A 72,089-nucleotide genomic window follows, 5' to 3' on the forward strand; every position below is an offset into this window, starting at 1 on the left:
CATCAAGGGACGTCACTCGGCAAAGCCTGCCAAGGTCTTGACCAGCCTCTACATGGTTAAAATGGTGTGCTTTGTTGAGATATCGAGCTCATCCAGTGAGGCGGTGGACACTGATGACCCGCCTGGGGGATAGGTCCCACACTTACACCCATTAGGGCCAATTTGGATGAAAAAAGGGCTGTTTAGGGTTTCGCTATTCTTGATCTAAGGGTCAAGGAGGAGCCACGTGTCAAGAAGTATGGCATTTTTGTACACGTGTCAAGATCTCCTTCACTTACTTTTGGAACATTTTGCACTATTTTAGCCATAACTTTTACATATGAACTCCAAATTTAGCGCTCAAATGGTCCACAGGTGGCGCTTGATGAGCTCTATCCAATGAGTACCCATGTTGAATAGTTTTGGTAAGATCTTCATGGTCTTTTTTAAGTTGCCCCTTTTTAGATCCTTAAACAGTCCTTTTTTTGTCCAAATTGGCCCTAATGCACTGGCATGGTTGGTGAGATCATGGGTGATATGCGGCCAGTGGGATGATAGGGTGTGTGACAACCATTCTAGAGACTGGCATAGTTATAGCGCCAGCTCATTTAGTTGGGTTCACACTATAGAGAAGCCGTGTATGTATTGGTTGAGTACCTTTCATATTATGTGTACTCTTATCTTGTATATGGTGTGTTTTGAGTGTTGAGTGAAGAAGAAGAAGAAGATTATGTGTACTCTTATCTTGTATATGGTGTGTTGAGTGTTGAGTGAAGAAGAAGAAGATTTTCAGCCTCTCACCTTGTGTGTTCTCTATTAGGGTTTTGTGAGTGCTGCAAGAAGCAAGAGAACCACAGGAAGCGGTACGAGGGTAAGAGCTTCAACTACTCTTCCCTATTTGTGTTGGTGACTACACCTTTGTCGAGAGCTCTACGGGTCTAGGCCGAAAACGCATTTCGGGCGCGTCTGGACCTCCGTTTTTCAGAAAGCAGGCAATTTTGAGCACTGCGGTTAAGTCATTGATTCTCTGCAGAACTCTGTTTTAAGAACTGCAGGAAGACAGATTGACTGTGCAGACACTGTGGGTGCTGCAAAGAGGTCAACAGTTGCCATTGGGTGTATGTATGCATATTGAAGTCACTAGTTGTGACATTTGAGAGTACTACAGTACCGCTGTAAAAAATACAGCAGTTTGTGCAGGACAAACCAAAGTGCTATTTTTGGTAAAATTGTGTGTCTGGCAAGATGTCAAACGATGGCATAACCTAGATTGTGGCTGAGAAACTTGATAAGAATAACTTCCATGCTTGGAGGTTCAGGTTGACGAATTTCCTGATGGGAAAGGGCTATTGGGACTACATAGAAGGTGAGCATGAAGAGGCACCAGAGATACCGGTAAATCCGGCTGCAGATGTGAAAGAGTTTAAAGACTGGAACCAAGGAGCCAGGAAAGTTATGTATTGGCTTTCCATTAGTATACAGGACACCATGATTAGGCACATTCAGGATGCCAAGTCCCCCAAAGAGGCGTGGGACACCTTGGTTAAACTCTATGAAACAAATACCAAGGCACGCACGATACAGTTGAAGAACAAACTTCATACTGTGGAGAAAAAGAGCATGTCTGTGAATGACTATGCATTGAAGATAAAGGGTATTGTGGAATCCCTTGCATCTATTGGTGTGTCAGTATATGATGATGATAAGGTGGAAGTCTGTCTACGTGGTCTCAGGCCACAATACAAGGCGTTCAAGACGTCTATTGAGACTCGGGAAAAATTCCCAACTTTACAGATTTGGTGTCTATGCTGATTATAGAAGAGAAGAGCTTGCGTGAAGACCAACAGTCTTCACAAAACAAAAACAGTTCAGAGCAACAGGCCTTCTACACAAGTTCAGGAAGAGGATGAGGTAGAGGAGGCCGTGGACATGGTCAAGGAGGTGGTCGAACAGGTAATTAGAATTATGGCCAGCAGCAGCAACAACAACAATCCTAGAATACACAACAACAACAACAACAACACGTAGGTGGAAGAGGCAAATTCAGAGGCAAAGGGAGTCAAAGAGGCTGTGGAAATTGGCAAAGGCAGTATAATGATGCACGTGAATGCTTTTATTGTGGTAAGCCTGGACATGTGCAGGCAGAGTGTTATAAGAAGTAGGCTGACATGCAAAATGGAAAATTTCAACAAAACAACTATGCATCCTCAAGCAGAAATAATGAGGATAATGAAAGGTTGTTTGTTATGCAGCATGTCGTGAATGCCATGTCTAAAAATGTTGAAGCAGCACAAAAAGATGATGTATGGTATGTGGATTCAGGTGCTTCGAACCACATGACAAGTCATGGGGAGTGGTTCAAGGAGATGAAAAACCCAGAAAGACCAGGTTTTGTGGAAACAGGGGATGACACTGCTCATCCAATTGCCCATGTTGGAGATGTGCCTTTGTCTATGCAGGATGGCAAAGTGAAGTACCTTGCAGATGTACTTCACGTTCTGGACATAACAAAGAATCTGGTTTCAGTTGGCCACATGATTGAGCAGGGTCTGCAGGTTAGGTTTAACCCTGATGGTTGTTATGTTGAAGACTTTAAAGACAAGTGCAGGTTGGTTGCAAAAGGCAACAGAGTGGGCAGAATGTTTACGTTGAATGTAGACATGCCTGAAATGAGTGTTGCAATGTTTGCAAATGGTTCAGGAATTGTTGCAGATAGAGACATTTGGCATAAAAGGATTGGACATGTGAATGTGCAGAGATTGAAGTCTATGCAGACTAAAGGAATTGTGACAGGGCCGCCAAAATTTAAAGTGGAAGGTATGCAGAAAATATGTGAAGCATGCCAATTTGGGAAGCAAACAAAGCATGTGTTTCCACGTAACAGATATGTGAGCAGAAATGCACTAGATGTTGTAAATTCAGATGTATGGGGTCCTACGAAGACCATATCTATGGGAGGCTGCAGGTATTATGTGACTTTCATTGATGACCACACAAGGAAAGTGTGGGTATATTTTATGAAGGAGAAGAGTGAGGTGTTCACTCACTTTCAGAATTTCAGAGTTTTGGCTGAAAAGCAAACAGGGAAATATGGAAAGTGCCTAAGGTCAGATGGAGGGGGAGAGTACTTCTCCAATGAGTTCTCTGAATTTTTGAAGAAGAATGGTATTCGGAGACAGTTTACATGCAGATACACTCCGTAGCAAAATGGGATTGCTGAGCGAAAAAACAGGCACATTGCTGAGATTGCGCGAGCATTGATGGAAGAGAAAAATATGCCGCATAGCTATTGGGCTGAGGCTATTTCTACAGCAGTTTACATCATGAACAGGACACCAACTGCAGCCATACATGATGTAACTCCAGAGGAGAGGTTTACTGGCAGAAAACCCGATTTGTCTCATCTGAAAGTTTTTGGATGCATTGCATATGTGCATGTACCAAATGCGCTGAGAACTAAGCTGGATCCGAAAGGTGAAAAATGTGTGTTTATTGGATATTCCCTTGAGCAAAATGGATACAGGTGTTATAACCCTGCTACACGTGAGTTGAGGGTAAGCAGGGATGTTGTCTTTGATGAGATGAGCAGCTGGTATGCTGTTGAAAAAAAAGTTATTGGTGCTGATGTGAGTGTAAGTGTGGTTGCACAGAATGCAGGTCAGCAATCACAGTCTTTGAGTGGACCAGGAGAGTCCTCATCTAGTGGGTCTATTGATAGACCATGGAGTGGCAGGCTGCGTCATAATACCAGCCCTACAAATGTGATTAGTACATCACGTAAAGGAAAAGAGAAAGTGGTTGAGCCCCTTGGTATGCCTGATATTTTTGCAGGGCATTCTCATGTTGATGGAGAGTCTAGTGGCTCAAAGATGAGCCTTGATGAGGAACTTGGGATCCCAGCTATGAGAACACCTGGTGTAAAGAAGGCTATGGAAGCCATGAATGAAAAGCTGCGAAGATCTGGGAGAGTGAAAAAACCTGTGCAGAGATTTACCTATGATGGTTATGTGGCACATCACTATGCATATATGGCAAAGGTTGTGCAGGTTGTTGAGCCCACATGCATTGATGAGGCTGTTGGAAATGTGTGTTGGGAGAAAGCTATGGATGAGGAGATGAATGCACTATATGGAAATGAAACTTGGGACTTAGTGCAATTGCCTGAAGACAAGAAAGCCATTGGATGCAAGTGGGTGTACAAAGTAAAACATAACAGTGATGGAAGCATAAACAGGTCTTTCATGTAGCCAATGCAGATTTCTCGTTATGTGTGAGACATGGTGATAGAGGGGTTGTTCTTGTTGTCATCTATGTAGATGACTTGATCATTACGGGGGACCATGATGCAGAGATCTTTGATGTAAAGATCTTGCTTAGACAGAAGTTTGAGATGAAGGATCTTGGGGAGCTCAGATATTTCTTGGGCATTGAGGTGATTAGGTCACCACATGGTATTGGATTACTACAGAGACAGTATGGCTTGGACATGTTGTCCAAGTATGGTATGACAGGCTGTAAGCCTATCTCAGTACCATTGGATCAGAATGGCAAGTTGAGTGCAGATTCAGGAGAGATTTTGGAGGACCCTACTATGTATAGGTGCATAGTAGGAAGCTTGATATACATGACGATCACCAGGCCAGATTTGAGCTATGCTGTTGGGTTGGTGAGTCAGCTTATGCAGGTCCGACGAAAACCGTATTTGGATGCATTGAGACGCATACTGAGGTATGTGAGGTCTACTTTGCATTGTGGACTATTCTATGAGACTGGGACAGAGATATGTGTACATGGGTACACAGATGCTGATTGGACTGGTAGTATCTTAGATAGAAGATCTACCAGTGGATTCATGTTTTCTTTGGGGAGTGCTGCTGTGACTTGGAGCAGCAAGAAGCAGCCTACGGTTGCTCTATCCAGTACAGAGGCCGAGTACAGAGGAGCTGCTATGGCAGCATGTGAGTTAGCTTGGTTGAGAAAGCTACTTGCAGATTTGGGTCTATCAGTGGATAGACAAGTTGTCATTTTCTGTGACAACATTAGCAGTATATAGTTGGCCAGGAACCCAGTTTTTCATGCTCGTACGAAGCATATAGAGGTCCACTACCACTTTGTCAGAGAGAAGGTCTTGGCAGGCGACCTTGACCTTGTTTATGTAAGCACAGAGGATCAGGTATCTAACATCTTCACCAAAGCATTGGGTACAGAGAAGCTCTGCAGATTCAGGCTTCGCTTGGTGTACATGAGATGGAGTTGAGCTCGAGGGGGAGTGTTGAGATATCGAGCTCATCCAGTGAGGTGGTGGACACTGATGACCCGCCTGGGGGATAGGTCCCACACTTACACCACTGGCATGGTTGGTGAGATCATGGGTGACATGCGGCCAGTGGGATGACAGGCTGTGTGACAGCCATTCTAGAGACTGGCATAGTTATAGCGCCAGCTCATTTAGTTGGGTTCACACTATAGAGAACCCGTGTATGTATTGGTTGAGTACCTTTCATATTATGTGTACTCTTATCTTGTATATGGTGTGTTGAGTGTTGAGTGAAGAAGAAGAAGATTTTCAGCCTCTCACCTTGTGTGTTCTCTATTAGGGTTTTGTGAGTGTGTGTGTGCTTGCAAGAGCTCAAGCTCTCTTCCCCCTTGCATCTTTTCATGCTTCCGGTACGATGGGCGAGGACCAACAAAGCGGTCCCTGAGTGAAGTGCTAGGACACCTAAGTAGGATCCTAGAGGGTTCTGACGACCAGGTGATGCACGGGCTCGCGGTTGCTAGGACACCCATGCATATGCCAAGGAAGATACGGATGAACTAAAAGAAATTACTTTTGTGAATTGAATTTTGATATTGGATCTCGTTGGTTGACCAACTGGTCTTCAACGGAGAGTTCGAATGATATATTTTTGTAAAATAATGGACACAATATTTTGGAGGATTATGATTAGTAAAACTATGGTTTCATTGTTGAAAGATTGTTTTAAAGATAGCCGAATCTGTTAAAATGGCAATTTCATATTGGGTGTGTAAGTGGTATGACTACCCTGAATTTTGCTTGAAGCGTCGGCTAGGGGGCCTGGGAACTCTTTTCTGCGGTACCTGGGTAAAACATAACCAAATTTTTATAAAGGAATCCCACCAAAGCAGTGGTTGGGTGGTTGGCTAACCCATGGGCCGGTTAGGCTGGATCGGGGGATTCTTGCGATACAAATAATTACAATTAAGTTACATTAGTTAGATTAAGTCCTAGGAAGACCCTTGTTCTATGGGAGGGAATCAGTCGTTGTGCCTCGCTAAAGGAGGAAAAAAGCGATGATTCTATGGACCAAGTACAAGTCTCTTCCTTGATCTGACCATGTGACTTTTGGGTTAGTTGGTTAGTTAAGACTTTGACTTGTTAGATCAATTCTCCTGTTAGATGATTTTCTTGGTGGAATTGCCCTTGTCTTCCAAACGAGGGAAGTTTTTCTGGGTGTGGTTTCGGAGGAACCACCGGGCTAGTCTCTTGTTTGGATATCCGTGGTGGGTGAGGCCCTGAGTGTGGATCTCTCCCCCGCATGAGAGGCTGACGCTGCTTCCGCCGCCAGCACCCTCGGAGGGGGCATCGCGGGAGGGGGTGGGGTCTCACATGGATTATGGTTTAAAATTTTTAGACATCAGAAAATAAAGGCTTTTGGATTGCCAAGGCCACACAATGTTGTCAAAGCACGAAATCAATTGAATCTAGAAATACCTAACTACTTTGGAGATTATTTTCATATAGAGGACTCCATGATGCTATTTGAAAAACAAAAAAGGAAGTCTATTTTTGAATATACTGCTTTTAATAACATATGGATGGACCTAAGCATAGTGCAAATTGCTATGGTGCAGTTGTATGGAATTAGTGTTAATGAATGTAATGGGCATTTGAAATTTGTCTTAAAGTTGGATGAAGCTTAAATTTAAAAGAGCCAAAAAATGGAGAGGGTAAGAGTTTCTCTTATGAATAGAGCATTGGAGTATATCCAAGGTATAAGAGATACCCCTAGTCATAGTGTGCAATCCAAAATGGAGCTCTGGTGGATTGGATGTGACTAGGTATTGGTAGAAAACCATCAAACACTGAAATGGTTTTTTTCTCATACTCAAATTCCTAGCATTATTGAATCTCAAAATGGAGGTGAATGTCTCAATGTTGATGGTGTTGTAAGTTTTACAATTAAATGGCATATGAGTGCAGACTTAAAGGCATTGAAGTCAATGTGTAGTATAAGTGGTGGTGCTAACACTAAACATCCTTGCCTTTATTTTATGGCAAGTATGGGGACAAATGAATGGTGTAGCACAAGGGCTATTGGAAGGCCACCCACAAGGAGTATGGTAGATTTATCAAAATTCAAAATTATAGATATGATTTGGGATCCTATGCTCCCTATTCAACTCCAGAATGTTCATATTTGTACTTTGCATGCTAAAATAAGAATACTATATAAAGTTCATCGTCTTCACCTAGACTATGCATATTCAATCAAGCCTTCAAACATTGCAAATAAATGCATAGATAAATGTGAGGTATTTCTTTGAAATATGGGTTTCCATGGTGGTCAAGTTCACTTGAGGAAATACCCTAATCTTTTTGGAAAGACAAGTGATGCTCTTGCAGATGTATCAATGGGAGGATCAAAGGCTAGAAGATTTTTGAGTAATCATGATCAAAAACAAGTAAATGCCATGTTGGAATGTTTGAAAGAGCTTTGCTAATTAACAACAAATGTAGCAAGTAATCCACACGTAGCAAACAAGAGAATGGAAGTGTGGATGCAACTTGATGAATTTCTCAAGCTTCTAAGAAAACAAAAAAGAACAGTAACATATGCACATGATTTCAAAGAAGTGATCACAAATCTTATTCAGGAAATCAAGTTGGCATGGGGAGAAAAATATATTACATATTATTTGGTAAGGCAAAAAACCTTTGCATGCTATTTCTTTTAGCCATTTTCTTTGTATGAAACAAACATGGCTAATATAAAATATTCTTGCACATGCAGCATATTCTTTATATTCATGAGCCATTCTTTGTTGAGAACCAAGGACCATTTGCTACCTAGAGTACTCAAGGAATGGAAAAATCACACTATCATGCACACACATCATTTTTTGTGAGTACAAGGCATGGAGGAGGATAGACAAGGAGTAATGCATTCAAAGAGCTATTCAACTCATTTTTTAGAAGATAACTTCAAAGAATGATAGCATGAATTCAGTAGGAGAAACAATGCCATTTTTCAACATAAATATATTGACAAAATAAGTTATATGTACAAGCTCTTGCATAAAAGCAATTCTAAAATGCATTCAAAGAGCTATTCAACTCATTTTGTAGAAGATAACTTCAAAGAATGATAGCATGAATTCAGTAGGAGAAACAATGCCATTTTTCAACATAAATATATTGACAAAATAAGTTATATGTACAAGCTCTTGCATAAAAGCAATTCTAAATAGAAATTACTTCTTGACTTTTATGCAAGAGCTTGTACAATTCTGAATAGAAATTACTTCTTAACTTTTTTTACATTTTTGTGTTTAGGCATATCTCCTCTATACCTCAAAAATTTCTTCCTACTGTATCCACCAAGATGGTTGACATCTGTCTTGTTATATGCAATAACATAAGATGAATAGCACAAAAAATAACCAGCCCTTAAGGCCCAAAACCCAAGACCATATCCAAAAATTTTGACTGTATCTGTCTTCTCCAAGAGAATTACTTTGCTTGCATTAAACTGGATATGGGAGTATCCCATCAACCTTGAAAGAACTTTAAGGGATAACATTGGTACACATGGATTATCTGAGAAGACACTGTGATAAACAATGAAAACCTCCTTGTCCATATGTGGTAAATAGTGGGCAAGGACTGAGTCTTTTTTGCTGGCATCCTGCTCTACATCTCTCCTTTCACCCATTCCTCTGCCCAAGAAGTTGTCTTCATCTGCAATTTCAATCTGCACAATAAACAAATAGAGTCAATTTAATAACAAACAAACGAAAACAATTTGTAATTTAAATCTACACAAGGATAAGAATGCCCAATTAATCAAACAAAAAGTTGACTCACTTTATCATTTTCATCTTCTTCAAGAACTTTATATCTCCATAAATTTATGGAGCCATACCTCTCTTCTATTGGCTCAGAAACCTATTGCTTCTCTCTCCCAAAATCAACAACTCCAAGGGTCTCCAGCCTCTAATCAAAATCTTCATCTTTAAGAGTTGGAGGCTCCTCTAATACCTTTCTAATACACAAAGATAAGGTATTTGATCCATCAATAAATATTTCATTGAAGGTCTCTGATCCAAAGCAATGAACTCCTCCTTATGTTCATTATCAATGTCTATGAAGCCTGAGGCAACATCACAACCCTCTCCTATAATTGAGAAACAGTAGTCCTTCCTAAGGTTGTAAAGTTTTTGGATATGTGAAAGCAAATTAAACTCTTTCCCATTGATATGGAAGGAGGGGAGTCTTGGTGAGGTAAATCATGACTATATCAGCTTGGCATATGTGCCAGCACAGGATAACCTCGTCGATCTTTTCACAAAGGTGCTTCCTTGTGAGAAATTTGAAGAATTCCGCAAAGCTTTGGGCTTGCTCCCCTTTGTGGACTGATCTACTTCGGGCATGGCACTTTCCTATACATGAGTGCCAGCTCTCGTTCACACCATCACTCCCAGGGGGGATTTGTTGCCATATATATAGGCAGTGATGTGTGTGAACACACTTAGGACCGTCGGGGCACTTTTTCCCTCTTTAGGAGGTTTTTTCCATCAGCTTGTATATACGCCCATCCTTCTAGGGCTAACTTATCTTTTGTACATGGACACAATCTAATATGTTGTGTGCATTCTTGCTTCTTCTTCTCCAAGCTTTGTGTGCTTTCCTGCAACCCTAATTCCAACACATAGGAATCTTAATCCAAAATTTTCAGAAAATCTGGACCCTAAGGATAAGGTCCTTTTTACCTATTTTTAATTAATTCCAATTGCACATTGGAAAGTTCTTTTTGAATTTCTGTTTCAAGGTAAATCATTTTAAACACTAGGAGGATTTTTATATCCAAAAATATCTCAATTTTGAATTACCTCCCTCTAGACATTTTCTCTCTCTAGGCCAAAACAAGGTAAAACAGGATCTTTCTTTTATTTCAGAGAGGGGAATAATTATAAGATCAAAAGGGGAGGTTCTTCACCTGTACACCTCAAAAGCTGGAGGGAGGAATCTTACAGTGCAGTTTTGTTTCACTCTCATATAGCATCTTGTGCTAGGGACAAGACATCTATGCTTGGTCTCATAAGCTTTAGAGTGGCAATTTGTTGGTTTTTATTGTCTATTTGGGTTTAAGATTCATTGATAAACCAAGTAGATAAAAGATTGGGTTAATCTCTTGCTTAGTCTGAAAAGCTTCCTAATCTTTTCACATGGTATTAGAGCCCCCTTCTTGGGAGTGTTCCTTGTCATAATATGGGGGAGAGGGAGCATTTATGAGTTTGTGTGTTATGGACAAACTCCTTGTGTTAGAGGTCTTTTTTAATTGTTCTTATATTTATAGTGATTAAGACTTCATAATCTTTGTGTGAGAGAGGGATTAAGAATCTTTGTGATTATCTAGTGAGTATTGTATGTCTTCTTATTCTATTGTGTGTGGCAAACATAGAGTGAGAGAGGGAAAGCATTTACTAGAGATGTATCATTCTCATCAAATTTTTAACTGCTGGCAGCACAATAGAAAGGTGAGAGTTCTTCAATCATTCTTTGTGAATCATAAGAAAGAGATAACTCTATTCTTTCGAGTAAAAGAGAGGTTTCTTTAGTTTTGAAGAGAGTGAGAGAGGTGAGAAAGCTTGAATACTTTGTGTGTGAACTCCTATCTAATGGAGTCTCTGGCCTACTGCTGCTGCTGCTGCTGCGAGAGAGATTCTCTGGCACAATCTGTATGAGGAAGAACGGAGACGATGAATCAATTTACAAGCCCTTTATGAGCAGCGCATGCTCTTTATTTTACAACAAGGCATAACCTTTTTTGCTTTGGGAGGCAACTCTTGTGGTGAGTAGGTAGCTTTGAGGTAGCCATTTTTGTACACGTTTCAGTAGTATCAAGCTTCCTCTAGTGTAAGTAGTAGAGATTTTTGCTTTGTGAAAGGTCAACATTAGCTTGGCGGGGCTTTGGGAAAAGCAAGTAACAATTGTGCTCTTTCCATGTGCAAGGTGCCAAACTGAAATAGGTGTTAGTAAAGAAGTAATTACCCTCTTCTCTATGTGGGAAGTTGAAATGCCAGTTTCAATAACCTCAAGCTTCATGAAGGATCTTGGTGCCAGCTTTCTTTTGAGCCTAGGGTTCCTGAAAAATGGTGTAGTAATCAGCTTTTGCAATTTGGCTTTTAGTGAGCTAGAGTCTATCTATGCATGTTAGCAATAAATATCCTTATTAAGGATTATTAGTGGTGGCTTTTTGGCCCTGGGAGTGCAAGTGGCGACCCTAAATTCAGCCGTGATTGGTTGAGTTGATACTATTTAGGGTTATTCACAGCTCATGTTGATGCTTTTAAAACTTTTTCATTAAAGGTGGTTAAAGGTGTCTTATCATTTTTGGGATTTACTTGATTATAATCATTTAGCCATGTGGAGAAAGAGAAATATATTTCTCTTGACATGAAAAGGAAACATTCAAACATCCTAGAAAAAGTTGATTCTTTGGAAAACATTCTCTTTGTAATTGTTAGTTTGTATGCTCCTTTCTCATCTCCAAATTAGAAAAAAACATTGTTGTGTGGGTTAGTTTGTGTGTATATTTCCTATAAGTATGTACAGATGTACAAGTACACATTTTATGGTGTTAGAATTTTTCAACAAGCTCCCTTTGCATATGAGCATGAAGAATTGTTGTGGAGTAAATATTCTAGGAGGCAAAGATATAAAAGTTACTAGATATGCCTCCCTTCCTATCTCATGTCATTATTAGACTTCATGGAGATTAGTATATGCAATTTGTAGCCATACTTTCCAGCGTCTGCTGTCCATGTGGAAGTCTTTCTTATTAGGAGTACACCTGGTTGCCACTAATGGTAGTTGGGTGGAAGAATGCATCACCCTTTATAAGTGCTTTGATCTTTAAAAAGTTCTTTGTATACCCTCGAGAGCAAGTCTTGTGGAAGACTATCACATCATTGGCAAGTTTGCCAATGTACTCCTTGAGTGTAGAGTCCTGAACCCTTCCTTGGCCCCTAGATCTTCCACTCTGCCTCGATGCAAATTCATCAAGATACACAATTTCCTGCAAAATAAAATTGATGTCAACATCGATCATGTAATGCAAGGGAGAGGATGATTTTTTTTAGAATAGCCCCAAATTTGATATTTAGGCATGTAGACCCCACATGTATGATCCCATGTCCATCAGAGGCTCGGAAGTGCACTGTCTGAAGGCTGGTGTGGGAAGCCTTGATTTTTGCAGATTTAGGGCTTCCCATGCAAGCCTTCGGAGAGTACACTTCCCAGCCTCTGATGGTGGGCATGGGATCATACATGTAGGGTCTACATGGCCTAGAGGCCCTAAATATCAAATTTGGGTAGCAATTGGTAAAAGGAGATACCTTTTCTACTTCGTCCATCTCCTTCTGCAAGGGTGCACCCAGATCTGCTCTTAGAATGGGTCTGCCATCGTTCAGCTGGACCACACGTATCGCATGCTATGGTCGAGGTCTGAAGCATTCATTCTGCAAGCGCTCGAACTCTTCATCTGTGATCTCATATTGAGGAGTTGCATCCTCAATCTGTTTCTGGATGGCAATGATAGCAGAGATATCATCTACGCTACTTTCATCATATCGCCCTATCTCATCAACCTGTTGGTAGGGCTTCTTGTGGTTCAAAGTCAAGGAAATCATCACTGGCATCTCGCACAAGTATACTATATATAGTTCCTCCTCCCTCAAGTCCAGCTCTGTTCACTGCCTTCTTGTGGTTGGATCCACTCTCATTAGGGGAAGGTTGAGGTCTATAGGGGCCCTTTAAGCTGCCATATTATGATTTTAATGACTTTTTGTTAAAACGTTAAGTTTCTTTGACTTTAGATACCTTCTTGTTCTTCAAACGGCTAGAAGTTTGAATTTCAAAGTTTCCCGCCAAAATTGAATTTGAAATCGAGCGAGCAAAACTATATCATGTGACATATCTATGGAAAGAGCTCGACGAGTAGATTCTGGATCTATAATCTCCGACAAATTTTGAGCTCATATGTAGAAGTTATGGACGTCCAAAATTTCAAAAACGTTCCCCCCCCCACTTTTTAGAAATGAAAAGTACAAAAAGGCATCTTCTAGAGAATCTTTTGACCACCTTTAATCACCCAACATTTTTGTATACATGGCATCACACGATTGGCTCTTTTTCTTAATAACCTTTTAATCACATGGCATCTTAAAGGGCCCCTATAGACCTCAACCTTCCCCTAATGTCATGCTGAAGAGGAACTCCAAAGGAATCCAACTCAAGGTGGAGTTTGGGATAGAGTAGGTGAAGTCATCTATTGCATCGCAAAATGCAGCTAGCACGGTGGAGTTTGGGTTTAAGGTGGAGATGATGGCCTTGAGGTCTAAAGTCTTGCAAAACCTAGGGTAGATCTGGTCCCCAAGGTGAGCATAGCAAGTGCTGCTAATCCACGCAGGCGCAAGCAGGGAGGCGGCCATGATGGGTAGTGGGGAGACCTAGCACACAAAAAGAGAGCCAGAGAATAGATAGTATAAATGAGTTTGATCTATAACTTATACTCATATTTATACTTACACTTAAATTTATAATATTTATAATAAGTTTATACTTGTGTTTATTATATACTTACAAATATCTATAAACTTATATTTATTTTTATACCTTATGTTTATACTTGATAATCCAATTCTAGGATTGACAAGAGCTACTGCCATTATCTTACATCAAGGAGTCATGGTAGATACACCAAAGGGTCATACATTCAAGATATGAAGCAATAGTGTCCAAAGCTACAACTTGGACGGGCGCCCATAATGGTGTGACGGAGTATTTATGGCAATTCCCGCTTCAAGAGCGTGTGGTAGCAAGTTAGGATGAAGTCCTAAGTCATGTACTTCATGGATATATCATGAGAGTAGTCATTGTGATAGCATTAGGTCTCTTATGAGCCTAATGATAGTAGTCATTGTGATAGCATTAGGTCTCTTATGAGCCTAAAGTGCCCGGCCAGCCATAGTTTAAGTGAGTGGGTGTGAACACTTATGGCCATGTATATTAGTGAATTTCTCTCATAATACAACATACTCTCCCATTGTACAATTGAGTCTTGATCTTGCTAATCCTCTTGCTAATCTCTCTCCCTAATGCATGCTACTGAGTGTGTGTGAGTGAAGTGAGGTGAGAGGAGGGACGAGGACCTGTAGTGCAACGCGGCGGTGTGACAATGCTCACGGGAGACATGGTGGAATTGCTTCTCAAGGAGTCGTAGAGGTTGGAGACCTCAAGGGTTATAAGCTCGGCTAGTGGAAAGATCCTCAACGACAGCAGGTAATCTCTTTTTGGATGTGTTTCAAGGAGGGTTAGGGTGAGCCATAACATTTTTGGCGCCGGGGAGCCATCCCTTGGCTTTTTCCATCGTTTTGCCTCTAATCTACGTATAACCCATAGCCCATTATCTTGATTAATGGTTTCCCATGAAAAAGATGTGGATTTGATGGTGATTTGTGTGAGATTTAGTGTAGAATAGCTCTTTTTTTTTGTTTTTGAAAAGAATGCTTTTTGCTTAATTTTTAGACTAATTTATTATTTTTGTTGTTGTTTTGGTGGTTTTTCATGTTCTTAGGGCTTGCACATAGTTTGTATTTGGCTTAGTTTGTATCCATTGCATCAAACAATGCAATAGAATGCAATTCTTAGTGAATGTTAGCTCTCTTTAGTTTAAGCATAGATCTAAGATCATTAATTTGCATTTAATTGTGTGTTTTTTGTTGAAATTGTTTGGATTAGAGTGTTAGCACGCATTAGGAGTAACTTAATATTTTAAAAAATTTCTTAAAACCATAAAAAAATCTTGAATTTGACTAATTTCTCTTAATGGACTGGCTTTTATCATTAAGGATGATTAATCTTGTTCAAGAGGTAAAAAAATTAGAAAATATGTTAATTGGGGTCTAAATGGATCATATGAGTAGTGAAAATTGGGAGTTTTAAGTGTTTTGAGAGCATCTAGATGTATCAAAACACTTAATCACATCAATTTTTTGATCAATTGGAGAAATTTGACTCTCTTTGCTTAATTTTACCTTAAAAGAGGAGACTATGATTAAGAACCTAATTAATCTCCTATTTTAGATTAATTTACACAATTGTTGATGCACAAAGATTAGCATTTCCTTGCTCTATCCAATGATGTGCTCAATTGTGTGAATTAATTAGGGATTAATCGTTAATTAAAGTCCTTGATTAGTGTAAAAGAGAAAAAGATTAGTGAAAGGATTAATCTTGGATTAATTCTTAATCACTTTTTTACATAACTTATTGATACTAATGAGCATTCAATGAGTAGATGCTCATGAGTTGTCAATTTGTCCATTTTGGGAGTCATTTATGAAGGGTGTAAGGGGTATCATTAAAAGGTTGACTTTTTTTATTCCCATTTATTTTTTTGGAAAAATGCCAAAATCCCTTTTCTTTTAAATTAAAAAAATATTCCCCCCTAAAAAGGGAAGTTTGTATTTCTCACTAGACTCCAAAAAGAAAAAACAGTCGTGAAAGGCAATTTCGACGAAAATTTTCGGCGTGAAAGACAATTCCGACGAAAATTCCCACCGTGAAATCCGGCAACAAATTTTGACCGTGAAAGACAAATCCGGTGAAAAATTTTGACCGTAAAAGACAAATCCGGTGAAAATTTTCGGCTATGAAAGGTAATTCCTATGAAAATTTTTGGCCCGTGATGAAAGACAAATCCAAAATTTCTGGCCGTGAAAGACAAATCCAGCGAAAAATTCCGACCGTGAAAGACAAATGCGATGAAAAATTCCGGTCGTGAAAGACAAATGCGGTGAAAAATTTTGGCCGTGAGACAATTCCGGCCATAAAAGGTAATTTCGGCGAAAATTTCCGGCCGTGAAAGACAATTCTGGCAAAAATTTCCGGCTGTGAAAGACAATTTTGGCGAAAATTTTCGGCCGTGAAAGGCAATTTCGACGAAAATTTCCGGCAAAAAAAAACTTTGGAAATTACTCCTGTTTGGAGGCCCGTATCTCCTAAATCGTATATCTGATGAAGACACTCTAGGGCTGATCGAAAAGCTGACATTGAGCTCTTCGACTTTGGACTCAGTCTTTCGAAGTCAAAATTGACCATTTTGGCCTCCGACCAGAAACTTCAAAATTTGACTCGAAAATCGAGGCAAAAAACAGCCCAAAAACCACGAAAAATTGTAAAAAATTAGCGCGAAAAGATGCCATATTCTGGCTAATTTTTGAGGGTCTAAATAACAAAATCACGGACGACTCTCAGGGAAACAAAGTTGTAGTACTCCAAAAATACTACAACTCCCTCATGTAGAGTTTTTCAAAATTCCTTTTGGAACACCCTCAAAAACATGATGCGAAACACGGGAAAAATTCTTGGGAAATTTTTTTGTCTTGAGACAGTGATGGAAAAAAGGTTTTAGGACGTCCTCTTCCATATCGGAAGTTCCTAGCATACGCTTTTTTTGGGAAAAATATCTCAGGTCATTCACGTGCGTATAGCGCGTAAGCTAATTAGGGCAAACGGACACCTGTTTGATCCAACGAAGAGTATGCCAAGCCTCTTGAGACGGGCTGTGGGAAAGTATAAAAAGCAAAAAAAAAAAAGAAACTGTAATTGCTCAGTAAGGAGCATTTAGGCACTCTGACATGGCCACGATAGAGGGAGTACCAGGGATCACACAAGGACTAAACCCAATGGCTTTGAGATCTATGCCACCAATTTACCTCCCCATGCCATTGGCCATGCCTATAAAACAAGCATGTCATCAAGTTTTACACCCCTTATGACTTTGATTCCACCGGGCTTTGGTCCCTTGCCTAACATTCCCGCAAATCCTATAAGTACCAACCCTTTCCTGGATGCCCACACCTTGGACATACTGACTAGTCTAGGAAGGGGGGTGGCCCAAGGAATCACTGAGTATTTTCCAACAAGAGCACTCACACAGCCTCAGTGATTCATACAGAAATACAAATTTTCAAAACTATGGGCAAATATGATGGAATAACAGACTCTGTTCAATTCATTCAAATGTTTGAACAAAGATGTGAAGCCTTTGGAAATCCCAACTCCCCCACTAAGGTACATGCGTTGAACTTATGCAAGAAACGCTAGTCGATGGTACATCGCATTGATGCCGAGATCCAGACCAACTTCAAAACCTTGAAATCAGCCTTTATACATGGCTTTTCCAAACAAGGTGATTGATGGAGTGCAGTAACAGAGCTCTATTCAATTGAGAGTCAACCCAATGAATCCATTAGAGATTTTATCCTTCGGATAAAGCTCTTAGACTCACATTGTGGAGTCATGGGGTAAAAATTAAATGATGTTCAATTGAGGAGATGTTTCATGATGGGCTTGAAGAATAACCGCTTACACAACTTGATCATTGTATCCAATCCAAAAACATTCGATCAATGTTGCAAAGAAGCAATATGTTTAGATGACAACATGCTAGAAGATGAGCATGCTATGAGGTGTTCCTCATCTAAACCAAGTTAAGCAATGGCAAAAGAAAGATCGATCTCGGAATTAACATTCCCTGAATTTTATGTGTCCTTGCTTTGAAACATTACAGTAGACATCTATAAGATAGGATAAAAACCTTCAAAACCAGACATCCTTAATGCCTCTAAAAGTGAGGAGTGAAATGCCTCTAAAAGTGAGGAGTGAAATGCCTTGTGTTGAATGCAATCAGTTGTACGACCATCCCAATCCTCATTGTGCATATAAGGTACCTATTCTTCTATACTGCATATATTGTAAAACCTTTGACCATGATACTAAAAAGTGTCCCACTTCATCCACAATGGACTCAAGACCTCCATCTCCCGTGCACCAAACAAAAACAGTCCAAAGGGTAGAAACTGCTCACAGGAAGCAGTTAATCAGACACTTCAGTGTTTCTATTGTCGTGGACCTCACAAGGTGGCAGACTGCACAGTTTGGAATACTTTCATGCCCATATTCACTGACACCTTACAACCAATGTGTGAACGATGTGGCATTGATCACATGTTCCAAGATTGTCCAAGACGAGTTGCTTCAATGCAACTTGTCTCACAAAATACAACTCTTAACATCTTAAGTATACAAAATGTGTAATTGTCCACGGTGCCCTTGACTTACAAGACAAGGCACGAGAAACAATAAAAAAGAATGTAAAAGACAACACCTCAACATGGGTAGAAGAACATGCTTCAAAAGAGAACCTAAAAGAAGGGGCAAAACCTTCTAAAACCAAGAAAGACAAGGGACAAAAAACTATCGAAACCAAGGTCGAGTTAAAAGACAAGGAAAAGGAGTATGTAGAAGAGGACATAAACCCAAAAGGGGGTATAAACACAAAAGAGCCAAAAGCTATACATGATGCAGAAGCATCCACCTTAAAGGCCACCACACAAACCTCAACGTCCATATGTATGACACAGGATACAAAAAAACCAAAAGAAAATTCGATCGCGTCACATGGGTAAACATAATGAAAAATTGACAAACCAAAGAAAGTCAGAAAATGAAATAGTTTAAAGTGAGGATGAAACAAGTTCTTACTCTTCGCTCAGTGCACCACATAGACCAATCAAGAAACTAGAGCCCACCCAACCACCCCAAATGGATAATAATGATCACATGACATGTGCGGAATGCAAAAAGCAAGCTCAGGAGAGCATGCTTAGCTTGGTTGAATGTCTTACAGGGTCACCGGTTGTGATTGAGCCTCATATTGCCAATCTTAAAACAGCAACCAAAATACGAAGCCTAGATGAGTATCGCTTCCCTTTTCAAGAGGAAGACATACTCTCTACACAGAAGACTCATTTGAGACAAATTGTAGGAACTATACGCTTGAGAAAGCATGTGAGGAATTTGATAAATCCCTTACAAGATTAAAACAGTCTCTCAAAACCTCATTTGGAGGAAGGCTCTTCTCTCAAGATAAACCCAGCATCACATCAACTCTTGCACCTTTAAGGGCTTAACCTCATTTATACCAAGACATAAAGAACTCCATAAAATAGGACTATGAGGATTCACAAGTTTCCAAACAGACCTCATTAAGAATTATCAGAGAGCCAAGTGTGCCAGTGTACGCATTGGGTACTCTTGAAAAAGCTGAAAGCCAAATAGAGGATGAAAGTGAATATGAAATAGACACAGGATCTGAAACTGAAACAATAACCAAAACACCCATGGTTCCTTTGGAAGATTCTATCATGGTATGGTTGGATTTTCCTACAGGCAATGATGTTCAGCGCAAACGCGCATTGATTAGCCTTTGAGCTAGTCGAACATCATGATAATAGACACTTGGGTATCATTGGGATAACCTAAACTCATCCCTACTACAAGAAATAGTCTTGCAACAAGAGGAGCCAATGGACAAAACATTGAAGTTCCAAGTTACTTTATATACACTACTCAAACAATCGATGGTGGCCATATAGAATTTACATTTCATGTTACCCCTAGATTCCCTTGAGTATGATGTCACCATTGGTGGACCTTGGATTAGTGAATCGTTGTATTCACTAGATGAATCCATGCAAACAGTCACCTTGAACACTCTTGCGGGCAATGTGCAATTGCTAAACCTTGCAATCAAGAGCTGGAACTTCCAACATATCTTATTGAAAAGATTCCTAGGATTCTGGTTGTCTTAGAAATTGCGAATAAAATCACCACAGCTCAAGCACAGCTTTATCCAACACGAGAACACAATCTTAAGACCCTCAAGCTATGGGATTTTTTAGATCAACCAACACTCATGACACATCCTGAAAGGATTACCTTTACACAAGACTTGAACATGCCATGTTTGGGGTACTTTGAGCATACAATGTATATTGAAACTAACCCCATTACTTGCAAGTTTTTTGTGGTTGAGTATGTGTTGGAAGCAGATTTAATCTTGGGGCATAAATGGATTGTTGCTGCCCAAGCACCACTGTGCTTTGCTAGCAATAGAGTCATCATGATGGTGGTCAACAACAAGAAGTTGACAATACCATACTGTGAGGAAGATGATCCAACTTTAATAAATTTCTATGATGCTGAACACAAACGGATACAAGCCTCTTCCACAAAAGCCCCTCTACACAAGGACCTACCATCTGCATCAACAACCAACTCCACTAAAACCTACCAACCTACCATCTGCATCAACAACCAACTCCAATAAAACCTCTACTCCTTCAACCCCATCCTCACCTAGGAAGTTCAATGCCAAAACCTTGCAATCAACATCTATTCCTGAAGAAGTTCCCAGAGCCCAACCATCTATCTCAAATAGAGAACTCAAAGGAAAGGCCCTGGATCCTATCCATATTCATTGAAAAACCTCATCAAAGGAGACAACAACCATTTTCTCAGCACTAGCCAAAGTCAAGGAGGGCCCTAAACCTTTCATCCATACTCATGCATTGGAGAATATTTTCACCAAAACCTCACCACCATCAACAACTTCCAGGTGCATCTCTAGATGGGGGGGCCATGGTGGGCAAAATCCTGGTCAATGGTACAACCCATCACCTAGAATTTTCCTTCAAATTACAAACCTCTCCAAACGACACCACCATCTTCACAAATCAATGATCTTCAATCCTTACTGAAGATATCTATATTAGCCTCGCAAGTCGACGTAATTCTTTCAATCCTCACCAACAAGTGGCTACTTCAACACAGAGCAGTTCAATAAGAGTCTATATGACTCAATTCTTGTACTTCATGTAAATCTGCTTCATTAGAGCACTTAAATACATAAAAAAGCACATGGACAAAAGAATACAGGATTAGGTCCTACTCAACAACATTTGATAAGAATTTTGCCACACAAAGGGACATCATCACAAGCCAATTACTTCAAAGGATGAATGTCATTTCAATGAATCAAATGAGGAAGTGAGAATCACTATCTCGTTTTGATGATTAAGTCTACGTTCCTCCGGATCCTTCTCTCTCTTCTCTGCCATTATCAAATTTCTTAGTGTCTCCACTAACAAAAATCATATGTAACCTTGCCGATGATTGCTAAAAACAAATTAAGCCCAAAAAAAAGGGGACTCACACAAATGTAAAAATGCAATCATTCACAAAAAAACACCCCACCCCCACCCCGTTAAAAATTCCAAATAAACCACTTACCTCTTTTTTAATTAACTAGATTTTCTTATTTCTTTCGAAGGAACAAAGACCATTGAACGTCATCAAACATCAAAGCCATCGACAAAGCTTGTTCATTCTCCGTGCAAAAAGGTCTTCAACGTGATCACGAGGACATGATCGCCATTAGGAAGGGGGAGTTGTTAATCCAATTCTAGGATTAACAAGAGCTATCGCCATTATTTTACATCAAGGAGTCATGGTAGATACACCAAAGGGTTATACATTCAAGATATGAAGCAACAGTGTCCAAAGCTACAACTTGGACGGGTGCCCGTTGGTGTGATAGAGTATTTATGACAATTTTTGCTGACAATTTTTGCTTCAAGAGCATGTGGCAGGTTAGGATGAAGTCCTAAGTGATGTACTTCATGGATATATTATGAGAGTAGTCATTGTAATAGAATTAGAATTACAACATACTCTCCCATTGTGCAATTGAGTCTTGCTCTTGCTAATATTCTTGCTAATCTCTCTCCCTAATGCATGCTAGTGAGTGTGTGTGAGTGAAGTGAGGTGAGAGGATGGACGAGGACCCGTAGTGCAACACGACGGTGTGACAACGCTCATGGGAGACACAGTGGAATTGCTTCTCAAGGAGTTGTAGAGCTTGGAGACCTCAAGGGTTACAAGCTCGTCCATTAGAAAGATCCTCACGTGACAGTTGTTTGCGGTTCACCAGGTAATCTCTTTTTGGATGTGTTTCAAGGAGGGTTAGGGTGAGCCATAATAATACTCTAGTAAATAAAGGACACTTCATTAAAATATAATAAATAATAAATCATACTTCTATTTCTTGTTAGATTATATTATTATTACTATTATATTTTATTATTCACATAGTTACTGATAATATTATTTACACTTAAACATATACTTAAAGTTATATTTATTTTTAAACTTATATTTAGAGACTTAAAAATTAATGACACTTCATTAAAATATAACAAATCATAAAAATATATTTATATTTCTAGCATAATTAAGCATATTATTATTTTCACTTAAATATATACTTATATTTATATTTACGTTTATACTTATACTTATCATTATTTTCTTATATATTAAAGGGTTTGAAACACAGTAGACTTAAAAAACCACAACACTTTATGAAAATGAAGAAAAGTAAATTTACAACACTTTTAGAGAAACAACTTCTTATATTCACTTGGAAGAATAAGAATTACATTGACTCCACAATCTCAAGGATGTGTGGAGCAACACACTGGTTGCATGTTTTGCAATGTTCACTTCGACTCCCAACCTTCCTACCATCCAACTTAAAATATAAATTACAAGGGGAATTATTGGACATAAGTTGGATTTCCTGGCTCAAAAAACTAAGGGGCCAATGAATCTCTACATTAACACTAAAAGGGTCATGACCCTCCCAAAGAATAACCACATCAATGAGTGCTGAATGCATGCCATCTCGCATGTCTTGGTCTAAGACGAGCCACTCCCCTCGTAGAAGTCGCCACCTCCTATACTTGAAGCGAATGCACAAAGTTTGTCTTGCAACAACGAAGTACCTGTCTCATAAAAAACAAACAAAAACTAACATAAAAACATAAAATCAACAATCAACAATCAACAATGAACAATCAACAATCAATGTCTTCCAATGAAGTACTTATGAATAAAAACCATCAACAATCAACATAAGTGCAATCTTACCTAAATGTAATATCTGACATAGTAATTCTGCACTCAATGATATCATTGTGGTGAGTTCTCTTGAGATGCCATGACTCACCCAGTAACTGAGTCATCCAATCCTCAGATGGGCACTTGCATTGATAAGTAATCTTAGTTTTCTGCACTACTTCACAAGATCCAAACAAATGTGCAAATAAACCAAATGGTACAAACCAACTTAGATGCACATCTCTAGAGCTTGTGGATGGTTTCATGGCAGCATGAACATTAGTTTTTATCTTTACCCTACATGCTTCTAACATGTCTAAGCTAGGGTTATACCATTCCTGGCTAGACAACGGTGGTAGTGGAATATACTCCAAACTATGTCTCTCCACATCATATAGTGAATCATAAAAGTAAACATTCTGAGATGCCAATTTGCTTGCACTCTTATTGTCATAGATCAAGCCACCTATCTCTGCATGTAAAACATTTAGCTTTCGACTTAAACATTCCACATGCCGTTCATGTAGAGTGGATGGATATAAAGCTGCAAGCAACAAACATGCTTGTATTATTAAAACTCTATCTAATACCCATGGAATCAAAGCACAAGAATGCAAAGCATGAGATATAAACTTACTGTTAGGCTTATGTCTTTCACTGAAGTTATCATGATGCACTCAAATCTCTTTGTGCATATAAACATGTTGAATGAAAGCCTTTGTTATTGTACTCATACCAATGATACCATTTGTGCGTCTCCTGAACTCTATGATTCTACCTTTTTCATTGCTTGTTATTGTACTCATACCATTTGTGCGTCTCCTGAACTCTATGATTCTACCTTTCCATTTCTTGTTGGGGTCTATGACATCTTTGAGCTTGACCTTGAAATTTCCATGAGTATTTGGTTGCATTAAAATCCAATTTAACTTACTGTACTGATCAGGGATCCAGTTATCTTTATCATCTCTCTTATTAAACACCTCAACTATGTGATATTACTAATATTCTTCCTCCTTTGAAGACATATAAATTAATAAAGCTAGATTACATGATTAATAAATATATATGTTATATTGTAAGCAACAAATAAAGATTAAAACAACAAGAAATAAACAACAACTTAGTGCTTTGATTTACACAACCTTGTTGCTCCTATGAAAATAAACATAAACATAAACACATTAAGACAAAACATTAACAAACCCTAAACCTATGATCATTACTCAAGATAAAACATAGACAAACCCTAAACCTATGATCATTATATTACTGTGCCGAGAAGATTATAATCAACAAATAAAGATAAAAACAACAAGAAATAAATAGCAACTTACTGCTCACAACCTTGTTGCTCCAGTGAAAATAAATAGCAACATATCAAGAGAAAACATAAACAAATCCTAAACCTATGATCATTACTGTGGTATTTTATGCCACTTCAAATCAATACCATGCAAAGAAGATTGAAAGCAACAAATAAGATTAAAACAACAAGAAATAAACAGCAGCTTACTGCTTTGATTTACACAATCTTGTTGCTCACAACCTTGCTCCTGAGAAAATAAACAGCAACACATCAAGACAAAACATAAACAAATCCTAAACCTATGATCATTACTCACATCAAGACAAAACATAGACAAATCCTAAATATATGATATTTACTCACAAGAACTTGATGCTACTTCACATCAAGATAGCTATCTATGGTGCAGAGAAGAGAAAGTTCATGTGAGGAAACGGGCATAACTCATAGACGTTTTGTCCAAATGAGATGAAATTTTAGGAGGAGAGAGCTATGGTGGAGAACAACATGCCTGTAAATTTTTGTGAAGAAAGAACCAGAGTTGTAGAAGATATGAAGAAATTGAATTCCGCCAAAAAGGGGGAAAATGAAAGGGTAGTGAAATGCAAAAGGAGGGAAAGCAAACTTCCATGTGCTGACCACAAGGTACATTTGACATGAAAGATATGGAATCTGACATGAAATCTGACATTTCTCTATTTTTTTAAGATATGGGCTCTAATATTTTATTGTCTTAAGAGATTTGGGCAAAGATATGACAAAAAGATCTATGTTACATGGATCTAGAATCCCAGCTCTCTCATTGGTCAGGCCAATCTTTTTTTATTCACTCCGTAAGGGGCAAAATGGAGAGTCCATAATTCTCCTAATATGATAATGTGCGTGGCACCTTCTGTATTGTACCAAAGTTTGGCTCCATGTGAGTGATTCATGGTGTGCACCATTTCTTACTTACAAGCTAGTCCCATGGTTGTGGAAGTACCTAAAAGCATTGGATAGAAGATATTTTGTTGGGAGAGGTGATGTCTTTGGTGAATGTGGCAATGCACAAGATTTTTAGGTTATCACACTTATTGAAGAACATGCTAAGAGAAATTTGAACTATTGTGGGGGTGTTGTGGTAGGCCCTGTAGCTCCCAAGATTGAGGATGATAATGTGCCTGGCACCTTCTGTATTGTACCAAATTTTGGCTCCATGAGTGATTCATGGTGTGCACCATTTCTTACTTGCCCCCCCATGGTTGTGGAAGTACCTAAAAGCATTGGATAGAAGATATTTTGTTGGGAGAGGTGATGTCTTTGGTGAATGTCGCAATGCAAAAGATTTGTAGGTTATCACACTTATTGAAGAACATGCTAAGAGAAATTTGAACTATTGTGGGGGTGTTGTGGTAGGCCATGTAGCTCCCAAGACTGAGGATGACATGCGGATGGCACACGATGACACCTGCGGGGATGCTCAAGAAGAGAAAGAGGCAACCAAGGTGGTATGGGATACACCTTTCTACAAACGGCCAAGGATCTCACAAAGAAATTAGGGCTTCTATGTGGCTGTGTTTTGTTGGCAATTGTACTGTGGTGTAACATTTTGATGTAATGTAACATATTCTCATCTCCTCTATAATGGACAATGTCATGTAGAGAGTGTACTGTAATGGACATGTGCAAAGATATATAATGCAAATATTTTTTTGTGTTAATAGCTATACTGGCTATGTTATGACTTGTTCAAAATTGATAATAAATTGCTAATAGCTGTGTATAGGTGGGTTGATAAGTACTTTTGATTGACAATATTTGTTCACCAATTGATTGAAACTTTTGTGAATGCTAGATTGAAGCCAAAATGTAAAATATATTTAATAACCAAAGATACCATTGCATGTTGTTGTATACAGATTCAAAGAGCTTGTTTGAGATCATATACAATCCCTTGGCACCTTGAACAGGTGTCATAGGAATTTTAATACATCTAACAAGATGGGAATATATGTCGACCATAGGCTTTGTACTCAACATCTTGTAACAAGATTCACCTAGCTTCTTATAAAAGAGTCCCTTAAAAATGTAGGACCCTACTTCAATTTCATTACCCCAACTATCCTCCTCATCTACTCTAAGTTTCTCCTTTGTACTTGTGCACTTGATCAAGTAGGAGTCCACACCTTCTTCATTGCCCTCCTCAGCATTGATAGCAAAGTTATCTCCTCCTTGGAGTTCTTCGCTTAGTGCTTCATAATGCCCTTCATATGTAGGCTCATCAAATTCTTCATAATTGTTTCCACTGTCAATGGAGCTATCTTATGATAGTTCCAGCTTGTCACATGTGTTTTGTGACTACATCTTCTCCATTGATCGTGCATGCATGCACAACAAGACATTTGTCTATATGAAAGTGCAGAGCCATCTTGTTTTGAGTAGCCAGGAATACAATATGCAATGAGCGTGCCTTAGGGGAACCTTAACAGTCCCATCGAATCTCTCGATTCACATCTCCCACCTTGACCTCCCAAAATATACATTCTAAGTGCCTCTGCTTAAAAGGGTAGCATGCAATGGATCCATTGGATAAGTGTTGAACAAAGAAATTGCATAACATTTGTTACACATTTCAACTCAGCTCCATTGTCCTTCAATCACTCATGTGTTAAAGCCCTCTTCACAACTTCACCTACCCCATCATGTTCTCCCTTACCATGACCATTACCAAAAAAGTTCCATACCATTATTTTTCCTGTTAACCCATCATATCTCCCAACAAGATAGAAGGGCCTCTTTACCTTGAATTGAGATGCAGCCCCATCAGACTATACCCAATGTTGGTTGACATCCAAGTCTTGTCCTTCAACCATTTCCAATGAAGCATGCAACAATGTTGCACAAAGAGAGTGTCATGCTTTTTATCGTTAGAAATAAAGAAGTGTATTGTCTTTCTCACCTCACCTCCAACATGATAGTAGGTAATGTACACAAAAATGGTGACTTGATTGGAGTACCAATGCATGGATTGGATTTCATTTTGTTCCTTGAAAGAGTAATTTTCAGCGAAGTCCACAATTGAAACAACTACACCATTTGGAAAATGCATAATGCACTCCTTGAACTGTTCAATAGATCAGTGCAACTCATCTCCTTGCATACAAGGTCCTTCCTTTTTTTCTTCTTTCCACCTTCAGAAGTTCCTGTTTCCACATCCTCAAATACTCTCACTATTGCGATGGTTTTTGCATCTTCAAATAGCTCGTGTGGGCAACATTTTAGTTGCTCTGCTCCACACTTTGTACATTCACCCATGAGACATTTTACTGCATGGTAAGTAGAACCATCTTAACAAGGGTACAAGACAGAATCTGTAATCTTTGAAATGCTCTTCATAGTGTGAGAACATTGACATGGTAGTGATGAATCCATGCACACCATGCATGTACATTTGCAAACCCCACCATACATTCCGAAGGCCTGACTACGCATATGATTGATAGCATCCTTCAAAAATGAAATCTGCACATGGTAGATACAACAACATGATAACCTATCCTTGAGTTTTTGGACAAAGTATGGCTTCACTGACTCAAAAGCATGAAGCTAGATTGTGACATTGGGAAAAGCATCCTTGAAACATTGGAAGATCTCAGTCTATAATCCAGAACATAGAAAGCATGTAAGCCACCTATAAACATTAATAACTATTAAGCCACCTATACACTGCTATTAACAGCTATACGCAAGCTATCACAAAGCTATACGCAAGCTATTACAAAGTTATTAAATAGCTATTAAATTGCTACTAGAATCTTGTCTAATGGGTAGCTATCAATAAGCTAGCAAACATCTATTGGGTAGCAGACAATTATTAGACAACTATCAGTAAGCTTTTAGGTAGCTAATAGCTATCTACAACTATTAGTATAGTGACCAGCTAGTAGTCAGATATAAGATAGAAAGCTATTAGATATAATTCTATTAGGTAGCTATCAATAGCTACTATTAGGTAGCTATCAGTAGCTATTAGGTAGCTATCAAATAGCTAATAAACAACTATTAGGTAGCTATCAATGGCTATTAGGTAGCTATCAATAGCTACTATTAGGTAGCTATTACAGAGTAATTAGACAACTATTAAATTGCTACTATAATGTTGTTTAATAGTTATCTATCAATGAGCTAGAAAGCTATTAGATATAATTCTATTAGGCAGCTATCAATAGCTACTATTAGGGAGCTATCAATAGCTACTATTAGGTAGCTATTATAGAGTAATTAGCTACTATCAATAGCTACTATTAGGGAGCTATCAATAGCTACTATTAGGTAGCTACTATTAGGGAGCTATCAATAGCTACTATTAGGTAGCTATCAAATAGCTAATAAACAACTATAAGGTAGCTATTATAGAGTAATTAGACAACTATTAAATTGCTACTATAATGTTGTTTAATAGTTAGCTATCAATGAGCTAGCAAACAGCTATTGGGTGGCTATTAAACAATCATTAGACAACTATGAGTAAGCTATGAAGAGGTTGTGTCTACTAGCTTTTAGGTACCTAATAGCTATCTATAGCTATTAGCAATGACCAACTAGTAGTCAGATATAAGATAGATAGCTACTAGATATAATTCTATTAGGTAGCTATATCAACAACTACTATTAGTTAGCTATCAATAGCTATTAGGTAGCTATCAAAAGCTATTAAAACTAGAAGATATATAGCTATTCGATATCATTCTATGACACATAGAGCTATTAGTAAGCTATTACACTACTATTACACAACTATTAGATATATATAGATGTTAGCTACTATTAGAGGCACAAATATTAATTAGTTACAAAACATCTAATAAATAGCTACTAGGCTATATTATATACAGGTGTTGGATAGCTATCAGGTATAAATTAAGTGCACAACTATAATTGAACTAAGGTTTCTATTAGATTCATATCTACTAAATAGCTACTAGTTAAAATAGCTAGTTATTTATTAGATATCTAAAAGATATACATCTATTAGATAACTATTACATATATGTTAGGTGAGCATGTATTAATCAAGTCTTAGTTAGCTACACACTCTAACTGTTAAGTAGCTATTGTCTATCTATTAACTAGCATAGCTAGTTACCTATTAGATAGGCTTCATATATATACAATTATGAGAAAGCTATTATATACAACTATTGTCTATCTATTAACTAACATAGCTAGTTACCTATTAGATAGTTATATACACCTATTATATACAACTATTGTCTATCTATTGACTAGCAACTAGCATAGCTAGTTACCTATTAGATAGTTACCTATTAGATAGGCTTCATATATATACAACTATGAGAAAGCTATTAGGTCAAATGTAGTTCTTTCACCCAATTATTTTTCAACATATGTCCTTTTTGTTAGGGGACACATGAGCCTCAGTTGTCCAAAAAGTGACCACCAGCTCCTTTACCTCATCAAGTATGCGGCTTCTTGGTTGTTTCCTATGACATGTGGAGAAAGACAACATGGAGTTGTTTCAAGTTCCAGTCAAGATTTTGCTACATAAAAGTTCCTTTTATCAAACGGATAGTAGCTTAGAGACATCAGTGAGTTTAAGGCTAGCTGACTCCTCTGATTCTTTTGAGTTTAAGAGCATCATCATGGTAGACCTTTTGAGGAATAATTCATCCCCAGACTGTGGCTTCCTCAAACTTTGGAGCATGTTGCAAATATTTGCTATGAGCGCTGTTTGAACATTGTTCTGGTGCCTTGGACTTGTATCTTGCACAATGACGGATGAAGGATTAGCTGATTGAAGATGTCTTTCTTAGTGGCCATGTCCATTCCATTTGTTCGCTGATAAAAATACCGCATAATCTGTTTGGAAGTTTTTGCTCTTCTTTTGCCATCAACAGTCTCTACATGGTCTCAGTTTCTTACTTCCTCTCCTTTTCTTTTGTTTCTGGATCTTTGTTTTCTTTTGCGTTGTGCTTCATATTCCCTAATGAAATTACGTTCTTGGGATGGGAGTGCATTAACCTATAACATAAACTTATGTTAGTGGCATTGAGCTTGAAGAAGACAAGTTGGAATCCATCACGAGGGTAACCTATGGTTTGGATTGATTTTTGTTGTGGTGCCTCCTAGATTTCTTGATAGTGGATTGGCGGGTGAGAGTTGGTGGAGAAGATTTAGGGACCCACTTAAGGGTTAATTGTGGCTTTCCTTGATCATGCCTTGTTGGTCGTATAGCCGATTGTTCTTTATGGAGGTAGATGCAGATGTGGAGCTTGAAGATGAAGAACCTTGTGGGTGAAGGGGATGTCAATGTGGAGGAACATTGGATTGTGTCGATGCTGCGGCATTCAAATGCTTGCTACTATTGGTCTAATGCATTTAACGTGGAGGCTCGAGGGGTTCACCTAAAAATATGTAAGTGTAGCACATGAGTTCATCAAGAGGGGCATATTAATTTAAAAAAAGTTACAGAATTACATTTATAGGAGGGGTTTTAAAAACCAATTTTGAAAAAAACCATAATTTTATGAATAAAAAGGGGTCATTAGAGCTTGTGCAATCATGAATTTACTATTGAGATGTTTGATTATGTCATGATGAAATGTTTACACCAACTCAAAAGGGCATTTGAAGTGTGCAATGATGTTTTCATAAAGAAATTTATTCGCTGTCATAGCATATGATTTCCTTGAAGCTCTTGCTTTAGCCCATTTTGTAACATAATCAGTGGTGGTGGTGGGTGCCTATGATCATTAGAGGCAAAAATGTAAAAAAAGGCCCTTTCTTATTTTTTTCATGAAGGAACTGACAAATAACAAGTGGCCACGTGCACAAAAATATGACATTCTTGTCCCCTTTATCTTGGAGGTTTTTGAGCTTATTTTCAAATTCAAAACGGCCATTTTTCTCTAATTTAGCCAAAATACACTAAAAACGAGGTGAAGTAGTCAGTTTCAAGGATGGAATAAATCTCTTTTTGTGTGAGGTCCAAAAAGGCAAGGAGCATTAACTATCCCTTTTTGGCAATTTGAATTCCTCTCACATTACAATACCCGCCATTTCTCTCAAACACTATTTTTGCTATTTTTCTTCTGCTCTTCAAGTTTTAATGGCTTCTTCTCAACACCCTTCCCACACTAGTACTTCTTGTATATTTCATAACATAAAAGAAGATGGGGTTTGAAAGCCATTAACTTTGAATGTCAATGATGGGGTAGCAATGCTTCCATCTTGTAAGGGCTCTCACAGAGTGAAGAGAACTAAATGAACCAACATTAGAAACCATTGGAAAGGCCGCATCACTGTATTCAAGGTGACGAAACATGGATGGTTTGCAAAAGTTCAACATGTTTACATGGCCAAGAATATGTTCTTGAACCCTACAGTGTGACGATCTAAGCATTTACACTCTAAGTTTTGTGATGCAATCTAATATTTTAATATCTATTATTATTGCCTAGCAGATAATACCTATTATTATTGCCTAGCTGATAATATCTATTATTATTGCCTAGCAGATAATAAACATGTAGCTATTTGATTTCCAGATGTGTTTCCCATCAACATGTGTTGAATGGGAGCTTGTGGAGAGGTTAAGTGGCACATGTCAAGCCATTCATAAGGAAATTTTGTATATTCTATATCGTGAACAACCATCATCTTTTTTTCAATAAGAATGGTTTGTTTGTCTACTTTGCACAATATAAAATTCTATCTAGAGCAAGCTCATATGGAGAGCTTGAAGATCTACCCATTCCTCTTTTGAATTCACTCAATTGGGAGATCCTAGATACATAAACAATTTTAAGCTTTAAACCCAAAATTTCAGAGGGCATTCAGAAGGCAATGAAACCAAGAAGGATCTCAAGGAGAAGAAGGACCCCATGGTTTATTCCTCTTCATGGGTTTGTTGCTTGTTTCAGGTCCATGGTGTTGTAAAGAACAAAGACTATGTGGCTGAACAAGATTTGGACTCTCTTTGGAGACATGTGGAAATCAAGGGAAAGCTTTCACCTAGGTGACACTATAAGGTGCAAGGCAAGTCCCAATTCATTGGTCCTCTCAAAATATCCCATCAATCCTTGGTTTTAGGGTATGATTATTGGAGGAGGAGGCAAAGTCTTGGCAGCTAGATCTCCTTGACTACTCCTCTGAAGAAAATTGTCCAGAGTTTGAAAAAGAGATCAAGGTTTTCCCTTTTCATCAAGAGCCTAGACATCTTGCTGTTAATGCTAATTAGACCTTAAAAGACATTAGAGATTCACTTGAGTTTCTTGATTGTACAAACTCTGACTATAGGTTCAAGATCAATGATGATGCCTTTGGAAAGAGGGTTGAAAAATCAACCTCTTGTATCAAATGTATGCTCCCAAATATTGTATCCTTTGAGCCATTATCAATGAGAAGAAATGAAGAGAATTTATGAATAAATACATGTTTTTTTCTCAACTTTAAACATGTATTTATGTGTCTTAAAATTCAAGTGTTATCTTAATTATGTTATTTGATAGAAAATGGTAGAGTGACAAGGTAGCAAAAAGATGTTTTTTTCAAAAATTTTCTTTTCATTACAAAAAGATGTTTTCTATTATCATAAAACAAGATGTTACATTGGGATTAACTCTAATAAGCTCCATAAAATGAAAATATTTTACATTGGGATAAACTAAAAAAGGCTCCATAGGGAGTATGTGTAATGGGCTCCTCAAATAGAAAAAAATCATTGGGCCTCCTCAATTTGTTGGACTGCAGCAGTGGAATTTTGGGCCTCTTCAGGCTCTACAACTGGGGAATTTGTAGGCTCTTCAACATGTGTATCTACAACTTTGGATGTTTGAGTCCCCCCTCCACTTGTCCGTCATCTTTAGTAGATCCAACATTAACTTGCCTTCTGGCACTTGGAGCTTCCCTAGCCTCTAATATATTCTTCTTTCTTCTCTTAGAGGAAGTCGTTTTTGAATCAAAGAACTTGAGAGGTACACCTTTTGTCCTTTGGAGGGTGCTTGGAGGAGGGTTTCTTGGGTAATTTGTAGCTCTGGAAATGACCATGATTTAGGAGAGAATACATGGGATAACCCTTGTTGCTACCTTTCTTCTTTACCTTCTTTGCTTTATGTTTATTTTCTTTTTGTTCTAGAAGTGGGGAATCTGGGTCACATGGGGTAATTTCTTTCTCAAGAATGTAAGAAATGCATTTCTCCTTGACCCACCAAACCCATGACTCAAGATAGTCATGGATCTAGAAATTGTAAAATGTTTTTAAATTAGAAAGTGAAATTAAAGCCAAAATGAAGAGCACAAAGGTACTACAAACTTACAGTCAATGTAGTCATTCTGTATTTCATTTCAATAAATCTCCAAGCATTGGCAATAACTCTCCATCCACAAGATGTGGAGTCTAGCTGAATAGGTACCTATCAAACAAACATTTATTCAATAGTAGAATCATAATGAAACAAAGGAAAGGGGAATACTTTGAAATAATCTAACTTGCTGACTTAAATACTTGGAAGGATTCTCACTTTGGAGATCTTCATATTTTTTTTCCAAATATGCAATGATAGCTTTGCATGAGTTGAAATTTGAAAAAAAGGCATTATTTGACAAAACATTAAAAATTTCAATAAAGAAATGAAAAAATTAATAATAGGACTCACAGTTTGATTTGACCATGACTTCTCCTTAGAGAATTCATGAATATCGCCTGTCTTCCAAGAAGGTCAATCCAAATAAGACTCTAGTGAAACCACTGGAAAGAAAAAAGCATGATAAGAAAAAAATAATAAAAAGCCTTCATTAAAAGCTTGGTAAAGGAAAATGAGCAAACCTTTCATTATAAGGCAATATAATTATATTGCATAATAGCATATCCCAACTTGCTGAAGAAATGCTCCAATTTACTATCAAACTCCTTCAACAAATTGAAACTAACCAGAGGATCTAATACAAACATGTTATGACATTTCCTTTGGCAAATTTGTGATAATGGCTCTGAAAAAAAGAATCATAATCAGGAAACCAAGCTTAAAATCTACCAAAAACACAACTTTGTGAGCAAAAAATTTACCTAGCCCACAAAGGAGAATACAGTCTGCGATTTCAAGACTTTTATCTTTAAGCATGATTTTGTTTTCAGGAGTGATGGTGAGATATTCCTCCTCTCTAGATGTTGACACATTGACAATCATGCAGCCATGAACTCTTCCCATTGCTTGGTGATTCAAGGCCCCAAGCCTTGCTATTTCCTCTTTCAAGATCTCATCTTTTGAAAGAATTGTGCTTTCATGTGCCTCCTGCCTCTCATGCTCTTTCTCAGCCTTTACATCTTTAGCTTTTCTTGTCTCATATAAATGAGTGACATCCTCAACTTGGATAGGCTTCTCCTTGACAAGCCTTGTAGGTGGGATGTTGAGGATATTAAAGGCCTTCATATGAGAAGTTGGGATAGGCTGCAAAAATTTGTCAAATCTATACTGATCCTACTCACCCACAAAAAAAAAAAATCACTAAAGTCACCCTGTGGGCTTGGGAAACTGTAATATAGCTATCATTCAAAAAGTCTATGAGAAAATCCTCAGAGGCCTCTTGTAGACAAGCAATAGCACAAAATTTCCATCTGACAGACTCAAACACCTCTGAGTTCATTTGCCTATAGAGCCTGTCTGAAACTTGCTTTATTAGTCTCATGAAAGGTGCCCTTGGCATGATAAGATTGGTGGCTTTCTGAGCTTTTCTTATCTCCCTAAGATATTTGAGTTGGTAGTGAAGCCTAGACTTGAATTTCTTCTTTTGAATCACAGCTTGATTGCTTGCTACTTTCTTCCCAGTTGGCTTACTTGTTGCAACATTGGGGCCTATGCCAACTCTTTGCATTGTTTGCTTAGTTCTTGCCACATGAGAAATAGCTAAGAAAAGAATTTCCAACATACACTAAACGATGCAAAAAGTGGGTTCGAAGAATAGAGAAAGGGTTCTACTTGCGCCATTTGGTTGAGGGAGAAAAAACACAACAGAAGGGCCACGATGGGGAGGAATGAGCAGAAAGAAGCACTTGAAACATAAATTGATACTGAAAATGCAAAAAAGTATAGAATTTCACTTTTATAGGAAGAGGAGTGAAACATGGGCTCCAACAGCCATAACACATGGGCTCTAATGGTCATACACGTGGCAAGCTCCCATTTGTTGCATGGATGGGCTCCAACTGTTATACAGGTGGGCTCCAATGGTTATACATGAGGAAGTGGGATATAAAAGAAAATGCCCTCTTGTTTTTCACATTTTCCAAAATATTTTCACACTTCCTTCTACCAAATGGTGTGATTGGAGCCATTTGCCATAGCCAAACGGCGTAATTTTATGCCGTTTGGTCAACCATTTTGCTTCAACCAAACGCCATGAGTTTGAGCATTAAGATATCGTTGACCCCATCATTGCATGCCATTCGGAAAGGTCCTTCTCAATACCATGGAGTAGTCTCTCCCTGACATAGTGATAATGCACCTCAATGTGCTTTGTGCGAGCATAAAAAACTGGGTTTCTCGCAACTGCCAATGCGTTTTGACTGTCAGTGTAGATAGAGGTGGCAGACACTTGTCCAACACCCAAGTCAACCATAAGCCGTCTGAGCCACACACACTCAATCGTAGCTGTGAAAGCTGCCCTGTACTCAGTTTCACAACTAGAAGTGGCCACAGTAGGTTGCTTCTTGCTCAACCAAGATATGCATAAGCTACGAGCATGAAATAAAAACCACTTGTGGACACTCTTGTGTCATAGCAACCAGCCCAATCTGAGTCCAAAAAATCATGTAAATCTGGTGGCAACAATCCCCCCTTGGGATAAAACAACCCAAGATGTATGGTGCCACTCAAGTAGCAAAAGATGCGTTTAACTGCCTTCCAATGCTGAGACCCTGGGCTATGCATAAACCTACTCATCTGTGAGACTGCAAACTGAATGTCTGGCCTCATAATCCATACATAAATGAGGCAACTAACGGCTGATAGAGTGTGACATCAAAGTGATCTCCAATATCATGAAGACTCAACTTCAAACCTGTCTCCATTGGAGTAGCAATAGGCTTGCAGTCAAGGCCAAATCTCCGCAACAATGTCTCAATATACTTTGTCTGACATAAAGCAATACCTCCATCACACTGCTTAAATTGTATCCCCAAATAATGATGCAAATGCCCCAAATAATGATGCAAATGCCCCAAATGTGACATCTCAAAAGAGGCATTCAAATCAGCCTTAAAATCAGCAATATGACTCTCATTTGGTCCTGTGAGCAGCATGTCATCAACATAGAGAGCAATGATTAGATGTACATCATCCACACGTTTAACATACAAAGTGCTTTCTGTTGGACTATTCTGAAAACCATGTGTAGTCAAACCATGTGTAGTCAAACATGCATGTATCTTTTCATACCAAGATCGTGGAGCTTGCTTTAAACAAAAAAAAAAGCCTTTTTCAACATGCACACTTTGTTTTCATGCCCTCTTTGAACAAAACCAGGAGGCTGCGATACATACACCTCCTCATGCAAATCTCCATTCAAGAACGCAGTCTTTATGTCCAAATGATGTACATTCCAACCATTATGAGCTGCGAATGCACAAATGTTATGAATGGTAGTCATACGACAAGTGGGAGAAAAGGTCTCATGAAAATCAATGCCCTTTTCTTGATCATAACCCTTTGCAACAAGTCTAGCCTTATAGCGATCAACACTGCCATCTGGCTTTCGTTTCAACTTAAAAACCCACTTACATCCAATGACCTTTTTACCAATAGGCAAATCACACAAAGACCATGTACCATTCTTCATTATAGCATCATATTCACTTTGCATTGCAGTCAACCAATTTTTTGATTTTCGTGCCTCATCAAATGAAAGAGGTTCTTCCTCTTCACATACTAGATACAGCCAAAGCATAACAATCTGATGCATAAGAGGCATGCTGAAAACCTGAACGAGTATGACTAGAAATAGGTGCATCAAATTTACTATCATGCAAGGTTTGCACCAGCCATTTAGGCATACCTCTAGCCTGCTCATTTTCAGCCCTATCCTCATAAATTACATTCTGTAAATCTACATCAGAAATAGGCTGATCTATGATGTCGTTTTAAATCTGCATAGGCTGAATATTTGCCTCATTAGGACTTACATTTGAATTCCCACCTGTAAACAGAGACAACAACGTATCAAATACATCCGGTAAGCTCACACCTGTCTCTTTGGTACATGATAACAAAGGCTGCACAGCATCTTCCACAAAAACAACATCTCGACTAATCAAGATACGCTTTGACTACGGATGATACAATCTGTAACCCTTGCTCTCAGCACTGTAACCAACAAAAATGCAATTGACAGCCTTATCATCCAATTTTCTACGTTGTTGCATAGGCACTAAAGCATAGGCTAAGCAACCAAAGACACGCAAGTGACCAATAGAAGGCTTCCTACCATGCCAAGCTTCGTATGGAGTAACAGACTGCAAGGCCTTAGTGGGACACCTGTTGAGTACATATGTAGCACACATGACAGCCTCAAGCTAAAATGCATGTGGCAAAGCTTGGCGACCATACATCGTGCCATCTCCATAAGTGACCTATTTTTCCTTTCAACAACACCATTTTACTGAGGGGTATACGGCACTGTACATTGGTGTTTTATCCCACGACTAGCCAAAAATGCAGCAAACTCTTTAGACATGTACTCCCCCCCCCCCCCCCCCCCCCGATCAGAATGGAGGGTACCCACAGTACAATTGGATACATTTTCAACCATAAGCAAAAACTGTTTGAAGCACAAAAACACTTTGGACTTTGCCTTCAGTGGACATACCCATGCATGCCTTGAGTAATCATCAATGAAAGTCACGAAGTACAAGTGTTTACCAAATGATGGAGTTTGCATAGGCCCACATACATCACTATGTACAAGTTGCAGTTTGCGAGTGGCCTGCATAGAACCATCCTTTGGAAACATAAAACATTGCATTTTGCCCAAAATACAGCCTTCACAAACATGTTTCAATGGTGCCTCAAGAGGGGGCAATGAAGCAACCATATCAAATTTCTGCAAACACAGCAAACTAGCAAAGTTCAGATGACCAAAACGAGCATGCCATAGTTTTGCATCTGAAACTGCCTTTTCATCAGAAACTGCATTTGTTGAATCTTCCAGACACTTGTCATAAGAATTGATCCTATATAGCCCACGAAATAAGGTGCTAGATGCAATAATCATATCACCAGAAGTCAAATCATGAGCAGTACATCTGTCATCCACAAATTTGACTACAAGTCCAAGTCTAGCAAGCGCAGAGACAGACAATAGATTCTTCTTTATCCCTGGCACATACAATGCATCTGAAAGTGTGAAAGCGCTGCCATTTGCAGCAGTAAGCATAATTTTACCAATGCCCTTCACTGGGTAAGAAGAATTATTGGCACATGTGACAGTATTCCCATTAGGAACAGCCTCAAGACAAGTGAACGTATCACGATGCGAGGTAATGTGCTTTGTAGCACCACTGTTAAAATACCATACATCAGAGTCAATAGAAACTGCCAAACATGCATCATGTACAGATGGGTCAAACTGGCAATACACGCTAAACGCCCATTCTGTATCCTGCACAACATTTGCAGAATGTGCATTTGTAGAAGCATCCGCTATTGTGGCTACATTTGACTCTTTCTTCTTTGCCTCTTTAGCCTTTAGCTTAGGGTAATTCTTAATGACATGATCAGTTGCCTTACGATAGCTGCACCTGATCTTCTTCTTGCCTTTATCAAGAGCCTTCTCAGATCTATTATTGCTACCTGTGGAAGGAGAAGAAGTTGCAGACCTACTAATAGGAGAAGAAACAGTGGAAGGGGCTGCCTTACCACTTCTTCTCTGCTGGGCAACAACAAATGCTTGATCAACTGCACGCTGCCTAGCCCTGTTTTTCCTGGACTGCGCTTCTTGCAAGAGCTTGTTGACTAAAGTATCATACTTGACAACATCAGGTCTGTCCTCAGTAACAAGTCTCCACGTGGAAGCAAAAGTCTGATATGACTCAGGTAAAGCATCAAGAACAGACTGCACAAGAGAATGATCAGGTTCAATAATCTCACCTGCAGAAATCAATTGTTCCTTGAGATCTTTAATCTCAGCAAGAAAAACATTCATGTCATCATCTTCCTGCATAATCTTCGATTCTAGCTCTTTACGTAGGTAAGAGATTTTTGCCTCGTTTTACGACCTGCATACAAACCAGCTAGAATATCCCAAGCCTGTTTTGTTGTTTTAGCTAAACGAATATGTGGAGTGATGTTACGTTTGACACAAAGTACAATCAAGGCATGAGCCTGTGCATCTTTACCATCCCAACGAGCTTGTTCAGCAATGGATAAAACAGCAGCAACAGTAGAGCTGCTAGAACCTGCAACATCCTCAACAGATCCTACATCCACAGAACCTGGACGACGTACATCCATACCATACACAATGTTCCACACTTCTTTTGCAACCAAAACATGCTGCATCATGTATGCCCAAAGTGGGTAGTTGCTGTCTCCATCCAATTTGTCATTCAGCAGACATCATGCGAAATACATCATTGCTGTTATCAGCCATGGCCACTGACTGAAACCAATGCAAAAGCTACCTAGAATGAAGCAAAGACTGAACAAAAAACAACTCGTGCTATGTAGCACAGTCCACAATAGAATACATATGCCTGTTTTGCAGAAAACTGCACTATCAAAATTTCTGCACAAAATTATGAAAACACCTGTACAAAACTTGTAATGCAAAAACGGAGCCCGAAATACGACCTCAGATGCAATTTCTGCAAAGTGTAAGGACTTGCAAGCCCTCGTGAAAGCTCACCTCAATTTGAGAACGTGAGTCGGAGGGTGCTAGCGGCATAGCCCTGGGAGCCGATGCATGCTCTGATACCAATTGTTGGAATTAGGGTTGCAGGAAAGCACACAAAGCTTGGAGAAGAAGAAGCAAGAATGCACACAACACTAGTGTATTAGATTGTGTCCATATACAAAAGATAAGTTAGCCCTAGAAGGATGGGCGTATATACAAGCCGGGGGAAAAAACCTCCTAAAGAGGGAAAAAGTGCCCCGACGGTCCTAAGTGTGTTCACACACATCACTGCCTATATATATGGCAACACTATGGACCAATAAGATTAATCCAAATGTAGGGAGGAGATCAATTGAAGAATAAAAGAAAATCCCCCAAAAATGAGTAAATACTCACATAAGATGAAGAGTTGACTAAGGACAAGGTTTATTAGTTAAAAAAGAAGAGTTATTTAGAGGAAATGATGCATTTTTGAAACCTCAGTGTGGGGAATTCCCCTCATGAAGGAGGCGACTATTTCACATGTGTGGATGAGTTTTAAACTCACAAATAATGATATATTTTCATCTCTCCTCTCTCTTGTTTCAACTAGATCCAAAAAGTAAGCTAAACTGACCTAAAAATGGTCAAAAAGTGACCAAACTAATCTGGAAAATTCTAGAATCAATTTGTTTGGTTAGAGGCTCACGTTTTCCTATAAATAGAAGCCTCTCCCTTTGTAAAATCTTAATGGTGTTTATGCACTGTTACTCTGCTTCTGTCCTGAGCCATTTAACATTAAAATTCTTGATAATTCAATTGTTTTTTTGGCCTAATCCTCTCCAAGTGAATTTGGTGGCCACTCTTGCTGCAAACAAGAGTAGAACCCTCAATCCCTCAAGCCAAAGGAAAGCTTACATGTTCCATGTAATTCTTACTTATTGTGAATTTTTAAATCTATGGTTTTCTCAAATTTTATCCTTGTAAATGTTGAATTAAAATCTGATGCTATGCCTTGATGGAAAGGCCACTCCCTTCTCTTCTTTACAATTCATCCCTTCTCAATCCTAGAAAGTTTAATTAAAAGATTGATTAAACTCTTTTCATTGTTTACTCTCTTGATTTTTTGAAAATGAAGGAGATTAGAGATATTAGAATTCAAATTGGATTAATTCAAGTCATAAATTGAATGATAAAATTGAGAAATGGTCAGCCATACAAAGGAGGTTATGGTAAAATTTTCTTAAATTTTGTGGAGCTAAAGTTTATCATTAGGTTATTTCTAAAAGAGTAATTCCCTCCGTTTGTGCATTCTAAAAGATTTATTTTTATATCAAAAATTCTATTTTCATTAAAATTGAATTTATGCATAGGAAGATGCATAAAAGATTTATTTTTATTTCAAAAGTGTCATTCTCATTAAATTTGAATCCATGTATAGAAAGATGCATAAAAGATTTATTTTTATTTCAAAAGTGTCATTCTTATTAAATTTGAATCTATGCATAGAAAGATGCATAAAAGATTTATTTTTATTTCAAAAGTGTCATTCTCGTTAAAATTGAATTTATGCATAGAAAGATGCATAAAAGATTTATTTTTATTTCAAAAGTGTTATTCTCATTAAAATTTAATCTATGCATAGAAAGATGCATAAAAGATTTATTTTTATTTCAAAAGTGTTATTCTCATTAAAATTAAATTTATGCATAGAAGATGCATAAAGGATTTATTTTTATTTCAAAAATGTTATTTTTCTTAAAATTGAATTATGCATAAATAGATGCGTAAAGAATCTTTATATCAAAAATTAGAATCCTCTTAAATTCTATGTTTAAATTCTCTGAATAAAAGTGATGAGAATATGAGGCGAACAGATGTGACAAGATAAGATGTGAATGAGATAGATGATTGGATGGATGGGTGTGAGGTGAATAGAAGTGATGAGATGTGAGGTGAATAGATGTGATGATATAAGATGTGAATCAGATACATGATTGGATAGATGTGATGTGAATAGAAGTGATGAGATAATGAGGTAAATAGATGTGATGAGATAAGATGTGAATTAGATAGATGATGATTGGATGGATGGATGCGATGTGAATTAGATAGATGCGAATGGATGGATGGATGTGATGTGAATAGAAGTGATGAGAATATGAGGTGAATAAATGTGATGAGATGTGATGGGAATTAGATAGATGAGAAGAATGGATGGATGGATGTGGTGTGAATAGAGGTGATGAGAATATGAGGTGAATAGATGTGATGAGATAAGATGTGAATCAGATAGATGATGATTGGATGGATGGATGTGATGTGAATTAGATATATGTGAATGAATGGATGGATGGGTGTGATGTGAATAGAGGTGATGAGATGAGAGGTAAATAGATGTGATGAGATGTGATGTGAATTAGATAGATGTGAATGGATGGATGGATGGATGTGATGTGAATAGAGATGTGATGAGATGTGATGTGAATTAGATAGATGTGAATGGATGGATGGATGTGATGTGAATAGAGGTGATGAGATGTGAGGTGAATAGATGTGAGATGTGATCTGAATCAGATAGATGGGAATGAATGAATGGATGGATGTGATGTGAATAGAGATGATGAGAATGTGAGGTGAATAGATGTGATGAGATGTGATGTGAATCATATAGATGGGAATGAATGGATGGATGGATGTGATGTGAATAGAGGTGATGAGATATTAGGTGAATAGATGTGATGAGATGTGGTGTGAATCAGATAAATGTGAATGAATGGATGAGATGTGATGTGATGTGAATCAAAATGTAAATGAATGATATGAGATGTGAGTGAATGTGTATGTGAAGAATGGATGTGAATGAGTATGTGAAAGAATGGATAAGGATGTGTATGTGAAGAATGGATGTGAATGTGTATGAGAAGAATGGATGTGAATGAGTATGTGAAAGAATGGATGTGGATGTATGTGAAAGAATGGATATAGATGTGTATGTGAAAGAATGTGATGTGATGTAAAGAGATGAGATGTGACATGAATATATGTGGATGTGAAGTGATAGATATGAATGTATGGATAGATGCGAGTAGTCATACATGTGAACGATTGGATGGATGTGGATGAATGAGATGAGATGTGTATGAATGAGATATGATGTGGATAGAAGTGATGTGATATGATGATGAGAATGAATGTGATGGATAAGAATGAAAGTGAATGTGATGGATATGAATGAATGTGATGTGATGGGATGTGAATCGGGATAGATGTGAATGAATGAGATGTGATGTGAGTGAATAATATGTGGTCTGAATGGATGAGATGTGAGTGAATGTGATGTGGTTTGAATGGATGAGATGTGAATGCATCGTGGAAGATATTGGAACAAGGAGTAAGAGTTGTTTTCTGAATTCGGGCATGAATCCAGTTGATTGACCTTGCTGGTCCTCAACGGATTAGTCCATGGCTTTTTTATATGGATCTGTTAGATGATCTTGCTGACCTTCAATGGGTGGAGATTCCATGTTTGATATGTGAATATATTGCTGGTTACTATGAGCTAGGAACTATCGAAGGAATGATTGGAAATAAGGATTCAATTGGAGATTTTGAGGATTATGTGATCAGTGACACAATGGTTTCATTAAAAGATTATTTTTTAAAGATAGCTGATTCTGTGAAAAAGGCAATTTCATATTGGGGGTGTGTAAATGGTGTGACTAGTTTTAAGTGTGCATGAATATTCAGCTGGGGGGCTTGGGAACTCTTTTACCCGGGACAAAACATAACCAAATTCTTATTTGGATTCCATCACTATAGTGGTTGGGCGGTTGGCTAACCCATGGGACTGAGGCTCGACTGATGGATCCTTAAATTGAGACTCAATTCTGTTATGGTACGATAGATGAAGTAAATCTGGGACAAAAATTGTTCTATGGAAAAGAATCAACGACTGTGCCTCTCAATGAGGAAAAAAGCGTTGGTCTCTATGATCCAAGTGCAATATGTGATGAGAATATGAGGCGAATAGATGTGATGATGAGAATATGAGGCGAATAGATGTGAATTAGATAGATGATTGGATGGATGGGTGTGATGTGAATAGAGGTGATGAGATGTGAGGTGAATAGATGTGATGAGATAAGATGTGAATCAGATAGATGATTGGATAGATGTGATGTGAATAGAAGTGATGAGAATATTAGGTGAACAGATGTGATGAGATAAGATGTGAATTAGATAGATGATGATTGGATGGATGGATGCGATGTGAATTAGATAGATGCAAATGGATGGATGGATGTGATGTGAATAGAAGTGTGATGAGAATATGAGGTGAATAGATAGATGCAAATGGATGGATGGATGTGATGTGAATAGAAGTGTGATGAGAATATGAGGTGAATAGATGTGATGAGATGTGATGGGAATTAGATAGATGAGAAGAATGGATGGATGGATGTGGTGTGAATAGAGGTGATGAGAATATGAGGTGAATAGATGTGATGAGATAAGATGTGAATCAGATAGATGATGATTGGATGGATGGATGGATGTGATGTGAATTAGATAGATGTGAATAAATGGATGGATGGGTGTGATGTGAATAGAGGTGATGAGATGAGAGGTAAATAGATGTGATGAGATGTGATGTAAATTAGATAGATGTGAATGGATGGATGGATGTGATGTGAATAGAGGTGATGAGATGTGAGGTGAATAGATGTGAGATGTGATGTGAATCAAATAGATGGGAATGAATAAATGGATGGATGTGATGTGAATAGATATGATGAGAATGTGAGGTGAATCATATAGATGTGATGTGAATAGAGATGATGTGATGTGAATAGAGATGATGAGAATGTGAGGTGAATAGATGTGATGAGATGTGATGTGAATCATATAGATGGGAATGAATGGATGGATGGATGTGATGTGAATAGAGGTGAATAGATGTGATTGTTGAAATATACAAGTGAATAGGGTGTGTGTGGGAACAAGCTCTTGGATAGAGGCTGTAAAAGAGGAGATGTAATTGTGAAAGAACTTGTGAAAAGGTTAGAAGAATCTACTGGGAGAGAATAATGGGTAGCATGAGGGAATTTAGGAGTGTGGAGATATTCTGGGAGATATTCAGGGAAAAGAGAAGAGGTGGAGAGAATCAGGCAAAAGGTGGAGATATTCTGGGAGTGAATCATGGAGAAATCAATGGGATTAGATGCTTGATGTAAACTCTATAAATTGAGGCATAGCCCTAATGAGAATTTGCTGGTTTCTGAGTATCCATGCCTACATTAATCTATTTGTTAATTATTCACTAATTACGTCTTAATTATTTCTTAATCACTTTGTTAATCATGTTGATTCTAGTGTTTGATCCACCATAGCTCATCATTTTGCTCAAATTTCAACATGGTATCAGAGCCATGCCTAGAATCAACCAAATTTATGAGCCCATTAGTGAATTAATCAGGATTAGTAGGTAATTAGCAAAAAAATCAGTTTTTAGTGAGTTTTTCATCTTCCCCTTTACCCCCAGCCAGTGGAGGAGCTCCCTCTCCTTGCACACATAAAATTAGGCCAAACCCTTCTAGGATATGATAGCCATCTCAGTGCTCTTTAAGCTCATCAAAAAAGAAGTGCAAACCGTCAACGGAGCTGGGAGAAATCGCTGTTTTAGCAGGCTATGTTTTTCTGCAGCAAATCACTAATTCCCACTTCATCAAATCAAATTGCTCTAATTCCTCTTAGCCCCGGGGGTTTTCAAGCATGCTCTACAAGCTGGTGAAGACAGAATTCAGTTTCATCAAGTCTACAGTGAGATCCAAGCTCTTCATCAAATCTGCAAGTGACTTTGGTAAAACAGAGATTAAGCTTTCAATATTTGGTCAAATCTTGTGTTTCTTGGCTTAATCCTCTACTAGACTCATTTCTATTGATGCCTTTGAAAGCATTTGAGCTCATTTGAAGTGGAAGGCACCATATCTGAGCTCCCCGCATACTCTGTTTTCTGCACACAAACCAGAGCATTAATTTGCTAATCAGTGATTAATCAGTGCTAATCACTATACTTTGGTGCAATTGAGGGTTCAAATTAACCATTAGGTATCTGATACAGATCCCTATAACTTCAGATTTCAAATCGGAGTTGGTTTGATACTCCAACCATCCCGTACAAATTGGTTACTCTCAATTTAGTGTAATTTCTGGTAAAATTGTGCTGATAAAATTTGTGAAAATCATCATTTTGCATTCAACCCTTGGTTAATGCCTATAAATCTCACTCAAATTCAAGATTATTCACAGCCAGAGTTGCATTTGGAATGTGCATGAGAATGAATGCTATACGCATTATGTATTGGGCACAGTTTATCAGTGTAAAAATGGGAACAGGCACTGCCCTTGTCCAGATTAAGGCAAGAGGTAAGACCTCCCGCATAAATTTGGGTTTGCATTGCATAATGATACAAAATAAACATAAAAAGCCCAAAGGAACTGTCAGCAAAACATTGAAACATGTTGCTCACATGGAGCAAAATGACCTGACGGACGAGCTCATGGCCCCAGCCATGAAAGAAGAAGAATATCTCTTCCCAAGAAGAGGATCCACACCGAGAAGAAGATCTGAAGGAAGAAATGGACACGAGAAGAGAAGCTGCCACAAGAAGAGAAGCTGCCCCGCGAAAAATGAAAGAAGAGACGGACGCGTGGAGAGATGCTGCCACGACAAGAAGACTGAAGAAAAGAGAAGATGTGAGGCTCCAAAGAATGAGGAGCCATGTGAAAATCTCTGAGAGAGAGAGAGAGAGAGACCCCACAACCCAATGTAACCTGCCCCAACAAAGTAAAACCACCTCTGAGCCACCGATGATGTAGGCCACGTGGTAGAGAGATGTATGTGTGAGCACTTTAGTCAAGGTCACGGGCAACTATAGTAAGCCTTGGACACATAGAGAGAGAGAGTGTCAAGGACTATGGGTTTAGGGATCTGAGGCACTGGTCGCAGGCTGTCAAGTAAGAAAGAAACTTGATACAGGGTCCAGGTGTGCTGAGATAACTTGAGGGGAGGAGTAGACACTGGTCTCGCGGACTACCAAGTAAGGGGAGGCAAACTTGGTATAGGGTCTAGGTGTGCTAGGATTATTCACTTGAGGGGAGGTGTTGAAATATACAAGTGAATAGGGTGTGTGTGGGAACAAGATCTTGGATAGAGGCTGTAAAAGAGGAGATGTAATTGTGAAAGAACTTGTGAAAAGGTTAGAAGAATCTACTGGGAGAGAATAATGGGTAGCATGAGGGAATTTAGGAGTGTGGAGATATTCTGGGAGATATTCAGGGAAAAGAGAAGAGGTGGAGAGAATCAGGCAAAAGGTGGAGATATTCTGGGAGTGAATCATGGAGAAATCAATGGGATTAGATGCTTGATGTAAACTCTATAAATTGAGGCATAGCCCTAATGAGAATTTGCTGGTTTCTGAGTATCCATGCCTACATTAATCTATTTGTTAATTATTCACTAATTACGTCTTAATTATTTCTTAATCACTTTGTTAATCATGTTGATTCTAGTGTTTGATCCACCATAGCTCATCATTTTGCTCAAATTTCAACAGTGATGAGATGTGATGTGAATCAGATAAATGTGAATGAATGGATGAGATGTGATGTCATGTGAATCAGAATGTAAATGAATGATATGAATGTGAGATGTGATGTCATGTGATCAGAATGTAAATGAATGATATGAGATGTGAGTGAATGTGTATGTGAAGAATGGATGTAAGTGACTATGTGAAAGAATGGATAAGGATATGTATGTAAAGAATGGATGTGAATGTGTATGTGAAAGAATGGATGTGAATGAGTATGTGAAAGAATGGATGTGGATGTATGTGAAAGAATGGATATAGATGTGTATGTGAAAGAATGTGATGTGATGTAAAGAGATGAGATGTAATGTAAAGAATGCGATGTGATGTAAAGAGATGAGATGTGACATGAATATATGTGGATGTGAAGTGATAGATATGAATGTATAGATAGATGCAAGTAGTCGTACATGTGAACGATTGGATGGATGTGGATGAATGAGATGAGATGTGTATGAATGAGATATGATGTGGATAGAAGTGATGTGATATTATGGTGATGAGAATGAATGTGATGGATATGAATGAAAGTGAATGTGATGGATATGAATGAATGTGATGTGATGGGATGTGAATCGGGATAGATGTGAATGAATGAGATGTGATGTGAATGAATGAGATGTAAGGTAAAATGAATGAGATGTGATATGAGTGAATGTGATGTGGTGTGAATGGATAGATGTGAATGAATGAGATGTGATGTGAATGAATGAGATGTGAGGTAAAATGAATGAGATGTGATATGAGTGAATGTGATGTGGTGTGAATGGATAGATGTGAATGAATGAGATGTGATGTGAATGAATGAGATGTGAGGTAAAATGAATGAGATGTGATATGAGTGAATGTGATGTGGTGTGAATGGATGAGATGTGAGTGAATGTGATGTGGTCTGAAGGAATGAGATGTGAGGTAAAATGAATGAGATGTGATGTGAGTGAATGTGATGTGGTCTGAATGGATGAGATGTGAGTGAATGTGATGTGGTCTGAATGGATGAGATGTGAGTGAATGTGATGTGATGAGATGTGGATATGGGTAGATGCGAGTGGATGAGATTTGATGAGGATAAATTGAGGAAAGATGTGATGAGATGAAAATGATGTGATTGGATAAGAATAGGAATAGTTATGAAATGGTTGTGGAATTAATTAATGTGGTTTGATGTGGAGCAATGTGGAAAGACGAGAGTTCGTTATATAGAAACTGTATTTTTGAGCTGTTTTTAAATGTTTTATGTCAAGAATGCTAGAGAAGCATTTTGACCGTCTTGTGTGAGTTCGTGGGAGACCTAATCTGATAAAGTTGCAACAGCTGACAGAGAGTCATTGGAGGACGTCTCGCATAGCAAGGTCGACCGAGGTCTTGACCAGCCTCGATTAAAATGGTGAGCTTCCGGTACAGTGGATGAGGGACCAAGGAAGCGGCCTATGAGTGAAGCACTAGGTCATATGCGAAGGATCCTTGAGGGTGCTGACCATACGGTGCTCGTGCTCTGGGTCGTCACACGGACGATAGCCACACGTGCATCGTGGAAGATATTGAAACAAGGAGTAAGAGTTGTTTTCTGAATTCGGGCATGGATCTCGTTGATTGACCTTGCTGATCTTCAACAACGGATGAGTCCATGGCTTTTTTATATGGATCCGTTGGTTGATCTTGCTGATCTTCAGCAGAGATTCCATTTTTGATATGGATCCGTTGGTTGATCTTACTGATCTTCAGCAGAGATTCCATTTTTGATATGTGAATATATTGCCGGTTACTATGAGCTATGAACTATCGAAAAGGCCCCTGAGTGGATAGGTGGTGAGCATTCTGGTTTTGCCAATGATGCCATAGGTACACCGATGAAGGAATGATTGGAAATAAGGATTCAACCGGAGATTTTGAGGATTATGATTAGTGACACAATGGTTTCATTAAAAGATTGTTTTTTAAAGATAGGTGATTCTGTGAAAACGAAAATTTCATATTGGGTGTGTAAGTGGTGTGTGACTAGTTTTAAGTGTGCATGAATATCTAGCTAGGGGGCTTGGGAACTCTTTTCCCTGGTACCCGGGACAAAACCTAACCAAATTCTTAATTGGATCCCATCACTATAATGGTTGGGCAGTTGGCTAGCCCACGGGACTGAGGCTTGGACTGATGGATCCCTAAATTGAGACTCAATTCTGTTATGGTACGATAGATGAAGTAAATCCCGGACAAAAATTGTTCTATGGAAAAGAATCATTGTGCCTCTCAATGAGGAAAAAAGCGTTGGTCTCTATGATCCAAGTGCAATCTTTTTCCTGATCTTACTATGGGACTTACGGGTTTTCGATCAGATCAGTTGGTTAGTTAAGGCTTTTGACTATGTTAGAGAAAAATTTATCTTAGAGGAATCGCCCGTGCTTTTCGGAAAATAGAAGTTTTTTCGGGTTCGGTTTTGGAAGAACCGATGGATTAGTCTCTTGTCCAGATAATATCGGTGGGCGAGGCCGCGAGTGTGGGACCTTGCCTCGCGTAAGAAGTGCTACTTCCGCTGCTAGCACCCCTGAATTCATTGCGTGGTGGGGACAAGGATCTTACAGCTGGTATCAGAGCAAAATTGGCTAAAGTGGATCAACTGAGAAGCCAAAAATGTCAAAAATTCATGAAGTAGCAGTAAAAGGTTGAAATCGTGTGATAAATTCATACAAATTGTTATTCAGACTGAAATTCATAAATTGGTAATTGGTTCTTCAGATGGAAGTACTGCAATTTTATGGAATCCCTGACTTGCTTGAGGCCTAGACATGATGGTATTTACCTTATAATTCCAAGGACCGTGATTACCCGTATATACCGAGGGTATAACTGCAGCTCTTTACTAGCAGTATATACGAGTGAATCTAAGACTTGAAATTATAAGCATAAATGCTATCCAGATGAAGAATTCGAATGTGGTTAATATGATTTTTAAATTCTGGTTGAGAACTGATGAGTTGATTTGGATTCTGATTAAAAAATAATGATTCTTGAATTTTGATTGAAATGTAATAAGCTGAGCAAAACCATAATAAGGATGAATGGGACGAGTCCCTGATGTTCATAACTGGAATGACGATAATGACTGCAACAAATCACTATGAGATTAGTAAATTGTGCTGACAAATTGCTACTGTTAACACTTGACCCAGTGGATCAAGTTAAGGGATGAAAAAAAAAATCTCTATAATTGAAATCCTCATGGAGGACTGTTCAGATGGAAATTTTGGTCTAATGGACCATTATTGTGATAAGGATTTGAATGTTATATTCTGAGTGAATTATTATATAATGATGAGTTCTATATAAGGGATCTTTATCCCAGGATTCTGTTGGGTTCACCAGACTATAAGGAACCTCAGAATCAGTTGGATCTTAAGGAAAAGAGTTCTATATAAGGGATCTTTATCCCAGGATTCTGTTGGGTTCACCAGACTATAAGGAACCTCAGAATCAGTTGGATCTTAAGGAAAAGAGTTATCCTCTAATTTTGCGAGATGAGGACATCTTGCATTTTTTAAGTGGGGTAGGATGTAAGATTCCTCCCTCCAGCTTTTGAGGTGTACAGGTGTAAGAACCTCCCCTTTTGATCCTATAATTATTCCCCTCTCTGAAATAAAATAAAGATCCTGTTTTACCTTGTTTTGGCCTAGAGAGAGAAAATGTCTAGAGGGAGGTAATTCAAAATTGAGATATTTTTAGATATGAAAATCCTCTTAGTGTTTAAAATGATTTTCCCTGAAATAGAAATTCAAAAAGAACTTTCCAATGTGCAATTGAAATTAATTGAAAATAGGTAAAAAGGACCTTATCCCTCCTCCTGAGGGTCCAGATTTTTTGAAAATTTTAGATTAAGGTTCCTATGGACCAATAAGATTAATCCAAATGTAGGGAGGAGATAAATTGAAGAATAAAAGAAAATTTCCAAAAAATGAGTAAATACTCACATAAGATGAAGAGTTGACTAAGGACAAGGTTTATTAGTTAAAAAAGAAGAGATTTTTAGAGGAAATGATGCCATTTTGACACCTCAGTGTGGGGGATTCCCCTCATGAAGGAGGCACCTATTTCACATGTGTGGATGAGTTTTAAACTCACAAATAATGAGATATTTTCATCTCTCCTCTCTCCTATTTCAACTAAATCCAAAAAGTAAGCTAAACTGACCTAAAAATGGTCAAAAAGTGACCAAACTGATCTGCAAATTTATAGAATCAGTTTGTTTGGTTAGAGGCTCACTTTTTCCAATAAATAGAAGCCTCCCCCTTTGTAAAAGCTTAATGGTGTTTATGCACTATTACTCTACTTCTGTCTCCTGAGCCATTTAACATTGAATTTCTTGATAATTCAATTGTTTTTTTGGCCTAATCCTCTCCAAGTGAATTTTGTGGCCACTCTTGCTGCAAACAAGAGTAGAACCCTCAATCCCTCAAGCCAAAGGAAAGCTTAAAAGCTCTATGTAAGCTTAATTCTTACTTATTGTGAATTTTTAAATATATGGTTTTCTCAAATTTTATGCTTTGTAAATGTTGAATTAAAATCTGATGCTATGCCTTGATGGAAAGGCCACCCCCTTCTCTTCTTTACAATTCAGTCCTTCTTAATCCTAGAAAGTTTAATTAAAAGATTGATTAAACTCTTTTCATTGTTTACTCTCTTGATTTTTCAAAAATGGAGTAGATTAGAGATATTAGAATTCAAATTGGATTAATTCAAGTCATGAATTGAATGATAAAATTGAGAAATGGTCAGCCATACAAAGGAGGTTATGGCAAAATTTTCTTAAATTTTGTGGAACTAAAGTTTATCATTAGATTATTCTAAAAGATTAATTTCCTCCGTTTGTGCATTCTAAAAGATTTATTTTTATATCAAAAGTCTTATTCTCATTAAAGTTGAATTTATGCATAGGAAGATGCATAAAAGATTTATTTTTATTTCAAAAGTGTCATTCTCATTAAAATTGAATTTATGCATAGAAAGATGCAAAAAAGATTTATTTTTATTTCAAAAGTGTCATTCTCATTAAATTTTAATTTATGCATAGAAAGATGCATAAAGGATTTATTTTTATTTCAAAAGTGTCACTCTCATTAAAATTGAATTTATGCATAGAAAGATGCATAAAGGATTTAATTTTATTTCAAAAATGTTATTTTCCTTAAAATTGAATTATGCATAAATAGATGCGTAAATAATCTTTATATCAAAAATTAGAATCCTCTTAAATTCTATGTTTAAATTCTGTGAATAGAAGTGATGAGAATATGAGGCGAGATGTGATGAGATAAGATGTGAATCAGATAGATGATTGGATGGATGGGTGTGATGTGAACAGAGGTGATGAGATGTGAGGTGAATAGATGTGATGAGATAAGATGTGAATCAGATAGATGATTGGATAGATGTGATGTGAATAGAAGTGATGAGAATATGAGGTGAATAGATGTGATGAGATAAGATGTGAATTAGATAGATGATGATTGGATGGATGGATGCGATGTGAATTAGATAGATGCGAATGGATGGATGTGATGTGAATAGAAGTGATGAGAATATGAGGTGAATAGATGTGAAATGAGATGTGATGGGAATTAGATAGATGAGAAGAATGGATGGATGGATGTGGTGTGAATAGAGGTGATGAGAATATGAGGTGAATAGATGTGATGAGATAAGATGTGAATCAGATGGATGATGATTGGATGGATGGATGTGATATGAATTAGATAGATGTGAATGAATGGATGGATGGGTGTGATGTGAATAAAGGTGATGAGATGAGAGGTAAATAGATGTGATTAGATGTGATGTGAATGGATGGATGGATGTGATGTGAATAGAGGTGATGAGATGTGAATAGAGGTGAATAGATGTTAGATGTTATGTGACTTAGATAGATGGGAATGAATGAATGGATGGATGTGATGTGAATAGAGATGATGAGAATGTGAGGTGAATGAGATGTGAATGTGAATTAGATAGATGGAAAATGAATGGATGGATGGATGTGATGTGAATAGAGGTGAATAGATGTGATGAAATGTGATGTGAATCAGATAAGTGTAAATGAATGGATGAGATGTGATGTCATGTGAATCAGAATCTAAATGAATGATATGAGATGTGAGTGAATGTGTATGTGATGAAATGTGATGTGAATTAGATAAGTGTAAATGAATGGATGAGATGTGATGTCATGTGAATCAGAATGTAAATGAATGATATGAGATGTGAGTGAATGTGTCTGTGAAGAATGGATGTGAATGAGTATGTGAAAGAATGGATAAGGATGTGTATGTGAAGAATAGATGTGAATGTGTATAAGAAGAATGGATGTGTCTGTGAAGAATGGATGTGAATGAGTATGTGAAAGAATGGATAAGGATGTGTATGTGAAGAATAGATGTGAATAGATAAGTGTAAATGAATGGATGAGATGTGATGTCATGTGAATCAGAATGTAAATGAATGACATGAGATGTGAGTGAATGTGTCTGTGAAGAATGGATGTGAATGAGTATGTGAAAGAATGGATAAGGATGTGTATGTGAAGAATAGATGTGAATGTGTATAAGAAGAATGGATGTGAATGAGTATGTGAAAGAATGGATGTGGATGTGTATGTGAAAGAAAGGATGTGAATGAGTATGTGAAATAATGGATGTGGATGTATGTGAAAGAATGGATATAGATGTGTATGTGAAAGAATGTGATGTGACGTAAAGAGGAGATGTGACATGAATATATGTGGATGTGAAGTGATAGATATGAATGTATGGATAGATGCGAGTAGTCGTACATGTGAACGATTGGATGGATGTGGATGAATGAGATGAGATGTGTATGAATGAGATATGATGTGGATAGAAGTGATGTGATATAACGGTGATGAGAAAGAATGTGATGGATATGAATGAAAGTGAATGTGATGGATATGAATGAATGTGATGTGATGGGATGTGAATCGGGATAGATGTGAATGAATGAGATGTGAGGTAAAATGAATGAGATGTGATGTGAGTGAATGTGATGTGGTGTGAATGGATAAGATGTGAGTGAATGTGATGTGGTCTGAATGGATGAGATGTGAATGAATGTGATGTGATGAGATGTGGATATGGATAGATGCGAGTGGATGAGATCTGATGAGGATAAATTGAGGAAAGATGTGATGAGATGAAAATGATGTGATTGGATGAGAATAGGAATACCTATGAAATGGTTGTGGAATTAATTAATGTCGTTTGATGTGGAGCAATGTGGAAAGACGATAGTTCGTTATATAGAAACTATATTTTTGAATTGTTTTTAAATGACTATTTTATGTCAAGAATGCTAGAGATGCATTTTGACCGTCTTGTGAAATGAGGTCGTGGACACCTAATCTGATAAAGTTGCAACAGCTGACGGAGAGTCATTGGAGGACGTCTCGCGTAGCAAGGGCAGCCGAGGTCTTGACCAGCCTCGGTTCGATTAAAATGGTGAGCTTCCGGTACGGTGGATGAGGGACCAAGGAAGCGGCCAATGAGTGAAGCGCTAGGTCACCTGCGAAGGATCCTAGAGCGTACTAACCATACGGTGCTCGGGCTCTGGGTCGCCAGATGATACCCACACATGAATCGTGGAAGATATTGGAACAAGGAGTAAGAGTTGTTTTCTGAATTTAGGCATGGATCTAGTTGATTGACCTTGCTGGTCCTCAACGGATTCGTCCATGGCTTTTTTATATGGATCCATTGGTTGATCTTGCTGATCTTCAACGGAGATTCCATTTTTGATATGTTAATATATTGCCGGTTACTATGGGCTAGGAACTATCGAAAGGCCCTTGAGTGGATATGTTGTGAGCGTTCTTGTTGCCAATGATGCCATAGGTACACCGATGAAAGAATGATTGGAAATAAGGATTCAACCGGAGATTTTGAGGATTATGATCAATGACACAATGGTTTCATTAAAAGATTCTTTTTAAAGATAGCTGATTCTGTGAAAAAGGCAATTTTATATTGGGTGTGTAAGTGGTGTGACTAGTTTTAAAGTGTGCATGAATATCCGGCTAGGGGGCCTGGGAACTCTTTTCCCTAGTACCTAGGACAAAACCTAACCAAATTCTTAATTGGATCCCATCCCTACAGTGGTTGGGCGGTTGGCTAACCCACGGGACAGGATGGGATAAGGTTAGATTGATGGATCCCTAAATTGAGACTCAATTCTGTTATGGTATGATAGATGAAGTAAATCCCGAAAAAAATTATTCTATGGAAAAGAATCAACTGCTCTGCCTCTCAATGAGGAAAAAAGCGATGGTCTCTATGATCCAAGTGCAATCTTTTTCCTGATTTGACTATGGGACTTATGAGTTCGGTCAAATTAGTTCAGTTAGTTGAGGCTTTTGACTACATTAGAGAAAAATTTATCTTGGAGGAATCGCCCCTCCTTTCCGAGCAAGGGAAGTTTTTCCAAGTTCGGTTTTGGAAGAACCGATGGATTAGTCTCGTGTCCGGATATCCGTGGGCGAGGCCCTGAGTGTGGGACCCTGCCCTGCATGCAAGAAGTGATACTTTCGCTGCTAGCACTCCTGAATTCGTTGCGGGGTGGGGACAGGGATCTTACATGCACAAAAGATAGACATGTGACAAGAGTGTTGGTACCACAAAGGTTAACTATCGTATTTCTCTCCACAAAGGAGTCCACCACATGGGATATAATAAGAAGTGTACACCCACATACGGCAAGGGGGTATTTATACACCTGGAGAGAAGGAGGCTTCTAGAGCAAGATGCCATGCCACTTGAATCCACTTTCAATGCCTACTGGGCCTAGTCCACACACCCACATAGGGCAAGGGTGTCTTTATACAAGTGGAGAGAAGGAGGCGCCTAGACATATGACAAGAGTGTTGGTACCACAAAGGTTAACTACCATATTTCTCTCCCACGAAGGAGTCCACCACATAGGATACATTAAGAAGTGTACTCCCACATAGGTCAAGGGGGTATTTATACACTTGGAGAGAAGGAGGCTCCTAGAGCAAGTTGCCATGCCACTTGCATCCACTTGCAATGCCTAGTGGACCTATTGCACACACAACTTGAGCCCCTAAGGTTACCTAAGTGAACTATGATTAATTAAATCATAGTCTAAGGTCTCCAAGTATTAAATCCACAAGCTATTTGTTTGGAGAAATCCATCACAATGAAGGTATGCTTCACTCGGATGTTTTAGGACCTTGATCCTACGGTCTTGTAACATCCCAATAGGTTTGGCAATTGTTCCATCCGTCATCTTGAAAATAATGTGAGACACTTCAAGACGAGTTTTATCCATCTTTTCCCAACACTTCTTGCTCGCGCCCGCACCACTTTCTAGGACTCCCATTACTATAATTCCCTTGGCAAGTAGTGATGGAGAGGGTTGCATTAGTCTCATCACTCTCAAAGTATTTTTCTAGTTTGTTCAATGGTATTTTGACCACCGACTTGATGTTGTCTTCATTCGTTTTAGGATCTGGTGTAGTATCATAGGAAGGATGTCATTTATGCATGTCTACTAAGGGTGGTAGCACAACATTAAGTTCCCCATTAAGAAGATCTTTCAATGTAGCAAAGAGTTTAGGGTCTCCACAAAGATGTGCACTAATTGTGGTCTCAATTTTTGAAGCCATGAAATCCATCAACTTAGGGATGTTCAATGGAGTACCCGTCTCACCTCTCTACCATATGAGGGTGCTCGTCGTGAGATTGGAATTTCCACCCTCGGGGAATTTACCTAAAAATATGTAAGTGTAGCACGTGAGTTCATCAAGAGGGGTATATTAATTTAAAAAAGTTACAGAGTTACATTTATAGGAGGGGGTTTTCAAACTAGTTTTGAAAAAAAAAATCATAAGTTTATGAAGAAGGGTCATTTTATTCACAAAATTATGTAAGTATAAGCGGTTTTTTAAATACTCCTTGAACACATGTGATACATAGGATTTCTTCATAGTGCACCTCCTAAGTTTCCACCTCCTGAATGGGTTCAAGGTTCTCATACTCAATATTCTCTTTCCACCTCTTGAATGGGTTCAGGGTTCTCATACTCAACATTCTCCTAAAGAGTTCAAAATCCATTCTTACGAGTGAGTTCTCACTGACCTGACACTAGGTATATCCAATGGTTTATGGGTTATGAGACAAGATTTAGGTTGTTTGGATGAACAGTGTTAGAGATTTTTACTTGTTTTAGTCTTGGATCTAACTCCTCGTATGTGTGACCATATCCTTGAGCTCATGAAGTTGTTCTAATTCTTTTATAGGGTCAGGGTATGAACCAAGTTTCTCTTTGTTTGGTTTCTTGATGGTATACATCCTTTTCTTTTTGGTCTCCTTGGTTTTTATTTGAGTGTCTCTTGTTTGCTTAGAACCAGCTTTTGTGTGTCCATTGAATCAAAATCCTCATCAATATCATTCATGTAGATTGGTTCATCGGGTGTTCCTAGGTTTACTCGTTCTATTTCTTATTTTTTCCTCCTTTTATGGATTTCTTTCTTCTATGGCTCCTCTTATTTTTGAATCCATTGTTAGCCACTCTGATTAACATCATTGTTCTATGACTCCTCTTATTTTTGGACTCCTCTTATTTTCTTTCTTCTATGACTCCTCTTATTTCTTCTATGACTCCTCTTATTTTTGGATCCATTGTTAGCCACTTTGATTAACATCATTGTTCAAGTGTGTTCACGCTTCTCGTAACTTATCTTTTTGTAACCACGCAAAGCACTGATTGATAAAAGAAATATGGGATAATCGAGCTTACAACTTGTGTAATGCCAGTTGTTGTAGGAATGAGATGTGCATAGTTTTTGGTCCCCAATTGTAAATTATTGAAATATACAAGTGAAGAGGGTGTGTGCGGGAACAAGCCCTTGGTTAGAGGCTGTAAAAGAGAATGTGTAAATGTGAAAGAACCTGTGAAAAGGTGAGAAGAATCTACTGGGAGAGAATAAGGGTAGCATGAGAAGATTTAGGAAGTGTGGAGATATTCTGGGAGATATTCTGGGAAAAGTGAAGAGGTGGAGAGAATCAAGCAAAAGAGGTGGAGATATTCTAGGAGAGGTGGAGTGAATCAAGGAGAAATCAGTGGGATTTGATGCTTGGATGTAAACTCTATAAATTGAGGCATTGCCCTAATGAGAATTTGCTGGTTTTTGATTATCCATGCCTACATTAAGCTATTTGCTAATTACTCACTAATTATTTACTAATTACTCACTAATTATATCTTAATTATTTGCTAATTACTCACTAATTATATCTTAATTATTTATTAATTATATCTTAATTATTTACTAATCACTTATTAATGATGTTGATTCTAGTGTTTGATCCACCATAGCTCATCACATTGCTCTAATTTCAACATGGTATCAGAGCCATGCCTAGAATCCATTAGGTTTATGAGTCCATTATCTAATTAATTAGGATTAGTAGATAATTAGAAATTAATCAAATTTTTAGTTATTTTTCAACTCACCTTTGTACCCCCAGCCAGTGGAGGAGTTCATTCTCCTTGCACACTTCAAATTAGGCCAAGCCCTTTTAGGTACTTAAACTACACTCAAGGGGCTACATGCACCTCAAGGGAATTGAAGCGAATCAGCGCAGAACGCCGATGGCAACATGTTTTGCAGGGACTATTTTTTAGAAGGGGATTTGAGATTTCTTCCAGCTCAGTTTTACAATGGCTCTAATTCCTCTTAGCCCAAGGTGTTTTCAAGCATGCTCTACAAGCTGGTGAAGACAAAATTCAATTTCATCAAGTCTACAGTGAGATCCAAGCTCTTCATCAAATTTGCAGGTGACTTTGGTAAAACAGAGATTAAGCTTTCAATATTTGGTCAAATCTTATGTTTATTGGCTTAATCCTATTCTAGACTCATTGCTATTGATGGCTTTGAAAGCATTTGAGCTCATTTGAAGTCTAAGGCACCAGATCTGGACTCCCAACATACTTTGTTTTTTGCACACAAAACAGTGGATTAATTTGCTAATCAATGATTAATTAGTGCTAATCATTGTATTTTGGTGCAATTAAGGGTTCAAATTAACCATTAGGTATCTGACACTAACTTCAGATTGCAATTCGGTGGTTTGATACTCCAACCATTCCGTACAAATTGGTTACCCTTGATTTAAAGTAATTTCTGGTGATTTTATGCTGATAAATTTGTTGTAATCATCTCTTAAACACCAGATTGAGTTGTAAAAGGGTAGACACTGCCCTTGAATCTTGAAATTGGATCAAGAGGTAAGACCCCCTTCACATCACCATGAGTACAGCACAAGAAATAGCCAAATTTAATGGGGAGCAGTTTTACACATGGCAGACAAAAACCATGTATTTGCTCATGAGGAAAAATCTATGGGGGTTAGTTGAGGGAAGAGATGAATGTCCAGAGAGAGGGGAAAATGAGTGGAAGAGTAGGAATGAAAAAGCATTGGGACTTATTGCACTCGGTTTAAATGATGAAATCATTCATCACATCACAGGGATACAATGGGCAAAAGATGCATGGGATGAAAATAAATTATTTGGCACACAAGCTAAAAATTCAAAGATAAATCTGTTAATGCAATTCTACAAATTGGATATGAAGGAAAGTGAACCTTTAATCACACACTTGAACAGATATAAAAGCATTAAGCAACAATTGGCAGCTATTGGCAAAAAGGTAGAAGATGATGAGGCACTAGCTGTACTTCTGAAGAGTGTGGACAAAGTAGAATATGAAAACATTGTAGCAACACTAAAGAATGTACTTGAATTGAAGCTACACGAGATAGAAGCAGCTCTTCTAGAGCAAGAGAGCAGAGGCAAAGAGAAGAAATGGCTCGACTCAACAGTAAGAGAAGAAAAAGCATTCTTCACCCGAGGAGGATTCTCTTGAGGACCAGGATGAGGAAGAGGTAGAGTAGGAGGAAGGACCTTCACTTGCCACAAATGTGGAAAGCCAGGACACATGGCAAGAGACTGCTACAGCAAACCCAATGGAGAAGGAACGACATCGGCAAACTTCATGGAGACTCCAAAAAGGAAGTGGAGCCGGATCATCTTTTCTGAGAGAGAGAGAGAGAGAGGGACCCCACAACCCAATGTAACCTGCCCCAACAAAGTAAAACCACCTCTTAGCCACCGATGATGTAGGCCACGTGGTAGATAGATGTATGTGTGAGCACTTTAGTCAAGGTCACGGGCACTTGTAGTAAGCCTTGGACACATAGAGAGAGAGTGTGTCAAGGACTATGAGTTTAGGGACATGAGGCATTGGTTGCGGGCTATCAAGTAAGAGGGAAACTTGGTATAGGGTCCAGGTGTGCTAGGAGTATTCACTTGAGCGGAGGTGTTGAAATATACAAGTGAATAGGGTGTGTGCGGGAACAAGCCCTTGGTTAGAGGCTGTAAAAGAGAATGGGTAAATGTGAAAGAACCTGTGAAAAGGTGAGAAGAATCTACTGGGAGAGAATAAAGGGTAGCATGAGAAGATTTAGGAAGTGTGGAGATATTCTGGGAGATATTCTGGGAAAAGTGAAGAGATGGAGAGAATCAAGCAAAAGAGGTGGAGATATTCTAGGAGAGGTGGAGTGAATCAAGGAGAAATCAGTGGGATTTGATGCTTGGATGTAAACTCTATAAATTGAGGCATTGCCCTAATGAGAATTTGCTGGTTTTTGATTATTCATGCCTACATTAAGCTATTTGCTAATTACTCACTTAATTATTTGTTAATGATGTTGATTCTAGTGTTTGATCTACCATAGCTCATCACATTGCTCTAATTTCAACATAAATGGGCGGCTGGCCATTATAAAAAGGGAGATCATGTATATAAGACATTTTATGGAATATGAAAAGGGACAATCCCATTTATCTCAATTGAGTTTTTCTCTCTCCCTCTCTCACTCTCTTAATCTTGTGGTTTCTTGCTTGTGTTGTAGATTCTTGCATGCTTGATTGTTGTGTGTGCATGTTAGGGATGGTGTTAATCTAGCTTCTCTTCTCCTCTCCCTTCTCCAGTCTGGCCCGCACACACCAGATCCTGAGCCTTGCAATTTGAATGGACATCTGCACAGCCATACGGCAATAGCATAAAAAAAATCTCGCATACACACCAAAAATCTGCATTAGCAGTTGCTGGCTCTGCTACAATCTGCACGCTACCATCCACACAGGCATCTGCACCTATAATGCTAAATTCCAATATGACTTGATTTTATTATGAGGATGACTTCATGCTTATATATTTCTCTAAGGACTAGGTCAGTCAGCTCCCCTGCTCTGTCGACTAGAATGCTACATAAATATTTATTAATTTTCTTCCTTTTAATGATATGCTTCTGTCTTTATATGTCTCACTACTAACCTTCACATGGGTGATATCCCACCTACTAACTTGGGACACCATACTGGCTGTTGCTGCTATATCAAGCTGCCTGCTGATAGGATTCCATACCCCCAGATGATGGTGATCATGATGATGATGATGCTGATGATATTGATGATGATGCTAATGCTAGAGCTAAATGCTAACTTGGTTGATTAGGGATTAATGATGTTCATGGAGAGGACTAGCCATGGAATAGGTGCACACGTGATAATATGATAGGGAAGTGTCTGAGAAATTTTACAGGAACCTTTTGTCCCTATATCTAAGTACCCCACAACTTAGACATTTTGTCAAATGTGTGTATTCGTGTTGATAGAGGCTACAATAGTTGGGACAAGCATGGATACAATTATAGTCCATGATGCCAATTACACTTAACAATCTTTTAGCCTCCCACACGAGAGCTCCACATCTCATTTCCCTCCGGTAAGATTTGGACCTTTAATAACCTACCAAGATGAAATAGTTATGCTTAATCAAAACCATGTACATTATATGCACAAGAAAATTACATCATATGCATGCCATACACACTTGAATAGTTCTCACATGCTTAAATTAGACCACCCAAACATTGATTGTAACTTCAACATATAAAGGCATGTGCGTAATTTGGATATCCAAGCTTAGGATAAAGTGGTATGTGCGAGGTTACACAATTCCTCTTTTTCATATGTTGTATCTCGACATCATAATTTGCTACCATCCTCTTCACCATGATCCTCTGTTCCATGTCCTATTAATTTTGTAAATGCATCCAACATCTCGTCCATCGTAGCCTCCTCTAATGTGTCCTCTCATTGTGTTGAGGTGATTGAATACGTTCCTACAAAGTATCATCCTGTATATTTTACCTTATTCGACGTCCCATCCTTTGGTTGGATACGTTCCTATGGAGTATCGTCCTGTATATTTTTCCTTATTCCACTTCCCATCCTGAAAATAGTATCTAATAGTGTCCTTTTAGGCTAGGTTCCCATGTAGTCAATAGTCTTATCAGTGTTACTAGGTCCTTGTGGGAGTGAAAACATAGATTATTGTTCCTATGGGAAATCTGTGCTACTATTGTAAATCTAAAAATAGAGAATAAAACAACATATGTGTAGACACTAGACTACAAATGATCAAGAACCTGAATATGAATGAAGGTATAGCACAAGAGAGGCCCGTGAGTACTTGTATGTACAAGTCAAGGCTGAAACCAGAGTCAAAATGATGTGGGAATGAGGTACCTATTTTTATAGGTCCTCAAGAGCTGGTCGGTCAGGTCCCACAAGCCGGCCTAGATAAAAATCCATAAAATGTTGAAAAAATGCTAAAATGCTCCTAAAAATGGTGCAAAAATAGCATATAAAATATGCAGTGTAGGGCCTCATAAATGGGCAGATATAAGCATGCAGGAATTTCATCTGAGGATGAACAATATTTCCAACACCTCCTCTTCAGTACAAGATGGGAGCGGTTCAGCGAAGAGGTCTGTAAGGTTGTCCTTGGTAGAGCAGTACACCAAGTGAAGAAGACCAAGTTTGATCTAGTCTTGAACAAAATGATAATCACTTTGATATGTTTGGATCAACCAAAAATCATTGGGTTCTGTGCCACCTCTGGGAGTCTGAGAAATTTGTGGACAAGAGAATCCTGTACACATCATAAATGTTCCAAAATTTGATAAATCCACAAAGCTTTAATCATGGACAGAAGGTAGGACTTATACTCAGCCTCACTAGATGATGTAGAAGTAGTACTCTATTTTGGAGGCTTCCAAAAGAAACCATTCTAGATCCAAGCAGAAAACAATATCCAGAAGTAGATCGTCGAGAATCAACACAACCAGCATAATCAACATCCATAAATCCCACCAAATCAGAACCATTAGAATAAGTGATACCATAACTAGATGTGCCATGAAGATACTGAAGGACTCGCAAAGTAGCTTGCCAATGAGATCATCAAGCCACAAAGGAGAACTAACTAAGAATACTCAAGGCATAAGAGATATCCAATGAGTGTTGTTGAGGTAGAGAAGAAATGAACCAACCAGTGCTCATACTCAGTAGAATCAACCAAAAGAACATCTTCCTTTGAAAGCATGGAACTAGGATCCATGGGACAAGAGAGAGGAGGGCAATCTATCAAACCATAACGAGAAAGAAATTTGCAAACATACTTCTCCTAAGAAATAAAAATTCAATCATCGTGCTACCATACCTCAAGACCAAGAAAGTAATGAAGTGATCCACGATCCATCATCTCAAACTATTGTGAAAGTTGAGACTAAATATGCGTGACCAACTAAGAAGCAGATCTTATAAGGATGAGATCATCCACATATACCATAATGATATAAACATCACCATCAAAGAGAAAGACATAAAGCTTTGAATCTGGATAAGCTCTGTAAGATTCCTCCCCAGCCTCTCAAGATGTCCAGCATCTTCCCCTGTAATCAGTTCCCTCTTCAGAAATATAAAAGATCTTGTTTCTACCAGTTTTGGCCTAGAGAGAGAAAATATTCTGGAAAGAGAATATTCAGATTTTAAATATTTTTGAATGGAAAAAATTATCATCTTATTAAAATAAGTTCCCCTGAAATAGAAGTTCAAAAAGATTTTCAGAAGGTGCATTAGAAATTAAGTATAATCTGTTCAAGAGGCATTATCCTGGGGGTGAAGATTTTTTCAAAATTTTAAATTAAGGTTCCTATGGACCAATAAGATTCATCCAAATGTAGAGAGGAGATAAATGAAGAAATAAAAGAAAAATCTCCCAAAAATGAGTAAATACTCACATAAGATGAAGAGTTGACTAAGGACAAGGTTAATAGTTAAAAAAGATATATATTTAGGTGAAATGATGCATTTTTGACGTGACCTCTGCATGGGAGAATTTCCCTCATGAAGGAGGCGCCTATTTCACATGCTTGAATGAGTTTTAAACTCCCAAATAATGAGATATTTTATCTCTCCTCTCTCCTGTTTTAACTAGATCAAAAAAGTGAGCAAAACTGGCCTAAAAATGGTCAAAAATTGACCAAATTGATCTGAAAAATTCTAGAATCAGTTGGCTTGGTTAGAAGCTCACTTTTTCCTATAAATAGAAGCCCTCTCCTTTGTTGAAACTCAATAGTATTTATGCACTGTTACTCTACTCCTCCCAAGCCAAGAACTGTGAATTTATTAATAAATCACTAGTTTTTGACATTTCCCTCTTCCAAAGATTGGTGGCCACTCTTGTTACAAACAAGAGTTGAACCCTCAAACCATCAAGCCAAAGGAAAGCTCCAAGAAATTATGTAAGTAGAGATTCTTGTAATTTTCTTTATTGATTTTATGTTTTTCTAATGTTTATGATTGTTTGAAGTGATAAATGGATGCTATGCCTTGATCGAAAGGCTTTTCCCCTCTCTCTTCTTAGAATCAACACTTCTTTATCCTAGTTAAAGTGATAATTATTGGAATTAAACTTTTTATAATGTTTTTTCTTTTATAAGTGAATTTTGATTAGTATTTAAATCAATTAGAGTTAATTTTTAAGATAAAATTAAGTAGAAAAAATTAAAAATGATCAGCCATACAAAGGAGGTTATGGTAAAATTTTTGGAAATAAGAATTATCTTTTATTATGCTAAAAGAGTAATTCCTATCAATTCTATACTCTAAAAGTGTCATTTTCATGCATAGAAGATGCATATTGATTATTATTATTTTTTAATGCATAAAAGAATAATCTTTTTATTATGAAAGTGTTACTTTCATCAAAATAGATTTTATGCATAAAGAAATAATTTTCTTTTATTATAAAAGTGTTACTTTCATCAAAATAGATTTTTATGCATAAAGGAATAATTTTCTTATTATTATGAAAGTGTTACTTTCATCAAAATAGATTTTATGCATAAAGGAATAATTTTCTTTTTATTATGAAAGAGTTACTTTCATCAAAATAGATTTTATGCATAAAGAAATAATTTTCTTTTTATTACGAAAGAGTTACTTTCATCAAAATAGATTTTATGCATAAAGGAATAATTTTCTTTTATTACGAAAGTGTTACTTTAATCAAAATGGATTTTTGTGCATAAAAGAAATTTTTTATTATAAAAGTGTTACTTTTATCATAATTGATTTTCATGCATAAAAGTATGCATAAAAGATTATTTTTATTATAAAAGTGTTACTTCTATCATATTTGATTTTTATGCATAAAAGTATGCATAAAAGATTTTTTTTATTATAAAAGTGTTACTTTTATCATATTTGATTTTCATGCATAAAAGTATGCATAAAAGATTTTTTTTAATTATAAAAGTGTTACTTTTATCATATTTGATTTTTATGCATAAAAGATTATTTTTTTAATTATAAAAGTGTTACTTTTATCATATTTGATTTTCATGCATAAACATATGCATAGAAGATATTTTTTTATATTAAAAGTATGATTTTCATCATAAAAGATTTTTATGCATAAACATATGCATAGAAGATATTTTAAAAAAAAATTAAAAGTGTGATTTTCATCATAAATGATTTGTATGCATAAATATATGCATAAAAGAATCTTTAAGGATTCTCTTTAATCTTCTGTTAATTTTCGTAAAAATTAAAAAAATAAGTAGGTAGATAATATGTGGGAGGAAATTTTACCATTTCATATTCACTAAGATGGTAATGAAAAAATTCAATTAAACTATCGAACTCGGAGATCGAGATAAATGATTATTTTATTCCTCTTAAGAAATCCATGTTTTAGAAATCTCTAAACAAATATTCGTCGAACGAAATTTAGAAAAAGAGAAATTGAAGTAGTACCTTTTGAGAAAGATAGTTTAGGAAGAACCTTTCCAGACCCAAACTCTGATTCAGACTATTGACCAAGACCTAATTCCTTCGTCAATGACGATGTGATCAGTTCAGGAAAAATGCACTCAAAACACCCACCGAATCTGAAACTAGTTAAGACTTTTGATTTTGATCTGAGGATCAAGTTAACAGAATTCGAGGAATTCTATTTGGAATTCAGACCTGGATCTAGAAGTATTGGGATACGGATTTAAGATTTTTCATGGTTTTCAAACAAAATCTAAACTGAAAACTTGCATAGAAACCTTGTTTTCTTAAAAGGATTGTCTTACGCCAGAATGCTGGAGGGAGCATTTGTGTAAGATTCCTCCCCCAACCCCCTTTTGATGTCTAGTATCTTCCCCTGTAATCAATCCCTCTTCAGAAATATAAAGACCTTGTTTCTAACTGTTTTAACCTAGAGAGAGAAAATATTCTAGAGAGAGAATATTCAGATTATGAATATTTTTGGATAGAAAAATAACTCATCTTATTAAAATAAGTTCCCCTGAAACAGAAATTCAAAAAGAACTTCCAATGTGCAATTGGAATTAATTGGAAATGGGTATAAAGGACCTTAGCCTAAGGGTCTAGATTTTCAGAAATTTTTGGATTATGGTCCAATTAAGGTTCCTATGGGCCAATAGCATCAATCCATGTGTAGGGAGGAGATAAATCCAATTTGTAAAAGAAGATACCCAAAAATGAGTAAATGCTCACATAAGATGAAGAGTTGAAAATGTACAAGGTTTATTAGTAAAAAACTATGAGCAATATTAAAAATATGAGATATTTTGGGTATCCAAAAATGAGTAAATGCTTACATAAGATGAAGAGTTGAAAATGTACAAGGTTTATTAGTAAAAAACTATGAGCAATATTAAAATGATTCCATTATGACACATATGTAAGGAAGGGGAGTTCTTTAAAGGAGGTACATATTTCACATAAGATGAAGAGTTGAAAATGTACAAGGTTTATTAGTAAAAAACTATGAGCAATATTAAAATGATTCCATTATGACACATATGTAAGGAAGGGGAGTTCTTTAAAGGAGGTGCATATTTCACATAAGATGAAGAGTTGAAAATGTACAAGGTTTATTAGTAAAAAAACTATGAGCAATATTAAAATGATTCCATTATGACACATATGTAAGGAAGGGGAGTTCTTTAAAGGAGGTGCATATTTCACATGCTTGAATGAGTTTTAAACTCATAAAAATTGAGATATTTCATCTCTCCTCTCTCCTCATTCAAGTCTAGTTCCAAAAAGTTAGCTTAACTGACCTAAAAATGGTCAAATATTGACCAAATTGATTTAGAAAATTCTAGAATCAGTTTGTTTGGTTAGGAACTCAATTTTTCCTATAAATAGAAGCCTCCCCCTTGTTGAAAAAAATATAGTGTTTATGCATCGTTACTCTACTCCACCTAAGCCAAGAACTGTGAATTCATTTAATAATTCACTAGTTTTTGGAGCTTCCCTCTTTCTTCAATCCCCATTAGTGGCTCCATCAACATACTTAACCAATTGATTGGTTGGGGGCCTCTACCGTGAACAAAGAATCAAGCAATTGTAAGGTAATTAGTGAATATTGATCTTTTCTATAATTTCTCAATGTTTCTCTCTTCTCAACCCCTCTCAAGCTTGAGAAGCTTAATTGGTATGGTTTTTTTTTAATGCTATTGAAGTGAATTGATAATGTTAGTGAAGAGTTACATAATTTAATAAATGCTATTGAAGTTAATTTCCAATTATGTTTAAATTCTAATAGTTTTTATGTAATTTCTCTCTCTCAATCAAGAAATGGTCATACTCATGACCCATTCTCAATCCAAATCAAGCTTTTCATAAAGCTTTTCCTTAACCCAAGATTAAGCTATGCTTGAGGCCAAATTAATGGCTTTTTTCTATGCTTTTAGTTTATGTATATTGATGATTCAATCCATTATGGATGAATGATCCAATTAGAGATCATTTTAATTATTTCCTTAATGATAAGCTTTATCCCTTAGAAAATTTGATATTTATCAGTCATAGCAGCGGAGCTATGGCAAAATTTTTATAAAAATTATGCATAAAATAATTTCATTCAAAGCATAAAAAGAGGACTTCCTACCATATTCTAGGAATTATCATCCTAGATTAATTGAAAGATATTCATTGTAATCATAGAGAAATTGATTTTTATATTATGCATAATTGATTTTCATGCATAGAAGATAATTTTTTTATATTAAAAGTGTTACTTTTATCATTTTTAATTTTCATGCATAGAAGTATGCATAAAGGAAAAATTTTTATATCAAAAGTGTTATTTTTACCATTTTTATTTCATGCATAGAAGTATGCATAAAGGTTAAATTTTTATATCAAAAGTGTTACTTTTACCATTTTTATTTTCATGCATAGAAGTATGCATAAAGGAAAAATTTTTATATCAAAAGTGTTATTTTTACCATTTTTATTTCATGCATAGAAGTATGCATAATGGCTAAATTTTTATATCAAAAGTGTTACTTTTACCATTTTTATTTTCATGCATAGAAGTATGCATAATGGATTGATTATTTTATTATAAAAGTGTGACTTTTATCATAATTGAATTTCATGCATAGAGGTATGCATAAAAAGTTGATTATTTTATTGTAAGAGTGTTACTTTTATCATATTGGAATTCATGCATAGAGGTATGCATAAAAGATATTCTTTTTATACTAAAAGTGTGATTTTTCTCATAAATGGATTTTATGCATAACTTAGATGCATAAGAGAAATTCTTTTATTCTAAAAGTATAATTCCTACTAAATTGAATTTATGCATAAGAAGATGCATAAAAAAATTGATTTTTAATTCAAAAGTGTCATTCTCATCTAAATTGAATTTATGCATAGGAAGATGCATAAAAGATTGAATTTTAATTCAAAAGTGTCATTTTCATTTAAAATGAATTTATGCATAGGAAGATGCATAAAAGATTGATTTTACTTCAGAAGTATTAATCTCCTTAAATGGAATTTATGGATAAGAAAATGTGTAAAGAAATCTTATATTAAATATAAGAATTCTCTTGTATTCTATAAATAGATATGAGATGTGATAGGATGTGATAAGAGGTGTATAAGAGGTGATAAGATGAATTAAGATGTGATAAGATGTGTATGGGATGAGGTAAGAAGTGGATGTGATAGGATAAGATGTATATGGGTTGTGATAAGGCAAGAATGGATGTGATGTAAAAGATTAGATGTGAAGGCATATGGGGTTATATGAATGGAAATGTGGAAATGGATGTATGTATGTGGATATGTGGATGTGGAGATGGGAGTATGGATGTATGAATGTGAAAATGGATGTATGCATGAAGATGTATATGCATAGATGTGAATGTGGATGTAGATGTGGATGTATAGATGTGAATGGGAATGTGGATGTGAATGTGGATGTAGATGTGGATGTATAGATGTGAATGGGAATGTGGATGTGGATGTATGTATGTATGTATGTGGATGTATGTATGTATATAGATGTAGATGTGGATGTATAGATGTGAATGGGAATGTGGATGTGGATGTATGTGAATATGGATGTAGATGTGGATGTATAGATGTGAATGGGAATGTGGATGTGGATGTATGAATGAGGACGTGATAATGGATGTATGCATTTAGATGTGGATATATGGATATGAATGTGGATGTGGATGTATGAATGAGGACGTGATAATGGATGTATGCATGTAAATGTGGATATATGGATGTGAATATGAATGTGGATGTGGATGTGGATGTATGGATGTCGATATGGATGTGTATGTATGAATGTAGATATGGGATATGGATGTATAAATGAGGATGTGAAAATGGAGGTATACATGTAGATATGGATGTATGGATGTGAATGTGGATGTATGGATGTGAATGTGGATATGGATGTGGATGTATGGATGTGTATGTATGAATGTGGATATGGGATGTGGATGTATAAATGAGGATGTGAAAATGGATGTATGCATGTAAATGTGGATGTATGGATGTGAATGTGAATGTGTATGTGAATTAATGTGTCGTCGATACGAGGAAATGGATGAGAATGAGTACACATTGAATGGAATGTGGAATAAGTAATGTGGACTAAGGAGGGATAATGTGGAAAGACGAGAGTTCGATTTAGAAACTGTATTTTGTGACTATTTGTAAATGACTGTTTTATGTCAAGAATGCTGGGGAAGCATTTTGACCATCTTGTGGATTAAGGTCATGAAGACCTAACTGTTAAAGTTGCAACTGCTGGCGGAGAGTCAATGGAGGACGTCTCGCGTAGCAAGGTCGACCGAGGTCTTGACCAGCCTCGGTTCGATTTAAATGGTGAGCTTCCGGTACGGTGGATGAGGGACCAAGGAAGCGGCCTATGAGTGAAGCGCTAGGTCACCTGCGAAGGATCCTAGAGGGTGCTGACCATATGGTGCTCGGGCTCTGGGTCACCTAGGATACCCACACGTGCGTCGAGGAAGATATTGGAACAGAGTTGGAGTTGTTTTCTGAAATCGAGCATGGATCTGGTTGATTGACCTTGCTGGTCTTCAATGGATGAGTCCATGGCTCCTTATATGGATCTGTTGGTTGATCTTGCTGATCTTCAACGAGAGTCCATCTTGATAAGTGATTATATTACCGAGTATTATGGGCTAGGGATTAGGAAACAGCCCCTGTGTGGACAGGTGGTGAGCGTTCTAGTTGCCAATGATGCCATAGATACTCTGATGAAGGAATGATGGGAAATTATGAATCAACCGGATAAATTGGAAGATTGTGATCAGTGGTACTATGGTTTCACTAAAGGATTGTTTTAAAGTTAGCTGATGCTAAGAAAAAGGCAATTTCATAT

The 72,089-nt window shown here is 37.5% G+C and overlaps 1 protein-coding gene across 1 annotated transcript; it reads right to left on the reverse strand.

Moving 5' to 3' along the window:
- Positions 1 to 13,678: 13,678 nt before the first annotated feature.
- LOC147631552 (uncharacterized) lies at positions 13,679 to 35,270 on the reverse strand. Its single transcript, XM_086808943.1, has 3 exons — positions 34,905 to 35,270; positions 34,486 to 34,870; positions 13,679 to 13,731 (listed from the first exon to the last, which is right to left on the reverse strand). Exons 1-3 carry the CDS (start codon positions 35,268 to 35,270, stop codon positions 13,679 to 13,681), a joined length of 804 nt encoding a protein of 267 aa, XP_086665069.1.
- Positions 35,271 to 72,089: the final 36,819 nt, after the last annotated feature.

The sequence above is a fragment of the Cibotium barometz genome, chromosome 14 (genome assembly GCF_041138505.1).
Source record: "Cibotium barometz isolate CiBa-2024 chromosome 14, ASM4113850v1, whole genome shotgun sequence".
Classification (NCBI taxonomy): Eukaryota; Viridiplantae; Streptophyta; class Polypodiopsida; order Cyatheales; family Cibotiaceae; genus Cibotium; species Cibotium barometz.

What these genes read in the sequence shown, in the direction of transcription:
- LOC147631552 (XM_086808943.1), bottom strand. Translation starts at nt 35,270, where the DNA reads ATGCAAAGAGTTGGCATAGGCCCCAATGTTGCAACAAGTAAGCCAACT. An exon ending in AAGCCCACAGGGTGACTTTA is followed by an intron (nt 34,871 to 34,904) that starts GTGATTTTTTTT and finishes GAGTAGGATCAG; the next exon opens with TATAGATTTGACAAATTTTT. An exon ending in AAGTCTTGAAATCGCAGACT is followed by an intron (nt 13,732 to 34,485) that starts GTATTCTCCTTT and finishes TTTGTGTGCTAG; the next exon opens with GTCTCCCCACTACCCATCAT.